General features: G+C 56.9%; 1 protein-coding gene and 1 long non-coding RNA gene across 3 annotated transcripts; both read right to left on the bottom strand.

Annotated features, from left to right (window-relative positions):
• Positions 1-5,759: 5,759 nt before the first annotated feature.
• Positions 5,760-10,357, bottom strand: LOC123780862 (uncharacterized). The gene is made up of 3 exons (XR_006776536.2): positions 10,136-10,357; positions 9,298-9,474; positions 5,760-5,966 (listed from the first exon to the last, which is right to left on the bottom strand). It is a non-coding gene; the product is annotated as an uncharacterized LOC123780862 (long non-coding RNA).
• Positions 10,358-21,880: 11,523 nt separating this feature from the next.
• On the bottom strand, positions 21,881-55,544 carry NFAM1 (NFAT activating protein with ITAM motif 1). 2 transcript variants are annotated; one of them, XM_045779880.2, is made up of 6 exons: positions 55,359-55,544; positions 40,002-40,331; positions 38,680-38,792; positions 32,244-32,342; positions 23,753-23,839; positions 21,881-22,384 (listed from the first exon to the last, which is right to left on the bottom strand). In XM_045779880.2, exons 1-6 carry the CDS (start codon positions 55,456-55,458, stop codon positions 22,325-22,327), a joined length of 789 nt encoding a protein of 262 aa, XP_045635836.1. In that variant the 5' UTR covers positions 55,459-55,544; the 3' UTR covers positions 21,881-22,324. The 2 variants fall into 2 exon arrangements, with proteins under 2 accessions (XP_045635836.1, XP_045635837.1); XM_045779881.2 differs by lacking the exon at positions 55,359-55,544 and adding an exon at positions 40,414-41,003.
• Positions 55,545-69,319: the final 13,775 nt, after the last annotated feature.

Below are 69,319 nucleotides of genomic sequence, written 5' to 3'. Positions count from 1 at the left end.
TGCAGTCCCGTGGGCCCGCCATCTCCCTTCTTCTTCCCTCTGGGTCCAGCGGTGGCAGCCAGCGCAGCATTTGAAAACAGACCTGTGCATTTCCTGCCGCCGTGCTCTGCCTCATAGAGAGGGAGAGACTTAAGCCCAAAGAGACTCAGGGTAGGGCGGAGTCTGCCTGGAAGAGCATGGTGAGAGGGAGAACAGAATGAGCAAAGATACAAGGGCAGAGTCTGGATTGTGCCCTCCTGCACAGCTCAGAGTCCCCCCATCACATCCCAGGGCTCTGAAGCCAATGCTGCTTCACTGCCCTGCCCGGGGGATGGCGGGGTATAGACAGGGAATGCTTACACTCTGGGATAGAACTCCGGCTCTCATATTGCTCTGCCCAGTTTTTTCCTCTCCCTGAAATATGGCCCTCTTTCCTGTGACGTGAGATCGTGAGCCCCACCTCAAGAATTATTCAAGCGGAGGTGAGGAAAATCTCCAGCCCAGAGTAGGTGCTCAAGAAACAGCAGTTGCCTAGAACATCATGACAGAGCCCATCTGGGTGAGGGCCCCCCAGCTCTCTGGGTCCTGGCATCGAGCCATTCCCTAGTCAGGAACCCAGAAGCCCTGGAGGGGAGGGAGGCTCTGAGTTTAGCCTGGGGGGGGTCTGTGATTAGAGCAGCGAAGTTCTTACAGAGACCAAATGTAAACCCCGTCTCTCCTGGAGCCTGGCAAATCTGTGGGAGCAAGAGGTCCGCCCTGCCCTCAAAGCCATGCTTTCCAAAGTCATTTGGGGACCCCAGCCCCACACTGTGTTACTCCATCGTGGCCCAGCTCATCTGACAGATGAGACTGGGAGGCGGATGTCTCCCTGCGCGGACCCCTCGGCTCCCCAGACAGAGGCAGGGCTGGTGAAGTGGCTCCTTCCTCACTCTGACCTCACAGCCTGGCCGTTATAGAAGAAGTCTAGGAGTCCTAGGAGGGGACAGTGGCACTTACTGGGCACCCTCTGTGGGTGCTTTGCAGTACTCCCGGACTCCTACTACCTCTGACAGCTAGGTATTAATATTCCCATTGTACAGTTCAGGAAACGGAGGCTTAGAGAGGTCAAAAAAATTTGAACTGCTCAGTCCAACAGCCCCTCTCACCTTAATCCTTTCTCCCACCAAATGCAGAGGTTTTGGAACTCCACTGGTGACGGGGAGCTCACTCCTGCAAAGATCCCATCTTGGACATACCTGAAAGAACATTTTTCTCAACGTGGGCTGAAACTGGCCCCCTGAAGCTCCCACCAGAGGCCCCAGTGGTCCAATGCACATGGAACCAAGCCCTCTATCCCTGAGACAGCCTTTGGAAATGGAATATCGCAGAACACCCCCCAATTAACCAGCATGCCTCCCTTGGACAAGGGCTCCCCTCTGAGCCTCGCTTTCCCAAGCTCTACAATGGGGAGAACAGCAGCCCCTGTGTGAGAGGTAGTTCTGAGTCCTCAGGGAGTCAGCAGCCTGGGAAATTTCCAGGAGCATCCACAGTCTTCAGAGAAGCTCCAGCCAAGAAAAGAGGCTCAGGTGGCTCTCCAGAGGCCTGGCTCACCTTCCCCAAAGCAGAGAGTGGCTTTGATCGGGCAGCCTCGTGGTTGGGGAGGGGATGCTAACTTGGGGCCTGTCATGAGCGGGATTTTACACGTACAGTTCTGCTGTTTTGTTTTGTTTTGTTTTAAGGAAGCTCTAGGCCTCCTTGAATTCACAACCCCAAGCTCAAGAATCGCATGCTCTACGGACTCATTCAGGCACCCTCACCTGTACAATTCTGGCTCCCCCAGACCTGGCACGAGCTCGCCTGCCCCCCCCCCAAAGGATGTGGCTCGGTTTTGTTGAAGGACAGCAGAGCATGGGATCAAGCAGATCTGGGTTCAAGTCCTTCATCTGCCGTTTACCAGCTCTGCTCTGAGCCCTGGCTTCTCCAGCTCCAGGAAAGGGCCTGTCTCTCAGGGCTGCAGTACTCAGCAGAGTGTGAGATGAAAGCTGGCCAGCCCCTTGAGTGCAGAGACAGGTGCGTCCCAGACCCCCAGTGGGGACAGCCAGGCCACCCCCATCATTGCTGTCCCTGCCTCTGTTTGCTGAGGGAGGGACTCAAGAAATGCAGCCTGGAGAAGAGCCCCATGTCTTTGCACATTCCCTTCCCCCGGCTTGCCATGGTCTTCCAGGCAGACTTCTCTCTATCCTGGGTCCCTCCGGGCTTAATTAAGTCTCTCTCTCTCTCTGTGAAGTAGGACAGTGCTGCAGGAAAGGCATGTGGTCAGGAGTCTACCGACGGGAAACCGAGCCCTAGAGAGAAGAAGCAATGCATCCAGGGTCACACAGATGCAGAGGGACAGCTGGGATTCCAACGTAAGCTCCACTGCTCCTCCTGACACCTCTTCAGGCAGCACTGAAGACCTTCCCCAATCTGTCCCCCGCCAGCCGAGCTGTGCACACACATGCCCTGTACATTCCCAGCTCGGGAACCCCCAACCTGGAAAACCTGCCCTTCTCTCCACCCACCAGGTTCTTGATGACCTCGAAGGCCCCACCTACTCTCCTGTGTCCACCCAGCCCTGTCCTCAGCCCCTGGAGTATACTGCCCACCTGCCAACCCGACCCCCTTTCTTCCAATCCCTCGTCCCCCTCTGGTCACCTCGTGTATCACCTCCTTCAGGAAGCAACCTCTGACTGGCCGGACCAATTTCTCCTCTGAGCTCATTCTCCAACACCCCCCACTCCACCCACTTTGTGATTTCTTGCTTGGTGTCCGTCTTTCCAAATGAGGGCTCTGTGGGTGGGATGGGGTGGGAGTTGGGGGGGGGGGCTCTTGTTCACGTGTGTCATCGCAGCACCCAGCACAGAACCTGGCATGTGTTCAATACTTGCTGTCCCTGCATAGCGTCCGTCCATCTATCTTTTCATTCAGCAAATGCTTATGGAGAACCAGGGATACAGCAGTGAGAAGACAGGCAGGGCCCTGCCCTAGTGCAGGTAGTTTCCAATAATATATATACGTGTGTGTGTGTGTGTGTGTGTGTGTGTGTGTGTGTGTGTGTACATATACGTACATACATTATAAGGGGAAGCAGGACTACGTGCTATGAGGAGCAACAGTGCAGGGAAAGGACAAAATAGGAGGAAAAGGATGGGGGAGCTGGTAAGGGAAAGTCTCTCCGAGCACGTGATATTTGATCAGATCTCCGAAGCAAATGAGAAAGTGATATAAACATCAGAGGAAAGAGTATACCAGGGAGAGGGAACAGCAAGTACAAAGGTCCTGAGGTGGAAATACACATGGTATGTTGGAGGAAATGCAAGGAGGTCAATGAGTGGGGTGGGGGTGGCAGGAACTGAGGTCAGAGGGGGATCAAGCAGGAGACAGAGGCAGGACTCTGCTTTGACCCTGACCGAGCCATTGCAGGGTTCTGGATTGAGGGGTACAGAGTTTGACCCAAGTTCTAACAGGATCACTCTAGCTGCTGCACCAAGAAGGGATGCTGGGGGCTCCAGGGAGAAGTAGGAGACCCACGAGGAGGCTGCTACGTTCATACAGGGGCAGTGAACATGGTCAAATTGCTGATATATTTTGAAAGCAGAACCAGTGGTATTTGGTGATGGATTGAATGAGGGAGGAGCTCAGGGGAGAGAGAGAGAGGAGAGAAAGGGAGGGGAGGAGTCAACAATGTTTGCAAGGTTTGGGGCCTGAGCAAGTGCGTGGAAAGTGGAGGTGGCGTTACCTGAGATGGGGAAGATGTGGTAGTGGGGCAGGCGTCTGGGGGTGACGTCTGAGGGAGAGGGCGCAACGGCCACGAGGGCATCAGCTGCATGGGTCTGCAGTTCAGGAGAGAAGCCCCAGCTCGGTGTGGGCACCTGCCATGAGTCCCCACATGTTGCACATAGTAGGTCCTTAGTAAAGGGCTGCTGACCTGGCCTGCAAGGGCCTTGTGGGGGACACAAAGCTAGCTACAGCTCTGCTCCTGGCCTCTAGGGGAGGTAGACAAGGGCCCCGGGCCAAGCACAGAGCCACAGCCTGAGAGCGGCACGTGCCCAGTGCCAGAGCTCCTTGGATGCACGGAGGGAGGCTGATCTAGGATGGCCTCTTGCGTGGGTAGTGGAAGAGTCTGGGCAGAGATGGGGCGGGCCTCGGAAGGCAGCTGCTCCAGCTTCAGGGGTGAGGTGGGAAACAGGTGGAGGAAGGCCCTACAGAGCCAGAGGAGCTGGGGTGAGGTGGACGGGTGTCAGAGCCCAACCCCTGGCTCTGCTCTGGGCTCTGTGACCTCGGGCAAGATCCTTGACGTCTTTGTTTTTGCCTCTAAAATAGGAATAATAACCATACTCCCTGCATAGATTGGTGTGAGGATCAAACGAGTTAATCCATGTAAAGTGCCCCCTAAGAAAGCCACGGCAGGTGCTGAAAAATGTGACCTACCCATTAGTACTGCGTCCAAAGAAGGCGGTGTCCTGCAGCCTGCGAGGCCCTCTGAACAAGGGCAGAGGCCCATGCATGAGGCCCAGGTGTGAGGTAACCGGGGCTCAGATAAGGAGGGGAACTTTATTCCCTGCAGGCGTTGGGGACCCATGGAAAGTTCCATGCAGAGTGATGAGAAATGTTCCATTCAGTCCTTGATTATCCTCCACCTGTGCTCACCTTGACACATCCCCTCCCATCCCAGGCCCAACAGTCCTACCGGGCAACCTGCCTGCAGAGCTCAGGGGCACATCTCATAAAAACAGCTCAGGCTTGGGGATTGCTCACTATGTCAGTCCTCACGATGGCCGCATGTATGAGGTTGGTCCTATTATTATGACTCAGATAGTAGTGGCAGAACCAGGATGTAAAGTCCAGAATCTACACTGGCTTCCCTTGGCTCCAAGGCTGACCCCGGAGTCCTGCGAAGTAGCCGGGCATCAGGGAAGCGTCCGGCACTATGGATTCTCCCAGAATGCAGGGTGGGGTCCTTGTGCCAGTTCACAGGGGGCAGAGACTATGAGGTGACATGACTTGCCCAGGGCCCCACAGCTTGTCCAAGTGGGAGCCGGGACTCCAATCCAATCTGTTAGACTCCAAATGCCCGCGCGGGAGGTGTGGCGGGCGTAGCGCACCCAACCTGAGCTTCCTTTAACCTGGACCTGCATCAGGGTGAGCTCCCTCAGTCTGGAGCTCTTTTCTGAGCTCTGATGTCCTCTTTGGAGGGGCGGGGAAGACAGTGGATCCCCCCACTCCCACGCTGCCCTTTTACTGTCTGCTTCCCTCCTGACTTCGTCCTTTCAAAGGGGTTTTTTATCCCCAAAACTGCGCTGGTCCCCTGTTCCCGTCTCTGCCCCGCCGAGGGGACACTGAAAAGCAGGCTTCACTGCATCCTCTTTACATTTTCCCAGCCAGAAAAACCAGCAGAGGGAAATACGGTGTTGCAGACCAGGTCAGGTCCAAGGTCACTCTACAAAAATGAATTCCTGGAAAAACACAAACCAGCAATTTACCCCGTGAATTTTACTGGCTTCAACCCCCACCCCCCAAAAACTCAAAAACAAACAAACAAAAAAACTACCCTATTTGAATAACGAAGGGAGATAAACCATTCCCAATTCCTCCTTTCTTACTGAATAAGGACACACAAAAACTCAACCGAAAGGGAACATGCAGCATCGATCTGATTTATTAGACGCTTTCGTTTCATAAAAACCAGCATTTCTATTAAAATAGGACGATATCCAAAAGGTCCGTTTGCTTAAAAAAAAAAAAAAAAAACAAACAAACTGTATTTAATACAAGACAAGGCTTAGTTTTATTTTTTGGTTTTTAAACAAAGCTCACATTCTCCTGACTTCACGCCTGTTACTACAGCCAGAGGGAAACTGATTTCAGAATCCATCTGATATGTCGGATTTCTTTGTGGCATCCACTTCATCGCTCAGCAGCCAGCCATGATGTCATAAGCCCATCAGATTTCCGGTAGGGGGGAAACGCTGGGGAATTGGAAAGAATGGATGTTTCTTACCCGTCAGGAGAGACGGGGGGAAGGGGCTGGGTGTGTTTGGGAGGTGGGGGGACGGGAGGCAGGCTCAATGTTTGTGGTATTTAATGTCAGGCAGGAACCTGAAAAATCCAGCCACCCAGATGTTTTCTAAATATCCAGATGTCTGGCACGGAGCAGACCACGCTCCCCCCTACCTCCCGTCCCAAGAGTCGCCCGACATTTCAGCTTTGACCTCAGGTCTACAGTGAGTGCCTGCTGCCAGGAGCTGTGCGTCCTCCAGGCTGCCCACCCTCGGGTTGGGAATTTTTTTTCTAAACCTTTACACATGGATGACAGGAGTAACTAGGTCCAGATTTTTAAAAGCTGTTGAAGCAGTGATTTGAAAAGTTCAGTCCCTGGAATTAGCTTCCACAGAATACACTATATAAGCCAAAAAGGAGGAAAGAAATCCCCTAGCCAACCCTCACACAAACATATGCGATGCTTAAGCCATAGGACTTAAAAACCCAAAACAAAACCAGTGAGTCTGAGAATCGAGGACTCCAGACTGACACTGAGAAGCGATGAGCCCTCCCCCAGGAGCACGCTTCCCCCAAATCAGAAAAACACCAAACAGCTTTGTTCTTCCTGACAAAGCCCCTCGCTTCCAAGGAACAGACAGTGCCAACAAAAGCACAGGGTAGAACTAATTTACACTGAGGCTCGGGGCTTCAAGGAGTCATAAAGTACAGAAATGGCTTTGCCTGGGAAGCCGCCTCTCGACAGCTAACAATGGGGACCCCCCTGGCCTGGGGGAGTCCCACAGGCCACAGACAGGGTGGCGTTCAGGCTTCCAGGCACACACGCCCACTGAGGCCACCACGGAGGCCTGTGACATCACGGCTAATTGCTCCTGAAAATGAGCCAAGAACTGCAGGCCCTTGGGGCCCAAACCCCGCGAGCAGAGGCAGCTGGGGAGGGGGCCATCTCCAATTAGAACCGAGTGCTTGGATAATGAAAAAGAGGGCGGCCAAGGGGAGGGTGTCTGGCAGAGGGCTGGAGGAGGTGAGCGGGGGCTCAGGGATGGAAGGGGGGGGCGCTCTGTGGCCTCATCTCCTAGAACCCCTGTGCTTATCAGAGGGGGAAATTGAGGGCCAGGAGTGGCTGAGTGGCCCGCCCAAGGTCACCAGGCTAATTAGCGGGACAGCCTGTACCGGGGAACAGAAAACACAGGCCTGGCATTGCACAGCTCTTCCCTGAACGTTATCTAATTTAATCCTCACAACACCCTGTGAGGGAAGGATTATCATTAACCTCAGTTACCAGAGGAGCCAATGAAGGCGCAGAGAGGTTAAGTAATTTGCCCAAGGTCACACAGCTTGTCATTAGCAGAACTTGGCCTGAACCTCTGAGTTTCGCCAACTCCAAATCCAGGGCTCTTGCCGCTGGGTGGGGGGAGGAGGTTAAGGTTTACCTGGGAGCAGTGAATCTGATTTAAATACATATTTTAAATGCTGGTGATCCCCACAGAACAGAAGGACATAAATCATTGCAAATTAATTTTTTAAAGCAATTCCAGTCAGGAGGGCTGGCCGGCTGGGTGGGTGAGGAGGCCGCTTTTATTCCGTCCCTGCCAGAGCCTGAATAAACCATGCAGACACTCTCTCTAGCCGTGCACGGAGGCAGCTCAATCCCCCGAAGTGGAGGGGGGGAAGCTAAAAGCTTTGTTGGGCATCTGTGAGAGCATAATCTGCCACAGGAAAGGTGCCAGGAGCACAGGTCTGACAGAGCCAGGGGAGGGAGAAATTCACTGAGTGTGGAAACTACGAAAAATAAGAAGAGTCGGTCCTAAGCCTGAGTCCTACTTTCCAGCCAGGAGTTTCAGTGAATGATGGGGAACCTGGGCAGCTATCTGTGGCCCAGAGGCCTGACTCTGGGTCAGACAGGTGCCACCCTGGGTCCTGTCTGCTCCAGATTGGGGGAGGGGCAGGAGAGGCCAGGTAGTTACTGCGGCCCTGTGCCCTGGCCATCCGGGGCACCCTGCTGGCCACCACCTTCTCCAGAGTAGCCTTTGAAGGAAATGAAGCCTCCCAGAGCTGGGACAGAGGTTGGGCTGAGGACTAGGTCAACCTGAGCTCAGAGAACAGGACAGGCACCTGTCCTCTGGCCTCCCCCTCCACAGGTCCCTTCCCTTGCAGTGGAACAGCCCTGGAGCTTCAGTGGGCCATCTGTGCCAGGGCTCTCCCTGCTCTCTTCCTCATTCGGCCTGCTGGTTTCTTTTATTTTGGTTCTGTGAACTGCAAATGGGTGGGGAGCCCAGGACTCAGTCCAGGGAAGGAGAGAGAAAAGTTTCTCCCATCCAGTTGCCTGACCTGGCTGAGCAGCCTGCGTTTTCCTGGGGAAATTCTACCCATCCTTTATTCGATTTGTCTGCTCTCTACTCAAAAGAAATTTGGGTCCTGCCTTCCTGACACATTTGATGGAGGGAAACAAATATTAACCCAATAATGACATAAAAATGTCCATGGAAGGAGTGGTCCCCAGGCTATGACAGCCTGTCAACAGGAGAAGTATCAGGTCAGTGAGGTCAGGGGAGCCTTCCTGGAAAAGGTGACTGGGCCCAAAGGTTGAGGAGGCATGAATCCCTCTGACTCACTGTCGCCTCTCCAGAGAAGCCTTTCCTCATGCCCACCCAAGGTTGCCTCCCATTCCCATGCCCCATTCCCTCCTGGACTATTATTCATCATCTGTGTCCCTGCACTGCTGTGGAAGTCCCAGACTAGGTCGGCCTTGTTCACCGCTGAGTTGCCTGTACCTGGGATGTTTGATGACTGCTTGTTGATCAAAAAAATACATAACACGTGCAAAGGACCTGCGGTACAGGAATTAGACTCGGAGGGTGTAGGAGTAAGAATGGGGGCAAAAGTCACAGGGAGTAACGGGCGATGGGACTGGGCCACCCCAAGAGCCACCCTGGGTGTGCAGGTATCTCTTCCTTCCTCTGGGCTCCCTTCTGCCTTCCCCCTGTGGCAGAAGCTGGGTTTGGGGGTCTTCCTTCCCCTACAGGAGACTGTCACACAGGCCCACTCTATCGGCCCCAGGCACAGCAAGCCTGGGGACCAGGTAGGCAGGGACTAGCATCACCTGCCCAATAGGCTTCCTCCGCACCGCTGCCTTCCCTCCTCCATTCATTCCCTCACCTGGTGCTGAGGGCCCCCCCCACCCCCCCAGCCACAGAGAGGCAGCGGGAGGCAGATCCAGGAGTCCCAATCCTCTCCCTACACCCCATCCCCAAGTCCCATCTGCACCCCCCCCCCCCACTACCACGCCTTTCTCCTCACTGAGGCGGAAGTGGAAGGAGAGAAGGAGCTGGGCTCCGGGCTCGGACCAGACCGGCTTTGAGTCCCCTCAGCGTGTGTCGTGTCGGAAAGCGGGCCTCTGCCCGTCAGATTCCTCCCAGGTGAACTGGAGAGACCCCGGGCTCCAGCGGGCACGGCGCGGGCGCTTCGGGAACCTGTCTGAAAGGCTCGAAGTCAATCTCCTCTCGTTTCCCTCCCGCGCTCGGTTCAGCTCCTCCCTCCCCCACCCCCGGCCCCTTCCACCCGGCGGCGGCAGCTGGGGCCGGGGCGCGGGGGTCCCCCACGGCGCCGGCGGCCGGGAGCGGCGGACACTCTCCGGCCGCGCGCCCGGGCCCTGGCCCCGCGCCTCCGTCTGCGCCCAGCCCCCGGCGCGCCCGCCCCGCGCACTCCAGCAAACTTTCCGCGGCCGCCCCCCGCGCGCGTCTACACCGCCCCGCGGCTCTGCGGCGCTCCCGCTGCCAGCCAGGGCGCTGCAGGGCGCCTCGGTCAGAGTCCGCGTCTCCACGGTCTCACCGCCGCGAGTTACGCGGACTGCCTTAACTACCTCGGGATTTCGGAGGCGCCTCAGTCGGACCGCCTGCGCCCGACTACAGCGCCACGGCAGCCCCCCGGTCAGTGAAGACTCCTCGGCTCAGGGGCCGCGTCCACGCCGCCTCCGAGATGCCCCAGCGGCCGGACCGAGTCTACACTGCTCAAGGCTCACGAGGCTCAGAGACCGACCCAGGACGCAGACCCCGGGACAGCCGCTTAGTGAGCGGGGTGGTGCCGCGATTTGTCCCCGTGCCCCCGCGCCCCGCGAAGCCGGCCGGGGGTTGCTTACCTTGCCCGCGCCCTCACGCTCCTGTCCTGGCGGTGCGGTCCCTTTCATACATTTTGCAATATTGTCGACAGCGAAAGAAGAATAGTATAAATCCTCTCCCGGTCACGTGGCTGTCCCCCAATCTCCCCGCTTTCCTCTCTTTTCGGCCTTTGAGACAATACTCGGCCCCAGCGGCCGGCCGCTGGCCAGGGGGTTCCGGGCAGGCGCTGCTGGCCGCGGCGGGGCGGGGCCTGGGCGGACAGGGGGCGGGGCTCGGGCGGGCCGGGGCGGGGCAGGGCGGAGCGCGCGGGCTCCGGCGGCCCTCCCGCGGGAAGCCGGGCCCTGCTACAAGCGCTCCAGTTCCAGCTCTGATTGGTCGGCCGGCCGGCGAAGCTGAGGCCTGATTGGCTGAGATGAAGCAGGGGCTCAGGCAGTGGGGTGGGGGTTGCTGGTTTCATTCTTCGCCTCTTCTTTCCTGCGGCCGCTGCTGCTCTTTTGGGCCCTTCTGAGAGCCGCAGCCTTTCCATCTCTGCTTCCGTGCATCCCATCATAAAACAACCACCCGAGTATAATTTCTTTGCATTTCTTTGCCCTTGGCGACCAAAGAGGTAGCGCTTTGAGGTCGGGACACTGGGTTTGTGGTGCTCACCACTGTATCCCCCAGGGCCTGGCACACAGGATGGGCTCAAAATGTGTTTGTTGAATTAACGGAAAATGCGCATACAGGTTTTTAGAGCTATCTTTAAGGCTGGTAACATCCCTAGAAAATGGTATTACTATTCTCCTTCAAGAATGGAGAGACGGACGTGCAGAGGAATGCTGTCACCTGGGAGTGATGGCTGAGCTGATACTAGGACATGCTTACATCACGGGACCTCAGATCTCTACACAGCGAAGCACTGTGGAGTGTCAGGGCCTCAGTTTCCCATCTGTCAAAAGATTCGATGGATTAGAGTAGAAGGTGGTTTGGAAGCTTATTTCAGTGAATATGCTGTAGGCCGCACTGTACGTGGCTGTGTGAATGAGCCATCCCTAACCTCCATGTTAAATTCTGGGTCCTTTCCTTTCCTGGCACCCCCTCCCCCACAAATCACAGAAGACATTAAAAGCACTCTGGTCAAACCAGGCTATCTTACCCACCTTTTGGGGGCATGTGGAAGGATTTTGGCCGGGGAGGGGGGTGGAGCCACAGGGAAACTGACTTGAGCAGGCATGCTATTCTGGGGAGAAAGGAATCCTTGGGAAACCCCACTCCATCCCAAACTAGTCCTTTTTTTTTTTTTTTTTTCGAAGTAGACTCCGTGCCCAGCGTGGAGCCCAGCTGTGGGGCCTGAACTCAGACCCTGAGATCAAGAGTCAGGCATTTAACTAACTGAGCCACCCAGGTGCTCCCCAGGCTGGTCCTTTTGATTGAAGGGTGGTCTCTGAGACGAGATAGAGGAGAAGATGTTCTCTGATAAAAGAGGGTGTAGGAGCTGCTCCTGGAGTTGGGTGAGAGCATTAATTGACCAGAGAAATGCTACCTGAGAGCCTGGACGGCCAGGTTCAGGCATGTAGAATAGCTGGCTTGCTGGCACAGAGTTCTCCCTGTGTCTGTCCTCACAGGGCCCCTTATAAGGGCACCAGTCATTGGATTAGGACCCACCCTAATCCCGCATGACCTCATCTCAACTTCATTACACCTGCAAAGTCCCTATTTCCAAATCAGGTTACATTCACAGGTTAGGATTTCAACATCTCTTTTGGGGGGACACAATTCAGCCTGCAACAAGGCTCAATGAAAAAAGAACATTCTGGACAGAGGGGAGAACCAACAGCAGATTACCCTCCTAGTGCCCACTGCTTTCTGGGGTCTTATCTTCAGTTCTTCTCAGTTCCTGGTACCTGGCAGCTTCTTATTCTGAGCCAGGAGCCAGCTGATCCTCTGATATGACACTTTCTCAAGCCTCTTTTTCCAGCAGACTCTGCCCAGACTGCCTGTCCCTCCTCTTCCTGCCTGCCTGGTCCCCACCCCCATCCACATCCCACATATGAGATGGACAAGGACAATAAAAGCTGTTTCACAAGCAGGTGGTGATTAATCGCCAAGTTAATTAAAGAGGCAGTAATTACACTCAGATTTCAGAGGAAGGAGCGATGTCTTGGGCAGGAATGGGTGGTCAGCCTTGGTCTCCCTGAAGAGGTGGGGCTGGAAGACAGAAGGGATTTGAAAAGACATGAAGAAAAAGCAAGTAACATTTTTAAACAGTGGACACTTCAACCATAGCTGTAATGTTTTATTTGACAGAGTTAGGTGGTGGGCTTAGACATTAAGCTCATCTCTGTACTTCTTGATGTCTTTAAAATATTTCATTAACAATAACAACAACAAAAAATGGCAGGGAGGGTTAAGTTTCGGATTTATAAATGGCCTCAAATACCAGTGTGGCCCACTTTACACAATGGAGAGGGCCTTAAAATTATGTGTAAATCGAATCCCGTTTGCCCACCCAGTATATCTTAACATCAGTAATGCTCGATCTTCATTTCTGATTGATTTTCCCTGGCAGAGGCGCAGAATTCTTTGCTTTAAGTGTTAGGCTCTCTCTGTCAAGTAGTTAATGACCTATAAAGCACTTAAAATGTACTGGAGGAGATGCTATTTGGAGGCACCCCGTGGTGTACCCTCTTCTATTGTCAGTAATCACCCCTCATTTATTTGCTCTTATTGGTTTAGAATTTGTTATCAGATTTCCCTAAAGTGAAGCCCATCAGGAAAGGTCCAATTTCATACGGGCCCAGATGGGTGCTGGGATTGGTACCCTGAAGCAGCAGCAGCAGAGGAGGGAAAGGACCTTTCCTTAAGAGTCCTTGACCATGGGTGCACTGGTCACCTCTTGGCACACCTTCCCTGACTACCTCATTCCCCCCACAGCTATGGCCACCACAGCCTTCCCAGTTTCTGCTCACCATGTGTCTGCTGCCTCAACCTGTCCCCTGAGTCCTGATCCGTTCTCTTGGCTACCTTTAGGACACCTCCCCCTAGTTGCTGCCTGGATTTCTCCCTACATTGGTGCTCAACTCCTGTACGTCTGGTTGTGTTTACTGAAACCAGCCTCTGTCCTCTGGATGGGGCATGGATGCTTGAGGCCAGTAGATCACCAGGTCTTGTTGTCCCCTCCCCTCCGAAGTGGCTCTAGAGTCTGGTCCCCTGCCCCAGGCTACACCTCCTTGGCCTCAGTCCCAGTCCCAAAGCTTTCGCCGATGTCAGCAGGCTCCAAATGAAACAAGCCAGCCTCCCCTGAGCCATTTACTCGAGTTGTCGCCTAAAGAACAACGTAGGGGATTTTGCTCTCCTGCTCCCCAACTTCTGTGTGCCCCCCAGGCCTCAGTCTGGTATCCAAGGCCCTTCACGACCTAGGCCTGGTGGCATCTCCCCAGGCTCCCCCAAGCACCTCACATGTTCTGCCATCCTCAGGCCTTAGCTCATGATATTTTCCATCTGGAATGCCTTCATCCTTCAAGGTCCCCTCTTCCAGGAATTCTTCCTTGGTTAGCTCAGGCTTGGTTTACTCTCCTTGGGGCTCCCATAGTCTATCCAACAATATATTTTCTTTGGGTTTCTGTGTCTGCCTGCCTTTCAGGGACATTTATTGAGTGTCACTCATTCGGGGGCATTTATCAAGGGTCACTCATTTGGGGACACTCATTCAGGGACATTTCTTGAGTGTTCACTGGGAGAGGAGTTGTTAGGAGCACCAGCACTAGAATCAGCCAGGTCCAAGTTCAAACCTGGCCTTGCCCTTTGCTAGCTGAGTGACCTTGAGCATTCACTGCCCCTCTCTGAGCCTCAGTTTCCTCCTCTGCCATGCCCCAGAGCCAGTGCCTACTCTTAGGCAACTGCAGGATGGCCCCAGCCTGGCAATGTCAGTGCTGGGAGTGAGAGAAGAGGTCCAGGTTTGGGGTAAACACAGAGCAGCAGCAGAACCTCCAGGGTCGGAGCTGTGAGAAGCAACCACAAGAAGCACAGAGAAGGGAGGAGCCACTGACTGGGGGCCTGGGAGGCTGAATAGGCCCTTCTAGAAGGGAAAGCATATTAGTTTTCTATGGCTGCTCTAACTAGTTACCACAAACTCAGTGGCTTAAAACGGTGCACATTTATTCTCTGACAGTTCTGGAGGCCAGAAATTCAAAATCAGTTTCACCAGGCTGAAACCAAGGGGTTGGCAGGGCCACGCTCCTTCCAGATCTTTGAGGATAATCTGCCTCATCACCCTTTCCAGCTCTAGAACTGCGTTCCTTGGCTCATGGCCCCTTCCTCCGTCCTCCTCCAAAGTCGACAGTGCAGCAACTTTCAATCTCTCTACTTCCATCCTCATATTGCTTTCTGCCTTCCATCTATAATCTCTTATGAGAACACTTGTAAATTGTAATAAGCAGGATAATCTCATTTTTAAAATCCTTAATCACATCTGCAGAGTCTTTGCCATATAAGGGCATTCATGGGTTCCAGGAATTAGGATGTGGACATCTCAGGGAGGCCCACTGTTCAGCCTATGGCAGAAGGCCACTGAGCAAAGAGGTTCAGATCACGGGCTCTGAAGTCACTTCTGGGGCCCGAATCTCAGCCTTACTGCTTGCCCCCTGTGTGGACTTGGGCAAGTTGCTACATCTCCCTGATACTCCGTTTCCTCATCTATAAAATGGGAACAGTGCCTAGCTCCTCATAAGAACGTAGTAGGCATCTAAGTACACAGTGGGCAGAGAGAACTCCATGTCCCTGAGCCTGGAAGGACCCTTGTGCAAGAGGGAGGGAGGAAGGGCAGGACAGGGGGCGCGGCAGGCTGGGGTGGAGGGCTGGAGGGCTGCGGACTCGGGCACTGTCCCAGGGAAGTGTGTGTGTATGCACACGTGTGATGTGTGTTCTGTCCTCTGTCCTGGGGGTCATGAACAGGAGACACAGAAAGTGTTTAAACAGGGCAGTTTTTGTTTTTGTTTTGTCTTATGAAGATATAATTCCCATATCATGAAATTCACTCCTTTTGGGGCTCCCATAGCCTAGCCGACAATATATTTTCTTTGGGTTTTAAAGCGTACAATTCAGTGGCTTTTAGCATATCCACGGGGCTGTGTAACCGTTACCATTATCCCATTCTAGAACATTTTCATCACCCCATAAAGAAACCCCATACCCATCAGCAGCCGTTCCCCCTCCTCCAAGGCAGGGCAGGGTTTTTTGGAGCACCCTAACCCTAACCCTAACCCTAATCCGCAATCTCCCAGTCCAGCTTGAACCCAGGGAGAAGACAGAGGTGGCCCGTAGCACTGAGCTATGGGGTGGGAGCCCCAGCCACAGGATCAGGCCAGCCTGGGACTGACTCTCTCCTCAGCCTCTCCTGGCTTCCTCACTATATCCCGGGAGGCAGGGTAACCCACTCCACAAGGCTGAGGAGGGCTGAGGTGTGGGAGCTCAGAGCTCACTTTGTATCAGCACAGTTAGCATTTTTCTCTCTGAACCTGTTCACTCAGTTCCAGAGTCTCCCTTCCCCCTGGGGTTCCCCTGGCCAGACTTTTCCTCACAGGTCAACAGGGCAGTTCTCCTGCCTTTACCCCCCAATACGCAGCACCTCAGGGCTCTCTGCCCACAGGAGGCAGTAGGCCGTGAGGCTGTTGGAGGCAGGTGGGGGTGCATCTGAGGCTGAGTCCAGAGAGATCAGAGTAGAGGGCCTTTTTAAGGCCTGAGTAGCCCTGAGTCTCCCCTACCAATCCAGCCATTGTCTGGGTGGCTCTGACCTGGGCAGAACACGAGGACCCACAAGGGGCCTCTTCAGGGCTCCCACCCTGCCCCCTGCCATGGAATCAGTGCTGCTGGTTGCCTGGAGGGTCCCAGGCTCTGCAGGGTCGGGGCCGTCTGGCCTGGCCTAGAGGCAGCTGAGGCAGGAGGAACAGCCAGCTGGTGAGGCGAGGGACAGTGGTCAGAACATTGCTGAGCCGGCTAAAGCATCCCCTGCCAGTGACAGGGGCTTCTGGGATCCGTTAACAGAACCGCCCTAACAGGGCTCTCAGCCCCTGATGCAAGCCCCACAGGCACGTGTCATCGACCGGAGCCTCTGACAGCTTTGGGAGCTGGGATGTGAAGCCAGGGGCCTCTGCTCTCGCTCTCACCTCTTTCTCCTGTGCCTGCGCTTCCAGCAACTCCACGCAGAGCCTGCCCCTCCCGTCTGGCGGGCTGGTGCCAGCTTTCCAGACCCTGCATGTTCCTGGCCTCACCTCCCCTGCTCTGGAGGGAGCACCGTGTCTGTCTCAATCTTCACCTATGCAAAATGGGTCATGTACTAGAGATCACTTTCTGGAAACTGGAAAATAGAATCATTTTTCCTCTTTCAGTAAGAAGAGGCACTAAATCGCCAGCAAAGGAAAAGTTCCCTTATTCTTTACACAAATGGCTCTTGAGCCCCTCCTAGGAGTCAAGCACAAAGAGAAACACACAGCATCTTCCCGTGCTCAGAAGTTCAGAGCCCACCGGGGGAGATGGGCATGTGTGTGAACTGATTCCGCTCACGGTGGTCAGAGCAGTGAGGAATGGGTTAACTGCTTGGTGGGGGAGGGGTTTTGAAGGAAGACTTCATAGAGGAAGTGGCATGTGAGCAGGAATTCCTCAGGCAGAGAAGGGGCGAAGGGCCCTGGGACCGAGAAACTGGGAAGGGCACAGGTTCAGAGGTGGTGAGCTTGGCATCTCGGTGAACTGCAGCTGTGGGTGGGAGCATGGATGGTGCTTGGGGTGCCTGGGCCGGTGGGAGCTGATCAGAAATGAGGCTGATGGATCCATGAGGACAGAAGCATCCATCCCTTATCCCAGTCTCAGCACACGTGCTGGCACAATGTTGGAACTGGACATATGTTGAAAGAATGAAGGAGTTGTAAGACCCCTAAGTACAGGGTTGAGGAGTCAAGGCTCCATCCTGTGGACAGTGGAAGCCACTGTGAGGTTTTGTACAGGGTGTGAGGTAGGGGTCCAGCTTCATCCTTTTGCGTGGGAGTGTCCATATTTCCAGCACTATCTGTTCAAAATGTGTTTTTGCTGCTATTGAATGATCTTGGCCCCTTTGTTGAAATGAATAAATGTGAGGTACTACAGGGTTTTGAGAGGGGAGAGGCATGGTCAGATCTGTGCTATTGAAAGATCAGTTTGGTGGCAGAGACTGGGAAGGGGCTGGAAGGAGAGGAGGTTGAAGGGAGATTAGACGGGTGGGCTGGACCCAGGAAGGAGGGGGAACTGGGGAGAAAATCTGTCCCCTGATCAGCCTGGGGCTCCTGTAGGGAGCCAGGTACAGGGCTGTACCCTGAACCAAGGCCGTGAGCTCAGCCAGCCTGGGCCCCCAAGCCTGTGGCACTCACTGGGGAATCGAAATGGGGCGGGCGAAGGGGCACAGAGTAAAAGCCTGTGTTCTTCAGCCCCTCAAGGCGCACAAAGTGGTAAACTTAAACCCTCTCCAGATACAGCCATTGCAAGGAGGTTTTCAGGTAACCAGACGGTTGTAAATGCAAAACATTGCCGATTACAGCAGCATTATCCCGGATTAGAAAGCTTCCAAGAGGCGGCTCGCACCTCCAGGCATGTTGTGCCCAGAAATTTCCAGGGGAGGCTAGGGATCCAAATGTCTAGGCTGCCTGAAGCCAGGCCCCACAGTATGCGCTGTCTGCTGGGTGGGCCCAGCTTCACCATCTCTACAGACCTGCCTTCATTTCCCCCAAAAGATAGGCCGACTGCAGGGAAGGAGGACCCCCCCCCCAATTCTGAGCAATGTAAGGCTGACAGTCTATCTCTGTCAGAAATTTGTCCCTTCAAGGACTTCCCCAGCCCTGGGGGCACTGAGTCCATCTAAGACACTTTGTGCAACCCCCCTCTCTCCTCACATGACCCATGGGGTCCCAAGGACCGCACACAGTGGGAGCCAGCTCAGTGCTGGAGCTGCCCCTTCTGGGCTATATGACCTTCAGCCTCTCTCTCTCAATCATAGTTTCTGCTTCAGTAAGATGGGGAGACAAGCGCCCCCCTCCCCCTGCAACACTGCACAGGGTGTTTTCAGGATGAAATGAGATAGTGCAGAGAGAAGCTTGAGGAACGGAGACCGGCACAAACCCTGTGCGTGACTACTTGGCACTGTCTGCTGAAATAGTAAATGTCCACACCGTGGGCCCCAGCGAGGCCTTTTCGTCATTTCCCATGGAGAAAGTTCTGCAAATTATGTCCGAGGACATTCCCTGCAGCACCTTCTGTGAGGCTGGAAATTGTGAACAACTGAAAAGGCCATTTATCGGGCCCCGGTTAAATTGGGATCCACGGGTACTGTGGAATCCTTTGCTGTAATTAAGGAGTCTGGCAGTTTCTGGGAGCTGTCACGGGCAGATCCCCACCATGTGGGGCTCATGAACAAAGCAAGCACAAACAACACCTACAGAACGATCCCATTTAAGCTTCCAGAACCCCACACAAGCATATGTATTTGATGTGTTCATATATACGCATGTATGTAAGTGGGTGCAATGAAAACAGCCTGAAGAAACTCCACACCCCAGTGACCCAGGGGTCACCTCGGGAGGAGCCTGGGTTGGAGGCTGGGACTGGCAGGAGCATCAGGGGGGATTTTACCCCCTGCGTGATGCCCGTTAGCCCCCCCCCCCCCCACCCGCTCAGATACACACACAAAATACCGAGTGCGGAGAGTAAGGGCCTGACCCGCACTCGGTCAGGGCTCGCAGGCCCTAACTAGGTAATTAGGATTGCAGGTCAAGGAAGGAGCCTGGTAGGGAAGGTGGCCCAGCGCCTCCTGCTGGTGCTCCCAACTCGTGGAGTCTGAATCCCGGTGTGAGGAAGCCCCTCAGGTGGGTGATGGCCCCTGGCATTGAGAGGGACAGAGAGACACTGCCTCGTCAGCCTGGCTGGGCTGGGGACACGGCCCACCTCTCCTGGCTGAGCGGTCTGCCAAGGAAACTATTGAGCTACATAAAAATCCATCCTGGAAATCCCAGAGGCATCCTTAGAATGGAGTGCGCCTTTAAATTAGAAAGTAAAAAAAAAAAGGCAGATTTGCCAGTAGCTTGATTTCAGGTTAGTGAGCGCTGGTGGTCAAAACGCTGTGGCTGTGCTGGGCCGAGGCCCCCAGGCCATGGTCCTGCAGTATTGGCTGTGAGGGGGAACCCCAGCCCCACCAAGGTTCTGTGTGGAACCGCACGTGTTCCCATGGAAACTCTGCTTCGCAGAATCCTCTGGAAATTGTTGCCGAGGAGGGGCCGCCGCTTCCCACACCTATTTTGTGTTCCTGGGTTTGGTTTCCAGGGATGATGTTCTCAAGCAAGCCCTGAGAGGAACAGGAGCAGAAGGGGGTTGGAGGTTGAAACCGGAGGGAAGGGGCAGCGAGGGCCGTTTCTGAGTGGCTGCCCCAGAGAGGCCTTCCGACGGGGAGGGCGTCAGAAGTAGCTGCACTGTTCCAGACGCCCGAGGCTCTGCTCTGCAGAGGGTGACCTGGGGGGCAGGCGGGCTCTGCTCAGAGCCGGTAGGAAATCCCCGACAGGCCCGACTGCCCCTCTGAGGGGTGTCTTGGGGCAGAGTCTGGGTAGGAAGGAGCGGTTCCCCGGTGCCTGGCCCTCAGGGGCTGTGGGGGGCTTCTACCAGCCCTAGGCCCGGGATCCACGCTGAGGATGCCGCCATCCACCCTTTGGGTCTAAGGCTCCCCTTACCCGGGTCTGACCTGTCCCCCCATCCCCCTCCCCATGGGGGCAACAGAACCTGGGGCCCCATCCCCCGAGGGACACCTGCCCCTTGTTTAGCAGACCCCCTCCACGCTGTTCTGTAATTGCCTGTTTTTCCTGGAGGATGAATGGAGAGGAAAATGCACACCCCCTGAGCCTCTGAAGGAGCAGAGAGTCCCCATCTGTCCTCTCTGAGCCACACAGAGCAGTCTTGTCACCACAACCAAGGCTCAGGAGGCCACGGCTGCTGGGAGGTGGAGCTGAGGTTCCAGAAAGGCCAGCTGCCACCCAGCCCCAGAGGGCTCCCAAGTCCGGAGCCCTTCCCTGCTTCGCCTGTTCAGAGTCCAGAGTCCACACAAGCCTGCCCTCAAGGAGCTCAGTTCAAAGCCCTCTCTGCCCCTCCTCCTCCCTTACCGCCCCCTGCACCCCCTCCGGGACTCTGCCACCTGTTGCCCCTGCATCAGCCCGTCGGGCTCTCAGTCCTGGAGGTGAAGGGACAGGTGCTCAGTCTTCCTTGCTCCACACTGGGAGTCCCGGGATATTCTTACCCCACCCTCCCTTGTGTCAAAGCCCCTCCGAGGGTCCCACCCTTCCACCTTGACCCTCCTCCTCCTTCTCCCTGCCTCTCTGCCTGCTCCTTGGAGACCTCAGCACCCTTGCCCCCACATTAGGGCACTTCGGCCTTGGTCTTGCCCCCAACCAGACTCGGCCACTGTGCTGGCAAGGCTGTGTTTACGGAAGGGTGACAGGTTGGTCCTGAGGGGCCTCACAGGCCATGGGGAGGAGTTAGGATTTTGTTCCCAGTGAGGGGGGAACTGTGGAAGGTGGGAACTGTTGAGCACAAGGAGGGACGTGATCCCATGCGGGTTGCTTTGTTTTGTTAAAGACTTACTTATTTATTAGAGAGAGAGTGCACAGGAGCTCGCAAGCATGGGGGGGGAGGGAGAGAGAAACTTTAGCAGACTCCACGCTGAGCATGAAGCCCAACTCGGGGCTCGATCCCACGACCCTGAGATCAAAATCCTGAGATCATGACCCTGAGATCAGACCTGAGCCGAAACCAAGAGTCAGATGCTTAACCGTTTAACCAACTGCACAACCCAGGCACCCTGATCCCATAAAGGTTTTCTCTGGGTGCCCACAAACTGGTGGCCCAATGCCGCTCAGGGCTAGGGTCAGGGCCTGTGCCTCAGGCCCCTTATTGTCCCTGGACATGTTTATGTCCAAGGGCCCTTCAAGGACCTCTGGGGCAGCCTGGGAGTGGGAGGAAGGATTTTACAAATGAGCTGGTAGAAAGCAGCAGGGATAGAGGAGAGCAGAGGAAGGAAGGAGCAGAGCCCCACAGCCTGGGTGATTCCCCACGCTCAGCCCTGGTCTGCCTGTGACATGGAAACCAGCAGGGCTGCTGAGAGGGAGAAATGAGCGCTTGGAGCCACAGAAATGGCCTTGTGCAAGCCCCGAGGGGCCACCGTCTACACAAGGCCTCAGCTCCGGCAACACCGAGGGAGCCATCCGCCTGCCAGAGGGGCCCCAGGCACCGAGCCCTGCAGCCAGACCGCGTGAGGACAGGGCCTCCCAGAACTGGGCCAGGCACACGAGGCAGGTGGGTGGGGTCCAGGTAGGCCAGACTGGGGCTCTGGGGGACTGGGGCTCAGGGGGGAAAGAGGAGCAGCTGAGGCCTGGAGGAGGGCTGCAGAAGTGACAAAACGGTGAGTGCAGACGGGCAGGCTGATGGACACAACCTTGGGGTCCTTGCTGGGGGATGGAGAACTTCAGGAGGTCCAGCCCATTTGGCCAGCATCTCCCCGTCCCCTGCCCCAAACATGCCACATCTCCTTCCTCTCCCTCCCGGCTCCAGGCCCCCAGCCTGATGACCTCCACTCAGCTACCTGCCTGGCCTCCAGCTCTGTCCCGGAGCCCAGCCCAGCCTCTGCACAGCTCCCTTCTCGCCCCCACCCCACACCTCCCCCCAGCTCCCTGCCCTCCCAACACCTTGCATGGCTGCCTTATGCCTTCGACCCCGCTAGGCAGGGGGCATTTGTGTAACCATTCCTTTATTCGGCCCCGCTGATGCTTGTGCTCACAGCACTGACAAGGGTCCCTTGCTGGGAACCACGTGAGGAGCGCGTGGCTGGCCTTAGGGTCTGTGGTGCAGGCCGGCGCCAAGAGAGCCTGTGGGACTTGAGAGAGTGTGGACGGCTTGGGGAGGGGTGGTGTTCAGGAGAGCCCAGGGAGACTGAGGAAGGGCCGGGGGCCGGAGGGAAGAGCCTGGCGAAGGCCAGTTGCGAGATGCTCAGTGGTATGGCTGGGGCACAGAACGGCCGTAGGGGGCAGACCAAGGCCGAAGTGCCCTAATGTGGGGGCAAGGTGATGGGGCACCCCTGGGGCCTCGCTCCTGGTGCGGGACCAGTTCTGTGGAGGGAGGGGCTGCCATGGGGCCTCGGATCTGGGGCTACTTATGGACCAGTGGAGCTCGTCCTAGAGGTTTTCATAGACCATGTTAAATTCACTGTCATCTGTAAATCCGTGTACTTTCTCCTGGGAAAAGAAAGAAAGAAAAAAAAAGCAATGGGAAGAGAACAATGTTGGACTAATTTAGTTTTAGTCAGAGGCCAACAGACAGCTCCCTGCCCGGCTTTGACGGGGAGGCCTGTCCATGTCCCCAAGGCCACCCTGCCAACCTCTTCTCCCTCCATTCCACCCACCCTCGCTCCCTGCCCTCCAGCCCCTCGGGCCTCCCCACATGCTCTCTCCTCTGTCTGGGGGGCTCCCTCACCCCCACCTGTTCCCCAGCTACCTCCTACTTACCCTGTAGGGTTTGGCTCAGGGTTCCTGACAGCCCCCTCCCCTAGCCCTAGTCAGGTGCCTCCCTGTAGCACACCCCTCAAAGGGGGCTGCAAATGCCTCTGTTTGTTGGGTCAACGCCTGTTCCTGCAGACCCAAGACTCCTGGAGGGCAGGGCCATGTCCAGCCGTCCTGGCCAGCGCCGTAGGGCTTGGCACAGGGTGGACACTGCCTAGGACGGCCCAGACATCCTTGGGGGGTCTCAGCATGGGGAAGCCCTGCTTCTAGTCAGGGCCAAGTTCAGGGCTGAGTACAGAAAGCGCTTTGAGAAGAGGAGAGTCAACAAACAATGCCAGCCTGGGCCCCCAGGGCTGCAGCAGGCCACGTGCCAGCCCCCTCACTTCTTGACGCCTCTTCCAAGGTGTCCGTGGACCCACCCACCACCCATGGCTCCTGTGTCAGCTTGATAACCCCTTGCACTTTATGGTGGCCAAAAGCTCTGGCGTAGACATTACTTAACCCGGAACTCATTTGAACTCAGGGCAGCTGGTTTTGCAGGAAAGTGTCACTCATCCCCTTTATGGATGAGCAAAGTGGGGTTTAAGAGGGAATGGTGATCAAGTGATGTGCCTCAGGCCCCATCCTGATGAGAACAGAGGCCTGACCGGGCCAGCCCAGGCTGGCACCAGCCCAGACTCTAGCTTCCAACTTCAGCCACTGCCAGCCTGGGAACAGCTAGAAGCCTAGCAACGCCCCCTGCCTGGTTGGCCCATGTAGACACAGCTCACACTGCACAGGTGCCTACTGGTCCCAGGACGACATTCGACCTTCATGGCAAATCTATGAGCTGAGTGCTGAGGCTCCCCAGTTACAGAGGAGGGGCCTCAGGCTCAGAGGGGAGCCCCTCGGCCCGGGGCTGCACAGCTAGGAAGGGATGGAACAGGGCTTCAAACTCTCGGGTCCTCCTAACCACTAGTCCACCTGCCTGGGGGAGAGGGCTCGGGTTCAGCTACAAGTGGCTCACTCCTGTGGTCCTATTTATCCCCATTTTATAGACGAGGAGAAGGGCGGATGGAATAAGAGAGGACCCAGGCGTGCTGCCCCCACCCCCACCCCGCATACCTGGGAGAGGAGACTCGGGGTCGGGGGCAGGCTGCTGGCCTCGTTCTGGATGCAGGAGTAGACTTCAGTGTCTCTGCGCTGTAGGGCCTGCAGGAGAGGGCAAGAGTCAGAGGAAGGTGAACTGGGGGCAGGGACTGGGTGCCAGCAGCCAGGCCTGCCTGCCGAGCCCAGGGAACAGTCAGAGCCCTCTCTGGGCCGTAGCCTGTGAGGGGATGGCCACCTGGCCCAGCCACGTCATGCACGACCACACCGCCACACCTTTGCACCTGCCCTCCTCTCTCGCAGAGCCACCTTGCCCTGTCCCTGCTTGTTCAAGGCGACTCCTCTGTGTCCCCCTGTCGCCTGCCTCATACCATCTCGAGGCTGTATTAGAGTCTTGGGCTCAGCCCAGGTGGGCCCTCTCCACGCTTCTACCTGGCAGCAAGAGGAGGGGCTGAGGCCCACTCCCACAGTCCCTGCCTGTCCTGAGGCCCTTAGGACCCTGGCTGCCATCAGCCTCAGCCATGACACCTTGGCCGTGGCTTCAATAGGATGGCTGCCTGGCATCTGTCCTCACTCTCCAGGTCCAAAGCTCCTGCCCCTGTGAGGGTCCTGGCCACCCATCCTCCCCTCTCCCCTCTAGGACTGCTTTGACACCCCCACCTCGGCCTGTGCCCGCGGATGACTTGGGCACCCACGGGGGCCACATACCTCTCCCATCAAGCTGTACCTGGTTTGTCTCTGGGCCACTGAGGGCACACTCAGACAATGGCCCCGTACGAACTATGAGCTCCTTACTCACCGGCTTGTGTGTCTTGGGGCAACGCTCACTCTTGGCCCAGCTATGAGCAGCCCGATCAGAGGCCTCAGGATGGTAGAAAGAACCAGGCTTCGAAATCAGACAAGACTAAGTTCACTCTCAGCCCTGACACCTGCCAGCCCGGGGCAGCTCCCGAGGCTCTCTCTGTCTCCCCATCTGTGAGAGGGGAATCATCATATTTCTCTTGCAGGTTCGAAACATGATTAAATGAGATATTGCATGTGAAGGGCCCAGCACAGGGCTTGGTAAATAGTAGGCGCTTAATAACTGCTGAATGATCATCAGTTGAATGATCGTCAAGGGGGGCCTGATGCCTCCTTCCCCTCTCTGCGGTCACAGCCTGGACCCTCCTTCAGACTCTGCTGGGCGCCGGGGTCCCGTGCGAGGAGCAAATGCTGTTCTTTGCAGTTGTCGGAGCCGAGCCACCAACAGCCGAAGCGAGAGGCAGGAAGCTTCCCTTCCCGCGTGTACATGTCATATGGATGCCGGCTGGTTGCCAAGGAGGTGGTTTCCCTGGCAACAGGCAAGCAGGGGTTGCCGAGGCAGGCTAGAGAGACAGGTGGTGCTCTGAGGCAAGGGGAGGGCGTGGGGAGGGGAGGAGGGAGGCGCTGAGAGGTAGCAGTGCATGAAAACCCATGTAATAAACCATTGGTGCTTGGGAGCCCCTTGTTTCAAGGGCATCACACACAGCGATGGCCCAGCAGCCCTGGGGATCAGTTCAAGGGGCCCTGAGTCAGAAAGAGGGTTGGTCTTAGGAGAGGGGCTTCTGACCTCCCTCTGGGTAGGGAAGGGGTGGGACCACCCTAAAGAGAAGCCCCATGTCCAGTAGAAGGCAATGGCCAGGGCCTGCTCCGGCTGATCAGGTCTTCACACCTGCCCAGAGCGCCAGCCACGGCCAGTAAGCCATGCATGCAGAATAGGCATCTGTCACTTAGCATCCCTGCGCCCCTACCCCTGCCCACCCAGACCTGGATCTCCACGGAGCTGGCCGCCCCTCCAAGCTGGACCTGTCTGGTCAGAGTGAAGGGAAGAAAGGGCCTCCTTGCTGACACTTAGGCAGGGGAGCAGATCTGGAGTCCCACAGGTGGCTCCCTTCTCCCTCATGGCCGGCTCACATGGGCTGCCCGTCACACATTAGCCCAGAGAGGCTCAGAGATGTCTCAGGTCCCATGCGGTGGCAGAGCCAGGACTGAGACTCGAGCCTCCCGCCCCAGCTCTGCGTGCTCCCGCTGGGCCGGGCAGTGGCTAGGGGATCTCTGAGCTAGCGAGGAACACCGGCCCGGGGAGCTCCCGGGCCTCTGACCCATGCTGGCGGTTGGCCATGCTGGGGGCGGGAGCCGCTGTGGGGCTAAGGGCGGGAGGCTGCGGAGGCTGCTGCCGGTTAGCGGTTAGCAGTGCCGAGTGAAGCCCTTGACAAGGCCTGACCTGCTGGGCTGCATTTGCATGCAGGGTGTGACCCGCGTCACTGGGCTGTGACGTGCCTGGCGGCCTTGTCAACTGGACACCCTCTGAGGCTGTGTGCGGACTGTCCTGGCCTTCCTTGGTGGTGACGGGAACTGCCGCCCTCAGGGTGTGCTTGCTGGGAGCAGGCGGCCCTGGCCTCTGAATGGACTGCCCTGGGCTGGACTGGATGCAGCTGTACTGGGCTGGGCTGGGCTGTATCAGGCTAGGCTGGGCTGGGCTGGGCTGGGCTGGGTTGTGCTGTGTTGTGCTGGGCTGGGCTGTGCTGGGCTGTGCTGGGCTGCTCAGGGCTGGGCTGGGCTGTACTGCTGGGCTGGGCTGTGCTGGGCTGGGGTTGTTTGTCTGGGACCCAGGCCCTCCGAGTCCTTTGCCTCCTGCGGCTCTGTGGGTGACGCTGCTGACCCTGGTGCTCCCTGGCTGAGGTGTGAAGTCAGTGGCACAGCCCCCCTCTAGCCCAGCTGATGCCAAAGCTGACGTCAGCTGCTATGGGCCAAGACCTAATCAGAGGGTTCTAGACATTGGTCCCCCCCGTAAGACCTACCCCTCCCTGTGACCAAGGAAACCCAAGAGCTGCACTCTCGTGGGCACCTGCACATAGAGACTCGTACAGGGCCCTCTGGGGGCGGACGGGTGCGATTGGGGGGTGCGGTTTAGAAAGGAGCGGCACTCTGCAGGCTAGGGTCCTGGCGTGTCAGCAGCGAGCAGCCCGCGGTGGGGTCTGGCGTCTGGGGAGGCAGGGCTGGGGTAGCCCTCCGGACGAAGGCAGCGGGGAGCCCCCGGAGGCTCCTTAGTGGGAAGCGACTGCACTGGGGGTGTGTTAGGGAGCTCCCCCCGCTGCTGTGAGCTGGAGTGAGCGCTGCAGGACAGCCAAGGCTGGAGCAGAGCTGAGGGGAGGCGTCCAAATGTCGCGGAGGGAGAGCGACACCACAAAGCTGATGCCCCAGTGTGCCCCGATGTGCCCCGGGAAACTCTGAGCCCCATGGAAACCCAGACAGCTGGAAGGTGAGAAGGGCCCTCCACTTGTCCACATGGCCCTTGATTGCTGAGCACCTACCGTGTGAGACAAACCACAGTCACGAAAGTATGAAGTGGCCATGGGGCCCATGGAGGGACACGAGAAGGCAGATTGGGAGTTAGGGTCATGGAGGGGGTGGGAAGCTTGCAATTTAAAGGGGAGCTCAGGAAAGGCCTCCTTGTAAAGGTGCCACAGGAGCAGAGCACGGAGGAGCAAGGGCCCCGTGGACGGGTACAGACAGGAGCAGAGGGCACCGCCAACACCAAGGCCCCATGGTGACCGCACACCTGGTGTTCGGGGAACAGCAAGGCAGCCAGTGTGATGGGAGCCAGTGAAAGACAGGGGGAGATGGGGGGTGTGTGAGGAGGCCATGCGGGCAGAGCTCGGGGAGGCTCTGTTGGGGCTCTGACATGGACGCTGAGTGAGGCAGGGACGTTCAGCGGCCTGCAGCAGCTGTGAGAATGGGCTTCCCAGAGCTCCAGCTCCAGAGACCAGGACTGACCCGGGGTCCCAGCTGCTACGCTCTGGATCCCATCATCATGGGTGCATGGAGGCCAGAGGCCCTAGATGCCAACACAGCCTCCCACCCCAGGAGACAGAAGATTCCTCTCACGTGGGCACTCCTTGGCCTTGCTGAGCTTTTCCTAGACTGTGCGGCGTCGGGGCTTCCTCTCTGCCATCCTTCCCACTTTCCTCATCCAGGACCAGCTCTGCTTTGGTCTGACGGCTCGCCCAGGCTTCCCCATTTTCTCTCCTAAATGGTTTCCCTAATAAGACCATTTCAGGCTCACCCCAGCTTGGTGGCTGCTTCTCAGAGCACCAGGACTCAGCAAGCGCTCTGAGCAGAGGGAACGTAATCTGTGCTGGAGCAAAGTCACTCTGGCTGCTGCCCAAGGGCAAGGATAATAAGGGGCGCCTGCGTGACACAGTCGGTTAAGTTCCGGCTCAGGTCTTGATCTCAGGGTTGTGAGATCCAGCCCCTCATTGGGCCCTGTGTTCAGCACAGAGTCTGGTAAAGTTTGTCTCCCTCTTCCTCTGTCCCCTCCCTGCACTCACTCACTCTCTCTCTCTCAAATAAATAAATCTTAAAAAAAAAAAATAGGCCAGCTGATCAGAAACCGATTGCAGGACACCAGGCAGGAGATGGTGGTGGCTCCCACCAGCATTAGCACTGGAGGGGTGTGAGGGGGTGGGATATGCTTTGAAACAAGACGAGCCGACAGATCAGAGAGGAACAGCGATAGGGGGAAGGAAAGGATGACCTCAAATGCTCATCCCTTGAAGGATAGAGCAGTCAGTTACTGCAATGAGGACCATGAGTAGAGGCCCCTTGGCGGGTAAAGAATTGGAGGCTGGTCTGAGAGAGAAGCCAGTGACTCAAATGGAATGAGCCTGGTGTTCAGAAGAGGTGTCTGGGCTAGAGATAGAAATGCAGGAGTTGTCAGAACATACATGGTCTAGAGCCTTGATGTTGAACGAGAGGAAGAAGATCAAAGAGGAAGTGTCCCAGGACTGGGTCCAATGTTCAGAGGTCAGGGTTCCACTCTTTCCTAAGGAGGAAACTGTGTTCCTAAGCTAAGGAGGCATCAGGAGGGTGTGGAATGTTCTGGAAGCAAGTAAAGAAAGTATGTCAAGGAGGAGAGAGAGCTTGATAGTGTCAGCTGCTGCTGATTCATCAAAGAAGATGAAGGCCAAGAGCTGACCGTTGGATTTAACAATGTGGAGTTTGATGGTGACCTTGAGAAAGAAGATTTTGATGAATACATATGGGCAGGAAGCCCGACTGAGTGGGTCAGAAAGGAGGGAGAAAAACTGAAGACACAGAGTTGTGACATTTCTGTTCTGAGTCATGGAGAAAGGGCAGGGTTGCTGGAGACGGATTTGGGCTCAAGAAATATAGGATGGAAGAAATGGTAGCGTGTTTGCAACCTGTAAATGCAATATTCTATTGTTAAGCCCTATTTTACAGATTATGGAACCAAGACTCAGAAAGTTTAAGTAACAGAACCTGTGAACAAAAGAACCAGGCTTTGAATCCCAGTCTGTCTGACCCATTCCAGATCCACACCCTTTAATAGATCACTTTTAAAAAACAAATTGGAGTGGCACCGCTTTTTTCCATGTCACAATATGTCATGAGCATTTTTCCACATGAATAAAAAGTAAAATTTGACATAATTAAAAGGAGAAATAAACAAATCTACAATCATTCAGACAGATTTAACTCACTTCTCTTAACATCTGATAGACACATAAAAAAATCAATAAGGTAATGAAATATTTTAAACAACGTGATGAGCAAACTTGACCTAATTGATGGGCGCCTGGGTGGCTCAGCCGGTTAAGTGTCTGCCTTTGGCTCAGGCCATGATCTCAGGGTCCTGGGATCGAGTCCCACATCAGGCTCCCTGCTCAGTGGGGAACATGCTTCTCCCTCTGCCTCTGCCCCTGCCCCCCTGCTCGTGTGCTCTCTCTCTCTGTCAAATAAATAAATAAAATCTTAAAAAAAAAAAAAACACAAAACTTGACCTAATTGACATACATAGGACACTTAACCAGGCACAATGCAAGTTCTTTGCAAGTGCACACGGAATACAAGCTGAGCCACAAAGCAAGTTTCAAAACTTCAAAGGATTAAAATCATACAGAATATATTTTCTGATCACAGTGGAATTAGCAAGAAATTAAAAACAGCACAACGACTAAAAAGCACTTAAACACTTGAAAATGAAGCAAAAATAGTTTTAAATAACCCATGGGGCAAGAAGGAATTCTCAACAGAAAATTTAAACTGAAAGATAGTGAAAAGACAATATATCAAAACTTGTGGGATGCAGCTAAAGCCATACTTTAAGGGAAGTTCATAGCTTTTAATGCATAGATTCGAAAAGAAGAAAGATTGAAAACCAATGATCTAAGTATCCATCCAAAGAAAGTAGAGGAGGAATGTACAAAAATCCTTTTCTGGAGGTTGGGAACAAGACAAGGATGCCCACTGTCACCCTTCCTACTCACCATCCCACTGGAGGTCTGAGGCAGTGAGAGAAAGAAAGAAAAAAGAAATAAAAGTCTGAGGATTGAAAAAGAAGAAATGAGACTTCCCTTACTCATGGATGACATGAATAGATGGGTTCATAGAAAATCCAAAGGGATTTGCAGAGACCTATTAGGATTAACGAATGAATTCAACAGAGTCACTGGATATAAAGTCAATACGAAAACCAATCATATGTCTACATACCAGCAACAGACAATCAGAAAATAAAATTGAACTGGGGACAGCACCTCAATCCCTCATACAAGGATCAATGAGATGACAGGTGTAGACTCCTATCACAGAGCCAGGCACATCGTAGGCACTCAACAAATGCTCCTGACATCGTCCTCCCTGTCGTTAATGTCATTCTTATCTGCCTCCTTTCACGCTTCCTTTCTTGTTCTGAAATCTCTTGAAGCCGCCCTGCAACTGTGCAGGGCGGTCAGGCCTCTTCCCCACACTCCAGAGCAGTCTGCCCAAGCCTCAGAGACGTCAAAACACACAGAAAAGATGTTCCATGCAGGAAAGAGCCTCTTCCATTAAAAGTGCTCTTGTAGAAGGATATTTATTCATGTAGAAAGATGTTCGTGAGATATTGTAACATGAACAAAAATAGCTGTACTACTCCAATAAAAAAAAAAGGACGTGTGAGTGTGAGTATGGGTCTCTTTGTGTGTATTTATGGAAAAGACTGGAAGGTATAGAAATCAATGTTACTAGTATTTATCCTGGAAGAAGATAGGCTTAGGATGATGGTTATTTTATCTATAAGCAAACGTATATGTATATATATACATATATATATGATATAGATATATATATAGAGAGAGAGAGAGAGAGAGAGAGGGAGAAATCTCACGTGTGTGCCTGTGCGTGTGTGTGTGTGTGGAGAGAGGGAGAAATCCTCACGTGTGTGCCTGTGTGTGTGCGTGTGGAGAGAGAGAGATGTTTTTATTCAACAGTTGACACCAGAATTCCTCACAGGGAAAATACCATGAGTTGCTGGGAGAGAAGAGAGAATATGGGGAAGTCTGAGGCCACGTGGGAAGCAGCGGCTGGTGGAAATTCCCGGGGGCGGAGCAGAAGGCTGTCTGAGGGCTGGCCATGTTATGTTCTGTTTGGAGTTGCTGGTGCTGTGGGGACATTCCCTTTGCTTCGTCCCCACGGCCCCCATCCACAGTCAACAGGGCCATATTCCAAATGCCCTCGGTGTGGACTCGAGTTTCATGTGTGTCTGGGTGGTGGGGACAGCAATGGTGACAGCACGGATGGGCAGAACCTTTGTGCAGGGGCAGCCCTCGAACGTGCCCCTGGGGAACCGCAGGTCCCTGGCAAGGCTTCGCACCTGCCAGGCGTGGAGCCAAGACCCTAACCTGGGGGCTCTAGATCTCATGGAGTTCAGACCCCAGCTGACACTGGGTGGCATTTATCCTTCACTTTCTCTACAACGAGCATATGCTGCTGGCGGAACTAAAATTGACAGAACTGAAAAGGAATGTCGGCCCCCCTCGCAGCCGCTGGGCAGAGGGGCTGCGTGCTGACCGGTCGGTGGGCTCACACCCAGCCCTCGCACACTCACACCTCCTCCAAGTAAATACGGAGACAGGTGCAGTGACAGGAAATGCTTATGACACCCCATCCTGGCCCGTGTCTCTGCCTGAGTTTAAGGATAGAAAACAAGCTCTGCGTGTGTGTGTGTGTGTGTGTGTGTGTGTGTGTGTGTGTGAAGAATCGAGAAGCACTGAATGTGTTAGGGCTTGTGATGGTGCCTGACCTTTTCCTCTTTCTGCGATTCTTGCTGTTGCTGTGATGTTGATTGTGTCATCAAAACAGGAAGGAGTTGGTGAGCTGGTCAACGTCATTCGGTGGGATGAGGAACTCTATTTATTCCTCGCCACCTTGTGCCCTCGCTGCCCCTTGTTCCAGAAGTGGAGGGGCGAGCTGGGGAGGGGGGCCCGGGGGGGGCACCTCACAACTACAGGCCTGCCAGGGGCCAGGGGCCACACACACACATTCATCTTCACGGAAATTCCTCCGGGTGGGAATCCTTGTCCCCGGTTTACAGACAAGGAACCACAGACTCAGGGTTTCACACGACTGGTACCTGACCCAGCCAGGGAACCAGCCCCTGCTCAGGCCTAGAGAGGCGGAGGGAGGGAGCCCAGGCCCCGAGACTCACTGTGTAGACGGAATCGTCCGGAGGCTGCTCCTGGCTGTGGCCGGCGCTTGGGTCCGAGGCCTTCGGGGCGGGGTGCCTCCGAGGAGCCCGCATCTGCTTCTGTGGGGAAAGGAGTCAGGGCTGTCAGGGCCGGGGCCGAGCGGCTCCCACCCCACCGACCAGGACAGAGAAAGGCAGGTTGTCAAGGAGGCCACTCAGCACCTCCTTCCCACCCTCCCCAAGGGAACGTGGCAAACGCCTCCAAGACCCACACCAAGCTACTCGCCTGCCTGCACAGGCCGGAAGTGGGGAAGACCGCCACGAGGCATTGCCCACGGACACAAGGCCTGGCTCGGGGACACGGTGCCAGGGTGCCAGGGGCCCCGGCTACGGAGCTGACTGCTGTGGGTGGTCCTGAGCAAGGACCAGCCAGAGCAGATGTCCAGTCCCCCTCCACCCCTTCCCCTCTCTGGGCCTCAGTTTCTTCAGCAAGAACCCTCCTGCACGAGACTGTTGCAAGGATTCAGGGGGGTGACGAGGGGTAAGTCCTTGGCACTCAGGTGGCACGAGGTGGCCCTCGGCCGACCAACACACCCTTGTCAGCCACCTCCTGTTAGCCAGGTGGTGTGAAGAGGTGGACACCGGGCCTGCCTTCCTGGGACTGAGGACCTAGTGGGGAAATGGATGAAGAGCTCTCGGTTTGACCAAAGCATGGTCCACGCACTGACCCACAGGAGAGAGCCGCCGGCCGGCTCGCTCTGGGAGACAAATGCCTCCCCTGGCAGAAAGCGGTGTATATATATATATTTTTAAGATTTTTATTTATTTGAGAGAGAGCTTGAGTAGGTAGAGGGAGAAGGAGAAGCAGACTCGCCACTGAACAGGGAGCCCGACATGGGACTCGATCCCAGGCCCCTGAGATCATGACCTGAGCCGAAGGCAGACACTTCTCCGACGAAGCCACCCAGGCACCCCAGAAAGGGGTGTTTAAAACCTAAATGCTGAGAAACTCCTTTGGCAAGAGAGGGAGGGGAGGCAGAGGGAACAGCATGTGCCAAGACCTAAAGGTCTCGAGGAACTTAAAGACAGTCGACGTGGCCAGAGAGAGGGGAACCTCCCCGGACAGGCAGGGCCGAGCTAACAGTGTGGACGGTGGAAAGCATCTGAGCGCTTCCAGGGAGGGGCCAGGATTGGCGATGTCGGGAAGCTCATGCTGGCTGCTGCGAGGCACTGCTGGTGGCCGTGGAGGCAGGGCCGCTGGGCCCGTGGGGAGGCTCCGGGAGACGGGCCGCGCCTGCCAAGGCAGCGGGAAGCCATCCGGACACCCCCGCCCCTCGCCGCAGTACCACGCTGCCAACCACGGAGCAACAACGGCCGCATCTCGGGGCAGGGCCTAATTAAAAATCCTGGCTTCCTGCCCACCCCCAGCCCGTTTACTCAGGATTAGCTCTCCAGAGCTCCGTAACTGTCAGCCAGAGGCCAGAACCGCCCCAGTTGTAGCCTGATCGGGGCTCAGGAGTGGGAGCCTGACCGGATGCCAGCTGGGGCTCTCTTGGAGCGCGTCACCTGCCCTATCTCGTGCGCATCTCAACGAACCCGCAAGACGAGTCTTCAAGTCATCTCTGGGCCACACTTGAGGACGAGAAGGCTCAGAAAAGGCACGAGACTCGCCCGAGGCCCCAGAGCCAGCCACGGCAGAGGTCGGATTTGAACCCAGGTCTGTGTGATTCACCAAGATGCTGACCTGACCATATCTGGAGTTTTCGCTCCTCTGTTTTGTTCGAACGCGTGGGTCTCGCAGACAGTTAGACAGGTGCTGGCCTCCGTGTGGCACTTCACAGTTTACAAAAAAACCCTGAGACTCACTCTTAGTCTCATTTAATTCTCTTTATAGCCTGAGGAAGTAGACTTTATAGAGGGGTAAACTGAGGCCTGTCCAGCTAGTCGGATGACTGCCTCTGGACGGAACCCAGGGGCCCTGATCCACATCTAGTGCCCCTCCCCAACACCAGCTGCTTCTTGACGTGCCTGTTACAGCCGGAGGCCACGGCTCCCCTCAAGACAGCTGGGGGGCTGTGCCTCTCCCCTCGCTGAGCCTGTCGGCCTGGACACTGTCAAGGCTGGGGGGTGTGAGCTCGTGGCCAGGGGCTCCTCTGTACCCCGTGGTGAACAAGACCCAGGCCCGGCCTCGTGGTGCTTCTCCTGACATTGGTGGGGTGGCAGGGAGGTAAGTGCCACTGTGGAGTTGTGGGAAGGAGCCCCACGACTGCCACGGGGCTGGAGCAGACTTCTGAGTGCTTGCCCTGTCTCCCGAAGATAGGAGAAGAGTCTGAGAAAGTGTCGCAGGCCACAGGGGACAAGGCATGGGATCATGTGGGGGCAGGAATATCACACGTCAGGGACATGCTCAAGGATGGACTGTCAGATAAAAAGTGGCCGATGGCAGGAAAAGATGAGAGCAGAAGAGCCGGGAGGCTGGCGAGGGCACTGCCACAGAAGGCGGGATCCACCGTGTCCTCGCTCAGAGGGCAGGGAAGCCATCAGATTTGGTGAGATCTGCATCTTCTAAGGCTTCTCTGAGGCCACAGGTGCGGGTGGGCTGCAAGCTGGGACGGGTGGTAAGAGAAGGAGGCAAGAGATCTCTAGGAGTGGTGCAGTGGGGGGAGATGAGGCCTGGGCCATGGCCCACAGGGGGTGCCCCCCTCCAAAAATCAGATGGGTGCATTTTGTGACAGGGGCAAGGATGCTCCGCCCCTTGGAGCCAGCCTTACCCTCCCCAGGTGCCTTGCTCTCTGCCATCAATATTTGCCCTTCCAATTGTGATTTCCAAATGAATAAACCAATCAGTGTGGCCACCAGCAGCTGAGGAAACCTGTTGAGCCTCAGTTTCCCCCTCTGTAAAAGGGGAGCAATACTGTCCTCTTGCCCACCTCACAGCCTGGCCACCTCCATCTCATCTTCAAAGTCTCAGCGCTCCCTTATCTAAGCCATTCCTCCCACAAGCACTTAGTGTGTGTCAGGCTCCCCCTGGCAAGGGGGGAGACTAAGTCCCTGCCCTCTGGGGCTTAAGTTATGGTGGGGGAAACAGTGACAAACACATAAGCACAGGTGTGGGGAGCAGAGCTGGAGGGGACACGAGTGGGAGCAGGGAGACCTGTATTCGGGCGAGGGGTGAGGGAAAAAGCCTGGGCTGGGGGGATGAGGCAGGGGAGAAGGGGCTGGGTCCTAGGCAGATTGTGGGCAGGGCTTGCAGGGGTGGGGGGAGGGAGGAGCCAAGCACAGCTCTAAGGCTTTGGGCCTGAGCATCTGGGGGCGTGCTGCCATCCGGATCAGCAGGGCAGACCTGGAAGCTACAGAGTGGTGTCTGGGACAGTGGGCACGGATGCCCATGGGCATCTGGGGGCTCAGGGAGGGGTCCGGGCAGCGTCAGGGGTGAGGAATGTCACCCCAGGAGTAGAGCAATCACCAGGGAGTGTAGACAGAGTGGGGAGAGCTCTGAGGAAGGGGCCTGAGATGTGCGGTGTGCAGAGGCCATGAAGGAGCAGGTGACCGGCACTGGGCTGCCCGGGGGTCCTGGCAGCAAGGGAAGAAGTGTTCAGTGGATGACGGTGCCCTTAGGGGAGGAGGACGGCTCAGCCATCAAAGTCAGAGGCTGCCTGCTCTGGGAAGCCAACCTTGATCCATCCCCAAGCTGAGGGGGAGCCCTCTGGCCTGCTTGCAGGGCAGGAATCATCTGCCTTTCTGGGCCAGCAGCTCCCAGATAAAGCTTCCTTTATCCACAGCCACCTGGGCTCCTAGGGTCCTCCGCGCCACTGCCTCCTCCCCGGCCTTCTCCTCTTGGCCCCCATGGCTGACAGCCTGGCCTGGTCACTGGCTGGGGGCCCCCTGCGTGCTCTGTTCCTGCACTCAGTTCAAACCAGGCTGGCCTTCCAGGGGAAGGGCTACGGGGGCCCGCCCAGCTCCGGAGGGGCGTCCACAGGGTCCACGTCCCAAATCCAGATCCAGTTCCAGGGAGCTCTGGGGACTTCTCTGGCCTCAGGCCTTCTGCATTCTCTCTCCAAGGCCAGGCTGCTACACCAGCCCTTCCTCCCCCACGTGCAGGGAGGGAAGACAGGAAGCGTCTATGCACTGCACTCCCACTGTGGGTCAGGCACCCAGCCGGCGCCTCGCAAATGCTGTCTCTCCCACCCTTTCCAGGTGAGGGGGACTCCATCCTTATCCCCGTTTCTGGAGGAGGAAAGCAAGGCTCAGAGAGGGCTGTGGCTTGATGAGGGCACGGGCTGCATCTGTCCTGCTTCCCACTGTGCCTGGCACTTAGCCCGGTGCCTGGCATGTACCAGATACTCAGGAGCTATTCCTGGAAGGAGAGAGGCTAGGAGTCGTGGAAACTGTGCAGCAGGGGGAGGGCCTGGGCTCGGAAGTCAGGCCAGGCCTGAGTGTTACCCCCTCCTCCCCTCCTCCCCAGACTTACTGAGCACCTACCCTGCTCCGGGTGCCTCCCTGGCCTTGCAGGACCCCGAGATCCAGCCATTACTATCCTGTTTCTGCAGAGCGGCGGCTGAAGTGGAGGCTCAGGGTCAAGGTCTCGCCCCTAACCCGGTTCCGCCCTTCACCTGCTGTGCTTCAGAAGGCAGCTGGACAGTCACTCATACAAGCCGTGTGGGGGTCCACAGCCCGACTGTGGGTCCTTCATCACCCCGGCCTGACGCACAGTCTCGTGTCCACACCCGAGTCCCACTAGATGCCCAGTGGATGTTTGCTGAGTGACAAGTCAAGAGCCGTCCTACCTGCTACCGTCATGGGAAGAGCAGCAGGGGAGGGGGAAGGAATATACTGGGGATGAGAGCCAAGCTGGGCACACAGTAGGTGCTCAGCACATGCTAGTTGAGGGAGGGAAGGTGGGTCCAGTGGTGGGTGGGTCTCTGTCCTAAACCTGGGATTCATGGGAGGCCCAGGGATGCATTTCCCATCATCTCCTGTCTTCACTGCTCAGTTGTCCCCGTGACCAGGCCAGAGGCAGGGGGCCAAGGGCCCGCGGAGGGGGCATGGCCCCCCTGGGACCTCAGAGCGGAGCCTGCTCCCGGGCAGAGCAGAGTGGACTCCTGCGGCTTGTCAGCAAGACGAGCCACATTAGGAACGGGTCATGCCAAGGTCACGCCCCACATCTGCGGGTCCCAAGACAGATCACAGGACGGAAGAGGAACTAGAGGGCTGGGTGAGGTTGTCACCAGGGTGCTGCAGCTCACAGATGGCAGGAAAGGCAGCCTCCAGAGTTTTATGGCAGATCAAGTGGCCATGTTCGCCTTCTTTGATCACCTTGTAGCCTTTTCTGGAAGGGTAATTACGTCTCCAGCCTGAGGCAAGGTTGAAACCGAGGCCTGGGTCCACGTCCCAGGCCTGCCGTGTACTGACCTTCGCTGACTGAGCTGCTCCCCAGGCTCGGCCCCTAAGGCTGCCAAGGAGTGGAGGAGCTCTGGGTCTCTAGCAGGTGGAGCACTGGACTGAGCTATTCCGACTGAGGCCTTCAAGGAGCCAGGACAGAGGGTCCGAACTGCAGCCTGGAGCCCTGACAGCCGTCTTTGCCCCCCAGAGCCGGGCAGAACCTGGCACCCGCTGGGAAATGCATTCTTCCGCCCAAGGAACTTCCACTGAGCACCCCCCACGCCTGGGCGTGCGTGGAGACACGGAAACAAGCTCACCTTGGCCTCTGGCCTCCGTCTCCAGGGCACTTACTGCCTGGCAGGGAGGGCAGGCATCGAACAGCCACCCGCAAGGCTGGGTGACAATGAGAGTGACAAGAGCCCAATGCGGAGACAACCCTCCCTGCGTTGGTGCCACCACAGCCTTGCAGGAGTCGGCCGGGTGCAGAGCTGGACCCAACTGCCCCGTCCACCTGCCCTCCGGCCCTGACTCCACCACACACTTGTTGTGTGACCTTGGGCAAGTCACCACCTCCCTGGGCCTCGCTTTCCAGCGTCGGAAAACGGGAAGAAACGTCCCTCGCAGAGTTACGGTGGGACACAGAGGAGAGCGTGGGACAGGGTGCCTGGTAGACAGAGGCTCTTAGGAAATGCTTCCTCCTCCCGTCTGGGGTGCTGGGGATCCAGAAAACCAGGACAGTGGCTCCTAGTCTGAAGAGCCAGAAATGGGGCTCGAGCCTCGCCCCGAAACACTCAGGAGGACCCATGACCTGGAAAAGGCTGACAGGCCCTGGTTTTGTGCAAGATCCAGAGGGACCTGGTGGTGGCAAGCTGGCAGCTCAGGCCCGGCCACAGGGGTGGGCGAGGGAGGGGTCCCGGTGCAGGGAGGCCACGAGGGAGACCTATGGCAGGCACCCCTCACCCAGGCCCACTGGGACGCTGTGCAGGGCAGGCGGGCGGCCCCCCGCTCCTCGGGAGGCACCCGGGCGCACAGTGAATGGGGAGAGGGGCGGCGCTGAGGCGTGTGCGTACCCTACCTTCTTCCAGAGCAGCAGGGCCGTGACCAATATGCTCAGCACAGTCAGGAGGCCAGCGAAGCAAGACAGCAGGAGCTGCTGGGAGCCCCGCACGGGCTTTCGGTACCCTGTGTCTAGAAGCAGGGCAGGGAAGCAGAAGGGTTAGCTACCTGAGAAAGGCTGGGGTGCACCCCGGCCCGCCAACCGCAGGCCCCCAGTTCCTGTGTTCTCCTTTACCCAGGACTCCACTTACAACACTCCCCCCGCAAAGAGCCCCCCAAACCCCCACCTCCACCAAGGTCCTCATTCCCACACTGGCTTTAGGCTAAGCCCCTTTCTAAGTTGGCGGCCTTGATTCCTGTTAAGGGTAAGGAACACATCTTCTGCTTCTTAAGTGCCCCTGCCTCAGGGTGAATTGGCTCCACGGACAGCTGTTTGTGGGACCCTGGCCGAGGCGCATCATCTCTCAGGGCCTTCTGTTTCCCGCATGTGGAACAGTGGTCACATGGGCAGGTGTGGGTGGGGGGATGGGTTTTGGACTGGGCCTAGCAGGTGGCTGGCTTGCACCAGGGGTAGGTGGAGGGCACAGTCTGGCCCCTTCCCTTGAGCCGTCCATCCTTTTCTCCCTCCCCCCCCCCCGCTTCCCCCATCCATCCATCCATCTGGCTGGCGAAAACCTGCCGAGTGCCAACCATGTGCCAGGCACATCCGTGTCTGTTATTTATGAAACATTTCCTATTACCAGACACCAGCCCTTGCACGCAGGATCTCATTCATCCCCATAAAAGCCCTTGATGGGCAGGGTATTGCCATGAGGCGGGGGCCCACAACCACATCCAGGCCCCCCCAGCTCCCCAAACCCCAGCCCCTACTGGTGGGAAGCCCAGAGGCAGGTCAGAGCCTCCTGGCTCTGCTGATGTTAACTTTTTACAGTCATCCCTCCTTTGGGGATGTGATGCAACTAGGAACCTTTCCCAGAAATCCGTACCTGAGCCCCGTGCTCGCTCCCGGGCTGCCACGGACACACATGCGCATAAGCCCAATTGTGTTCTCACCTCCCCCCCGCCACACACACACACACACGGTGCCGGAGGGACGCTGAGACCAACGCACCAGTGACTTCTCTCAGGCACCTGCCAGAGGTGGCCAGAGACGTATCTACTTCCCAGGCTTCTGTCCTTCCCAAATCAAGGTAGATGTCGGCACACCTGCACAGCCAGGGGCTCCCTGAGATCACTGTTGCGTTTTTCCAAAGCTGATCAAGGAGGCAGACATTCCCCGCTTCGGATCCTGCGCCCCAGATTCTGCTGTGTGAAACCTTTGGGCCCTGCAGGAAGCCTCACCTCTAACCAGGATGAAGACGCCCTCGCTGATTCTGTGGGAGTCCGGCCAGCGCACGCAGCAGTAGTACATGCCAGTGGCTGACGCACTGGGCAGGTCGGGCGTGACCCGGCATTGCAGGGTGTGCCCCTGGTTCTCTCTGCTCAGGTCGGGTGAGCACTTAATCTGCTCCCTGGGACTCTCCTGCCCCTGGAGGTCCACATGAAAGTACCAGGTTGTGAAGTTCTGGAGTCCTGGGCTGTCTGGGTAGGTGATGCTGCAGTTGAAGGAAACGGCCTTGTTGGCCAGAGTGACCAAAATGGGGGCACCAGTGTGGGTCACCGACTGCCCTCCTGCAGAGAAAGGAAAAGGGAAGAGTAGGAGCTTACCCTCCGGGTCGCTTCAGTCCCCCCGAGGACCTCGGCTCACACTCACCTTCCATGCAGCCACTGTGCGCGGGCGTTGTGCCGAGTGCTTTACACGGAGAACTCTCCATCTCCCAACACACCCAAAGCAAAGTGTGTAAGAGCTCCACTTCACAGAGAGGAAGAGTCCGAGGGTCAGGCAGGTCAAGCTGCTAGCTTTCACTCTCCCGGCAGGGATGGAGTGGAGCTACAACCCTGCCCAAGGCGGGCAGACTGCAGACCCCCCACTCCTAACCACTCTCCTGCTCAAAGGCCAAGAAGCCACATTGGATAAAAGCACCAGTTTGAGAAGACCCGAAGCTGTTGAAGGATGAGAAGTAAAGAGGAAGGAGGCAGGAGACAAGATAAAGAAACGCGTCCTGGCAGGAAGAAGCACTTGCCGGCTGTGGACACACAGAGGGGGGCCCTGGCTCCCCCCAGCCTGAAGGAGGAGGCATGCCAGGCATCAGGAGAGACAAGCTTTGCCCTGAATCGGAGCTCGGAGAAGAACTTGTCAAGTTTTTCTAGACTGGAACAAGCCGTGCCCAAGACCAGCTTCCCATCACCACAGAGGTAGCCGTTTGGGCCACGACCGGGACCTTCAATGAGCCCCCTCCCTCCCAGACGCCTGTGCACCCCTCCTCATCACAGGCCCCTAGGAAAACAGGAGCACCTGCCGGGCTGGGCCTCCCAGCCTCCCGCAGGCTCCCGAGAGGCCGTCAGACTCCGGGCCCGAGTCAGCAGCGGCCCCCTCTTCCCCCCCCCAGACTTCAGCACACAAGCCCCCTCAGCTTCAGTAGGCCTCGTCCCCTAGCCCGTCCTCCTCCAGCAGCCGAACAGACAGCTCTGAGTTGAGGTCGGCGGCAAGCAGCCGAGAACACGCCGGCCAGGCTGTTCATCAGGAGAAGATCACGCAATTTAGGTACTCAGAGGGAGCTGCCAGATTTACTTTGTTGGGGAAAGCAAGGCACGGACCCCCTGCCCGGGGTGCGGGGCTGGTGTGAGGCCAGGCTGGACTCATCTCTGGGCTCTTCCGCCGAGCCCTGTTCTGGGTCCCCAGGGGAGGCGAGGCCAGGGCCTCTGGAAGACTTGGGGACAGGACAGAGGTGGCCCTCTAAACCAGTGAGCGCCTCGAATCTCCGGCCACACGGGTATTTTGAGCTTCCTGTTGAGTAACTGAAGAGATCGCCCCTCCTCCAAAGACTGCAAGGTCGTGACAGTTCCAAGGAGGGGGCTGGATGTCCCTGTGGACCGGCTTCATCCTACTGAGTGAATCTGACAATGCTCACGCCTGGAGGAGTCCCTGAGCTGGGGCCCAGGGCTCTCTGCTCCTCTGAGTGGGGCGCGAAGGATTTCACACATCCTTTATGTCTCTGGGCATGACTGCGGGGTGGCTGTCGTGGCTTAACTACGACACTGTGTTCGTACAGTCGTAAAAACAAGGAGCGATGATTCAGGGCTGAAGTTTGCCTGAGACATGGTGGCCAGCGCAGGGGTGCGGCAGGCGGAGGAAGGGGTCATTGCATGATCCCAGGTAAGGACAAGGGGCAGGAACGCTGAGATGGACCTGATTTGCCCTGCACGGCAAGGCCATGCTGCAGTCCTTCCCCCCCGCTCCCCAAAGGGCCACTTCCCACGTGCTGTATCCACCCTTGCAGGCCCCTCTGCCTGGGACTCCTACCTAGTCCTCCAGACTCAGCTCAGAACCCACTCTGACTTCCAGCCACATTCTCCTGTTTGGCTCTCCAGGAGGCCAGTGCTCCCTGCTAGGGGTCGGGAGATGGGAACCTGACCAAAACCACCAGGAAAGTGGCCACGCCAGGGGGGAGGGCTCTCCACCCCCAACCCCCAGGGCCTCCTGCTTCTCTTCTCCATGTGTCTAAGAGGCCCGGGGAGGCTGGGCACACTGTCCGTACTATAAGACTACCTTCCTGTTTGTCCTGGCAGGAAGCCACCCATCTAATCATCTCAAAAAATTTTCTGCATTTGAGGTATCCTTCTAGAAAATGATGAAATGCGTTAGTGTGATTAAGCCAATCTTTACAATTTGGGGGAAATCTATAAAAATAGATGACTGTCATTCCGTATGCTTCCAGGATTCAGTATTTTAAGGTCAGAGGGTTAGGATCATGACCATGAGTGGCCCTGGCTCGGACCTGCCCTGGAAGAGGGCCTCAGACCTCGGGAAAAACCACAGTCTCCATGAGTGAGGAGGGAGGCAGTCTCTGTCGATCGGGGAAGGACAGCGAGTCTGGGGACAGCAGGTGAAAAGCAAGGAGGAGGGAGGCCTGCCATTGCTGGGAAGGAGACTGGGTTCTGGCCCGATGGTGCAGCCCGTTGCCTCCACTGCCCCTTATTTTTGGGGGGTGTTAACGCCCCAGAGCCTGGACCCTCACAGCCTAGCTCCCACCCCTGTCCTGGACTGTCCCTCCAAGACGCCCCCTCTGGGGTGCAAGCTGCTCCAGCTGGCTAATGCCCCCCTCCCCCCCGCATTAAGGCTCAGTGCTACGGAGAGATTCATAGTAATTCCCATAGTAATTCCCATGTCCACAAATTGCTTTCTGCTACCATTTGTTTACTCCCACAAACATTTAAGGAATACCAGTTAGGTCACAGGCCCCACCCCTGGCCTGGAGGGGCTCCCTGCCTGGCAACAGGGAAGCAGAGGGAGTCAGGGATGGAAGGGCTGGTGGGGAAGGAACCACTAAGCCTGTCTAGGGGTGTGGGGAAGGGACATGCTGGTGACCTGGAGGCCTGGAGGTCATCAGTGAACTGACAGCAGGAACACTCATGGACAGCAGGTTAGAAATAGCCCAAGGACAGAAGGGCAAGGAAAGATATAGAAAACATACTCTGGCTGGGCATGACATAGGCCCATGTCAACTGAACACCATGACAATTCTTTGCGACAACATTTGCAGCCCCACTGTGCAGACAAAAGACTGGAGAGGGTCTTAAAGGCCCGGAGCCACAGAGTTCCTAAGAGGTGGAGCGGGGATTTGAGCCCAGGCTTATCTGTGCCAAGGAAGTAACACCAGCCCCCCGAGCCGAGCAGCGGGGTCAGGGGCACAGGGCTGGGAGCGTTTGCCGCGGCACCCAGCACAGGAGACATCAGATGCTGAGGACAGGGGTGCGTCAGATTCCTGGCACAAGTCACAACTTTTCGCAGTCAAAGGCCAGATGGCTGCATGGCAGAGAGAGGGGTGCAGACAGGCTTGGAGAGGGCTGCAGGGGCTCCCGGCCTGCCTTTCAGGCACCTGCTTCTCACCCCAGACCCAGAGGGGCTCCAGCGGGACCCTCCTAAGGCTTGCAGTGTGTCCCCTGAGTGCACAGGGATGGCACAGTGGCTGGTGTCCATCCTGCACCTGGTGGCAGCTGTATCACACTTTGTCCCCTGTTCAGGCCAAGGGAGCGTGTCCCTGTGGGACAAGGTGGGCGGGGCAGATTGAGCCTGCCTGGGGGTCCTCTTAGATTCTGCTCATGGGCCGTCAAGAGGGGCACACAGCCCAGGAGGAGGACTCCGGTGGGGGGGACTTGGATTCCTGGGGCTGAGGAGGGCGGGAGGGCCACAGGAGCTTGGTTGGCACACCCTAGTGACCCACGAAAGTGCCCGAGGGGGTCCACTGCAAACCCTGCGAGTACCTGGAGCACAGGGCCAGCTGTCCACAGAACCGGACCAGCAGGGCTCCTCTGCCCTCTTCCCGCTCCTTCCCTGTCTCCTGTCTCCACCCAGCTGACACATGGGGAAGGACCACGAGGGGGTGTGGGGGGAGGAAGGGAAGAGGGCCCTCACCCCTTACTCTCATACAAGTCCCAGACACCGCCACCAGGCTGCCTCAAGTTCATCCTTTTGGCTGTCACTCTGGCTGGCGATAGGAAGAACCAGGACTTGGTTTTGACTGTGAGTGACCACAGGGCAGAGGGGCCGGAAGAGCCCAGGCCTGCTTGGCTTTCCCTCCAGGTCCCAGGCACATGTCCCGCGAGATGAAAGGCCTAAAGGGCTGCAGGAGCAACTCGGAGTTGCTCTTCAGAAAATTCTCTGGGAGGCAGTGAGTCCTTGGTGCAGCCTAGCCCGGGCCAGGCCCGGGGAGGAAAACGTCGCCGGGAGCCTGGCTTGTTTTCCGCAGGGAGATGGATTTGTTCAACTCGCAGAGCTCCCTGCCTGAGAGGGAGAAGGGCCTGGAGGTGGCCATGTGGACTGAGGGCCGAGATGGGGCGGCGTCGAGGAGGGGATGGGAGTGAGGACAGCCGGATCTCCCACCTGCCTGAGCACACCGCTCTTGCCCATGCAGGACAGAGAAGGAGAAAAGGGAGCTGGAGGGGCAGGGCAAATGCGAAGGGCAGGTCTGGGGGGAGGATGGGAGAAGTGTGGGCTTGCGCTACTGTGGACGGTTTAGAGCAGAGAAGGGGGCACCCCTGGAGGGTGAGGTCCACGGAGGGAGAGGGGAGGAGGGCGAGGAGCGGGGCCAGCCAGAGATGGGGTTGGGAAAGAGTTGTAGCATGATGCCTGCTCCACGGGGAACCCCAGCCCCGCCCCAGAGCTCGGTTACTCATAAGGCATCCTCGAGCCCCCCCCCCCACTCCACCCCTTCCCCACTGCAAGCACACAGGGCTCCCCTGGGCAGCACAGGCAACACCGCTGTGCAGGAGAGTTTTTAGGGACGGCGTGGCCTCTATCCCTCACCTCTCAGCAGCTCCAAGGACTGCTAAGAAGCCTGGGACCCTGCCAGGAATATGGGGTGGGGGCGGGGTGCCTGGGAAAAGCCTAGTTTTTTGGGGCATCAAGCCTGGGTTTGGATCCCAGCTCTGCCCCCAAAGGCTGTGCAAACTTGGGCAGGTGGCTTTCTTTCTCTGAAGCTTGGTGTCTCCCCTGAAAAACAGAAGAGAAGCAATGCCAACCTGACAGGGTGGTCATGGGATTAAATGGGGGGCCGGGAACATTCCGAGGAGGCCGCAGGGCCAGGCTGCCTTTCCCCAGCGACAAGAAAGAGGCAAGGAAGTCAGAGGAGTCCTGAGGCCTCGCTGCTCTGGCAAGGCAAATGCCAGCCTGGCCCTTCTGCCTAGAGAGTGCTGGGCCCACAGAGCAGGGCACACGCAGCCTGTGGCGGCCTCCACACATGACAGCCTGTCTACCACCTCGGGCCCTGGCCTGGCCGGACACAGGGAAGTGGGTGACTCCCTGGGGTGCAGACCCCGGGCCTGGTGCTCAAGGCTCCCCCGCCAGGTGGCCAGTGTGTGACAATGCAGAGACCCCACCCCCCAGCAGCCTCCTCCCGCTCTTCCCCCTTCCTGCTTATCTGTTGCCCTTGTTGGGAAAGATTTTGTCTACTGCCCGCTGGCGCCAGAACCTTCCTTTTCCGGTTCTTCTTTTGAATCTGAGGCCACTTGAACTGCAGTCTTGAGCATTGGCTGGAGGGGCCCCACTCCCACCCTGGCCCAGGGACCCCATGCCGAGTCCCTGGGGGGAGGGACTCACCATCAAAGAACTTGTCTGGATGTAGGAAGGATGCCCGCCCCATCCGCTCTCGCACCCCCTACACAGTGCACCCTGCATCCATCTATCCACCTGACAGCTTGAGTCCGGGCTCCTCTCCCCACCTCCCCCCGCCCCCCAGCCAGAGAGCTGCCTGGCGCGGCTCCCGAAGGAACCGCAAACCACCTTGCTGACCCGTGGGGTGCCCCAACAGGCCCCACAAGGAGTCTGAAATCAATTTACATGGTGAGGACAAGCAGTTTAAAAAAATAGAACATGGAGCATTTTGTGCGTAATAAGGGCGCTCTTTGTGACCTTCTGGTTTTGGTTATAGTCATACAACTGGGTTCAGACAGCATCATGCTATAACACGCATCCCTTAACTCTGGGTCATCTTTAAAAAAAAAGGTTGCAAGTTCTCGGATGGGAGGATCCAGGCCATGCCTCTGGCCCCGTGCAAGCCAGCTCAGCTGCCCCTCACTTCCTCCCCAACCGACGCCAGGCCTGCCGGGCTCTCAGCCTTTGGCCATGCTATCCGCCCCCGCAGAATGCCTCCTGTTCCCTTCCTCTCCCAGGACTGGGGGGTCACCATCTAAGGCTGCAGGGCTTCCTTCCTTCCTGAGTCACTCCTGGGTGCACGGCTCCCCCCTGCACAGACTTGCAGGCAGTGCTGTCAAGCCACGTGATGATAATGTGCAATGTCCTTGGGGGGCACACTCCCCTTTTGCAGAGGAGAAACCCGAGGCTCTGAGAAAGGAAGAGGTTTGCCCAGCAGCACAACTCGTCAGTGGCGGGGATAGGATTTTAAGCGGGGTCCCTTTGGGTCCTTAACCCCACACTCTTCACCGCTGCTCTATGCCACAATTTTAAAATCGGAGAGCAAGAAAGAGAAAACATCTCTCAAATGAAAGAGCTGCACCCCTTTAAAGGGAGCTAAAAATTCAGAGGCCATTTCTCTAGATTTGGGTCATCTAATAGGCAGACACGTCTGGTGGCCTCTGGGATCTGGGGACAAAGGTCCTCACCAGAAGTGACCCTGCAGCTGAAGGGGGGACAGCTACTGTTGTCCAGCTCAAGGAGAGTCTGTGGCTCCCGGAGCAGAACCAAGTGGTCCCATGAACCCCATACAGACGGGTCCTGTGGCAGCAACGGCCGAGTGCCCAAAGGGCCAGCCGGCATCCCTCCTTCATTGCAGCGATGACATCCCCCCACCCCCAGCATCTGGCACTCCCTCCCTCCCCACTCTCCTCAGCTGCCCTGGCCTCCTCGCTGCCCCTCTGACCCACCTGGCCCAGGCCTTGCCCCCAGCTCTCCAACTCTGCCTGGAACTCAAGCCCTTCTGTGGCCCCCAGCATCAGAACCGTCAGCCAAGGGTGTCAGAGTCCAGACGTGCTGATCAAAGCTATCCATTCCCACTTAGGTCGATTTGAAAGGAAACACTTTGATTCCCCAGCTGCAGAAGAAAGCAGTTCCCACGGTCTTTATTTTAGGCATGGAGTTTTGCCCTCCAATTTAATTCTGGCATCTCTCAGAGCCATGCCTTTTTTTTTTTCTTTAAGGCCCATCTGAAGGGCTGCTGGGAAGCCACAGATGTGGGGCCGCTGGCTGCATCACAGGGCTCCAGCCATTTGCCTGCGCGCGAACCCCGTGATGCCACAGGAAAACGGGTGAGTCCTTCAGGACCCGCGCATCAAACACAACAGCGCGTGGCCAAGTGGCTGATGAGGGGAAGCGTGGAGCAGGCGTTGGAAGGCAACCTTTGAACAGAGAGTGTGTATTATGAAGCTTTTAGCGCTGATGCCCTTCGAACACTGGCTGTCACATCTTTCAACACCTCCGAATGACAAGGATGCAGACAGCAGCGGCTGCCTCGGGGGCCATTTCCACAGTCTGCCTGCGCTCCGTTCGGAAGCCTGCAGACTCTGGCCCCCGGGTGCACCGTGGCCACGCGGGGACACAAACCGAGTGCAGAATATCAAATGTTCGGTCCCAGAAACGTAGCCACTCCGTGGGTAGTAACTGGCATTTGTACAGCAGTCACCTCTCCTTTGCTGGTTTGAAAAGGCAAGTTTCTCGAACTTCGTAGCTCGTTTGAGGGTGTGGCCTATGACAGCTGGAGACTCAGTTTCTCCCTTGATACCCTCCTCTGCCCTCAAAAGGGCGTCGGGATGGGGTGGAGATGGCGATAGGACCAAAGAGGGAGAGTGGGGATTCTGGTCCTTGTCCCTGGATGGGTGTAGGAGAAACAGAACGAGGGCGTAGACCCCGCCAGGGCACCCCCCTTGCAGTGTGTGCCCACCCAAAGTCCTGCCAGGGCGGGCCAGGCCCTGCCACTGGGCACAGCTCGCTGATGAAGCTGGCACATGGGGAGATAAAGGGAAGTCTCAGAGCCTGCAGAAACAGGGGACCCAACCCAGCCGGGAAGGGGGCAGAGGATTACAGGAGGGGTGACCCTTGGACTGGGTCTTTGTTTTTTTAAATTATAATTCTCAGGCCCCCCCATTATTAAAGAGAAACATGCTCACTGTAGGAGTTCTAGACACCACAGCGAAGGATCAAGAACATTGAACTTGCCTGTGGTTCTGCCACCCCGACATCATGGCTGTAGACATTGTGATGGGTCTCCCACATCATGTTACCAAGCTGGACTTCGAAGGAAGAGTAGGAGGCAGCCAGGTGGGGGAGGGGTGCAGACAGGGGGGTTTAAGCGCAAAAAACTCTTGGAGGAAGCTTCTGGAAATCTCAAAACAAGACACCCATCCTCATTGGTAGTTGGGGGACTCAAAAGGCACAGTGGAGTTGTAAAGACGGCGGGGGGGGGGGCTCAGGGAGGTGGGAGGTGGGGGGGGCAAATGTTATCCTGGAAACCCACGGGGAGCCCCTGTGGGCTTCTCGATCTGGAATTGACAGGATCACATTTTGTGTTAGAAAGGTAACGAGAGAGGGGTGCCTGGGTGGCTCAGGCAGTTAAGCGTCTAACTCTTGATTTCGGCTCAGGTCATGGTCTCGGGGTGGTGAGATCGAGCCCCGTATTGGGCTGTGTGCTGGGCGTGGAGCCTGCTTAAGATTCTCTCTCTCCCTCTGCCCCTTGCCACCTCTTAGAAAGAAAGAAAGAAAGAAAGAAAGAAAGAAAGAAAGAAAGAAAGAAAGAAAGAAAGAAAGATCGCAAGAGAAACACTACAGAGTTCCAACCTTCTTCGGCTGCCTAAAACCCTCGCATTAGTGATTCATTCTGAGGGCTTGGGACCCCTCCCCCTCCAGCCTCCTTTTAAAACATAAATGCTTCTGGCTGTCAACACGCTGACTCCTTCCTGTAGACGCCTTCGCCAGATCTCTTTTATCCCGCCTTCTCTTCAATCTCTATCTCCCCAAAGATCCGGTACCCTCCGGGCACAAAATCACTCACTGTCCTCCGTCCTCCCCGGCCTCCAATCTGCCAGCCCTGTCCCTGCCTCCTGTCAGCCTCCTCCCCTCCCACAGCAACAGGAGGTCAGCAAACATCTTAGAGGCTGAGCTGTGGCTCCCCCAGCACCTTCTCTCTCTGCCCTTTCTCTGGCTTTTCGCACAGAGCCCACCTCTTAGGGCTGGGTACCTGGTCCCTGGCACTGTCGGCACCCTCGGCTGGCAGGTGAGTTCTGTCACACCCTGCATGCCTCTGCGCTCCTGGTGCTCTGAACCACAGGGGAACACCCTGGCGGGGCAGGGCTGGCCACTGGGCTTGTCAGGGGACGGGGGCATGGGAGAGTGGGCCAGAGAGGGCACCACAGAGAAGGTTGGAGAGTTTGACCTTGACCAACAGGTTGGAGTCACCAGGTGGGCAAGCGAGAGGACCCCTTCCAGGAAAGGGGAGCAACAGGAACAAAGGCTTAGGGGCAGGCAGTCATCCAGCATGGCTGGAAAGTGGGGTGTGGGAGTGGGAGGCAGGAGCCAAGAGGCAAGGGTAGCTCAGGGCCAGAGGGTGGGAGAGGGTCTTCTTTAAACCCACTGCAGCAAGGGGCCAGCTGACGGCAGCGAGACAGTCTGCTGCTGTGCTCCATGGACCCATGAGGGATCGTCCTTGTACATAAAGGTTGTCTGGTCCGAAAAAGGGGAGCTACTGATTCAGAGGGCATGTACCCTGGGGGCGCTTGGGTGACTCAGTCGGGTAAGCATCTGACTCTTGATTTTGGCTCAGGTCATGATCTCAGGGTGGTGAGACAAGCCCCCAGGTCAGGCTCCTCGCTCAGTGGGGAGTCTGCTTCAGAGTCTCTCCCTCTGCCCCTTCCCCCGCTGGAGGGCGCTCTCTCTCTCTCAAATAAATAAATAAATCTTCAAAGGGCAGGGATCCTTTAAAATTTTTAAGTGTTGATACAGGTTGCCACGTGGCCTTCAGGAATATGCCCTGGGCCGTCCAGCCTGCGCTGTAGGCAGTGCCTCCGCTCACGTGAGAAGCTAGCCGGCTTTGCCTGGGGTTGTGCTTGCGTGGCACCCCCTTCCCCCAGCCCACCAGCAGCAAGCGCAGATCTGGCCCAGAGCCTCGACAGGGCTCTGCCTCCTGACCTCACGTTCTTCCCCCCAAGCCCATGCAGTCCTGGGGGGGGAGCAGATACACCCCTGCTTCACCACACCCCCCCTTACAGGCGCCCCGTCCCATGGCTGAGGCCCCACGGGCCCTCCCTGAGGGGCCCCATGTGCCAGGTCCCAGGGCCACCGGTGGCCCTGGATGTGTCTTCCTGCTGCCACTGGCAAGAGGCCTGCACCGGAGGGTACTGAGTGCCTGACAGGGGAGTGGGGGCTGAGTGGTCAGGTGACGTGGCTAAGTCTTCCACGGCTCAATCCCAGGCCGGCCAGACCATCCTCCCCGGGGGCCAGGAGCTCCACCTGCAAATTCACACCCACTCTTTTCCTCTCCCCCTCTCCAGCCTCAGGTCACCCCCCTTCCCTTCCTCGGCTTCCACTGCCACCCCAGTGCCCGAGGCCTGTACTCCCACTGCAGCCCCTAGATGCACAAGGGTCAGCTCTCCTGTGTCGGGGCCCACATAGACGCAGCACTCCCGTATCCACACTCTCCTTCCCCAGACATGAGGGTCTTGCCGCTCTGCCTGTGCTGAAAGGAGCCCGAGGCCCAGGCCCCCACCATGCCAGGTGGACCCACCTTGTACCCCTGGACCCACGTGCCTCTCCCGGTGCCATCACATCTCCACCCCGCCCTCTTGGAAGTCCTCCTGGGGCTGAACCCACGCTGCTGTCTTTGTATCCGCTGGGCATCCCCTGGGTGCCAGGCTCTGTGCTAGGAGTCGAGGATTCGAACCAAGAAAGACCACAGGTTTCCCGCCCCCTGAAGTTCCCAGTCTGCACAGGGAGGCAGAGGCAGACAGCTGGGGAAGAAGCAGCCTCCATGGGAACACGTGCTCCCAGAGGCACGTGGGCCTGGAGGCCACACAGGAGTGCTCACAGCCACAGACGGCCAGCGCCTGACACGTCGATCACAGCTAAAGAAATTGCAGTATATTCCCTCCGTGGGACACTCCACAGCAGGGGTTGACAGACGTGTTCTGTAAAGGGCCAGATAGTAAATATTTTCCACTTCGCGGGCCATATGGTCTCCCTCGCAACCGCTCAACGCTGCCGATGGAGGGTGACAGCAGTCCTAGATGGTCTACGAATGAATGAATGTGGCCGGGTTCCAATAAAACTTTATTTATGGACACTGAAATGTGAATATTGTATCATTTTCACGTGTCGAGAAATACTCTTCCCTAGGTTTTCTTCCAACCATTGAAAACATAGAAAAAAACCACTCCTACCTCTCAGGCTCTCCCTAAAGGCGGCGGGCTCGATTTACCGCCCCCCACCCCACTCGCGGGGCCACCGTTCATGACCCCTGCTCTTCAGCAACGAAAATACACAAACTACACCCACACCCGCAACCGGACAGATCTTGCAAAAACGTAACTTGGAGAGAAAGAAGCAGGTAGCGAGAAGAATACCCAGCATCCCTCTGATCACACAAGTTCAACGACAGGCAAGATTAATCCATATGATTCAGGGACACACACTGAGGGATAAATCTATAAAGAGACCCCAGGAAGCAAGTGCCCCGAGAGTCAGGATGGGCGAGAGGGGTGTCTAGGTGGCGGCCAGGGGGCCCAGGGGCTCCGGAGTCCCGCGGGGTTCTGGGGATGGTGGTCACACGGGCCTTTGTTTTATGGTATTTATTGTACTTCCCCGTATAGGTATCATAGCTCACAACTTAAAAAGAGAAAGCCACGATAATAGGGCCAACTGGAAGAGCATGTGAACCCCTACCTGACAGGCATTTATAATCCACCTGGAATCTAGCCCAGTGGGATTCATATCCCACTGCTCGGCCGAGAGACCCTGGTCTCCAGTCAGACTGAACCTCTCCCCGTCCCCTCCCCCCGGCTCTGCCTTCTGGCCTCCCCGTCTTTATTCCCGCTGTGCTTGCCACCCACCCACCTGCTCTGCCTCCTCCCCCTCTCGGCCCCCCTGCCCCCGCCAACACTCCCCCTGCCCCACCTGCAGCGGAGAGGTGCTTCTCTCCGCCTGCCTCGAAAGCTCTTTATTGGGATTAGACAAAGATGAAAAGCAGAGGCCAATCCTGACAGAGGCTCGGAGCCGCAGGAAAGAAGGCAGGAGGCTCCCGAACATCTTTTGGACAACAAAGGGAGCAGTGACACCTGAGTCCAGAGCAAAGGGGGAGGGGAGCAAACCTGCCTCCGTAACTCTCTCCTTGGGTCATGTTCTGTCATGTTCTCCTGGCAAGTCTCAGCGTTTCCACCAGAATGCGAGTAGGGGGTGTTCACCTCCAGGTCCCCCTCCGCCCCAGTGCCCAGAACCGGTCTTTCTCCGTGGATATTTGAGAAAGAAATATGGCCCAGAGTTCTGGAAAGGCCAAGAAGAGAAGGGGGACTGACATTTGTTGAGGACACAGAGGCTCAGAAAGGTTAAGTAACGTGTCTACGGTCACACAGCAGTCAGTAGAAGCAGGTAGGACTTGTACCCCTGCCTGGCCCCAAAGCCCTTGCAGGTGACTGAAGCCCGGTGGAGGCAGGGCTCGAGCAGATATGCAGCTGCTCCCAGGAGAGCTGAGTCTCAGGTTCGGGTGACTCACCTCTGGGGGAGAGCAGTTGCCCGTGAGACCACAAGTGGCTGCCAGACCCTTTGAGAAAAGTGGAATTTGCAGAGAGCTCAAAAGACTGGAGGAGAGCAGGCCTGAGTCTCGGCTCACGACAGGAGGAGGAGCGCTGGGAGCAAGAGAGGTCCTGAGACACCATCCCATAATGTGCCAGAGCCCACTGGCAAGGTCAGAGAGACCCCAAGGAGCCCGTGGGCTCGCTAAGATATCCAACCGGCCAACTGATGAGTTTCCATTGGCTCTGCTAGGCTGGCAGGTAGCTGACGTTCTCTGAGCCCCAACCGCTCAGCCTTAGGGCGTGACACCAGGCAGCAACCACTATCACACCTATTTAACCGATGAGGCAATTGAGACACAGAGACATTAGGGAACCTGCCCAGGGTCCTGGGGTGAATCACAGAGCTCAGGTGGAAAGTCAGGGTGAATGCCCTGGCGTATGTACTCAACCCTGCATCACACCGTGGCTCAGGGAAGTGACACTGCTGTCCCTAGGCTTCAGTGACAGACAGAGCGAGCCAGGCACCTGCAGGGCAGGACCAGGAGTGACTGTGCTGTCTGCTGCTCTGGGACGTTCCAGGGGACCTCGAGGGTTTTTCACCTCTTGTGAAAGAGCAGAGTTCTCTTTTGTACACATTTGCTGCAATACTGGGCGGGGGGGGGGGGGGATCTGCTGTTTGTTCACAGCTAAGACGGTTACAAAAGTGCTTTTCACCACGGCATCCCACGAAGTGCCAAAGTGCCGCCCACCGTTACCCTGATGTGCTGGGTCCCTTCCGGGGAGAAGGGGCCACACAAAAAGAAAGGATGGGAATTTGAGGGAAAGTGAGTTAGAAACGACTGAATCTGGTGCACTGTCACCAGCAAGCTGCATTTCCTCGGGGCCATCTCTGCCCCGGCCACCTGGGTGGGAGCGGGGTGGGGGTGTAGGACGGGGGTGCAAGGTGTGCAAGATGAAAGGAGATGATGTCACAGGGGCCCAGCCCAGGAAGCCTGCAGTAGGACCACAGCCCGCTCTTGCCTCCTGGCGGGGAGGGGAGTGAACATTTTTTTATAAGGAATGTTCTTTGTAAAGAAAGCTGAGAGGTGGGCGCCTGGGTGGCTCAGTCTGTTAAGCGTCTGTCTTCTGCTGAGGTCACGATCCCGGGGTCCTGGAATTGAGCCCCACCCTGGGCTCCCTGCTCAGTGGGGAGCCTGCTTCTCCCTCTGCCCCTCCCCCCTGTTCATGTGCCAGCGTGCGCTCCGTCTCTCGCTCTCTCTCTCATAAATAAATAAAATCTTTTTAAAAAAGCTGAGAGGAGCCCCGGAGTCCACTGCCAAGGGTCCTGGCTTGGGGTTCAGGCTGACTCGGGTCTAAAGCTGACCTCCACTCACCCTCTGGGTCTTGGGTAAGCTACCTGGCCTCCTAGGCCTCCGTTTCCCTGTTCTTAAGAGCTTCCGGCAGTGACAGTACCCCAGGGTGGCTGGAGGGGGGCTGACTGTGAGAGTAAAGCCCAGAGCAAGTGCTCCAAGGGGCTAATTCACGAGAGTAAGAGCCATTTTTGTTTATGGCATAAATGAAAGGCAGAAGGTGAAGCAGAAGTGGGGGGCAGCCCCCAGAAGCCTCATAAAAGTCTGGGTGAATAGGAAGCAAAGCACCTAGGCTGCTCAGTGGGGTGGGGGGACCCTGGGAATCCAAGAGGGCCCAGGCTGCCCTGGGAGAGACTGAGCTGGAGGGACCCCAGTGTGGACAGCCCTGGAGAGACACACTCCTGGGGGTTCCCTGGTCGGGATGATCTGCCCCAAGGCCACACACCCCAGGAGTCTGGCTTGGACGCAGGCTGCCCCATTTCTGAGGGGACCTGAGACCAGGAAAGGGGGCACGGCGTTGGCCCCGGGAAAGGCATCAGCTCCTGTTGCGAAAGAACATGAGGTGGCCTCTGGTTGCACGTCGGGAAATGGGGAGTGCCACCCTTTCTGGCAAGAGTGACAATTTTGTGTCCCAGGACACAGTGCTCCTGGGGACCTACCCTGGGCCGCTCCCGTCTCCCTGGCTAATGTGGGGAACAAGGCTGAGGCTGGCCCTGCCCCGTGGGGGTGAGCTGTCCCTCCCCCACCAACCCCACACCTGCCTGTTTGAGGACCAGGGGTCAGGCTGTGGGAGGAAGGCTGTTCACACAGCTGCCCCCACCCCTTTAAAAGCCACCTCGGCGAGGCATTAGCGAACCATCTCCCAGATCCCTGAAGGCTTTCCCTGTGAAGTCTGCAACGTTCAAACGCAACCAGCAAATCTCCCGAGACAGGTCCCCAGGAATTAGCCGCACAGGCGGATGAAAGCCACTCTGATGTGCCAGCCAGAGGGCTCGTGGCAAGAAGGGAGGCAGCGTACCTGTGAGCTGCAGGGTCCAGGGAAACAGGAGCAAGCCCAGGAGCCAGGGTCCCGAGGACATGTCCGGCGGGGCCCGCCACCATGGAGGCCGGCTCTCCATCGGGGCCCCCTGTTCAGTGTTCCTCTTTCGTCTCAAGTTCACGGGAGGGGATGGCCTGCTGGCAGCCACAGTTCCCCTTTGAATCCCCACAAAGCTCCTCCCTGGCCACGCTTCTGCTTCCTCAGGGCCTCACTGGGTCCGCTCCCCTTAATAACCCTGGACTTTCTGAGCAAGGATTGGGAACAGCCCCAGGCCGAGTGGCCACCAAGTGAGGAATCTGGGGTATGCGTCCTTTGTCCTTTCCGGCGGGGCCTCCCCATCCACCCCGTGTTGGGGTGCTTCTCTCCCCCATCCCCTTCGAGCTGGTGGCCCATCCGGTAGACACTGGTGACAGAGTGGACACAGGATTCCCATGAGTAACGCTGGGGTTCAGTTTAGCAGCTCACAGCTGAAACTTTTAAAACTGTGTTCACAGACTTCCCGTCAGAAATTGTCCAAGGGCCCCTGGGTTCATGTGCTCGTCCCAGTGCAGGGTTTCTAGGGGGCGGTGGAGGTTGGGGGGGATCGACTGGGGGCAGGTGCATGATGGAGAAGGGGCAGGCAGTTAGGGTGAGGGCAGGAGTCCACGGTCGCAGGCCTGACTGGTGCCAGGCCAGCTGCCCGTCATCAGCACGGCAAGGGCCACCGCGGGCCCAGCGTAGAGGCCTAGCAGTGACCTCCTCTCTGACTCACCCGCAGTGTCCTTCCCCCGTGAAGCTGCCCTCAGCCTGAGCTCACCCCTCCCCCACCAGGAGGCAAATGAATGGCCTGGAGGCATGGCCCCTGCCCTCACCTCCAGCAGGCATCCTAACTACTGGCACCCCTTCCCCAGCAGACTGGAGCTGTTACCCTGGGCCTTCTGGAGCCCAGCCCTGGACCAAGCTGGATGAGGTGTGTGTGTGGGGGGGGTAGATGTTTGCCTGCGGGCCCGGGGAGGCAGAGGGAAGAGGTCTGGGGGTGGAGGGGAGGACCCCAGCACACGGGCAAGCAGAGGAGGCTGGGGGAAAAGCACGTGTTAGCACTTTACCGTACCCTTTCCCCAGGGGCGCCCATTAACCCTCAAGACAAACGTGATTATTCCAATTTTACAAAACAGAAAACTATGCCCCCAAGAGGCAAAGCACCTCGCTCAAGATCAGGGCAGGTGTGTGGGGCCAGAATCAATGCCCAGCTGTGCGACGGCTGCGCCTCTCCCCACCCCACGCAGCCCCCAGCGACGGCACGAAAAGGGTCCAGTTTTGGTCCTTCTTCCAAATGCTTTCCCCTCAGCCGCTTTGCACCTGCACAATGGAAGCCAGGAGGGGTTGCCCACCGACCCCCGCAGCACCAGGAGGGCAGCCCACCAGGTGAGGAAGACGTGTAGACGCCAGCCACTTCCCACGGGCTGGGGGGCGGCGGGGACCCCGGTGGTACTGACTGTTGATCCATCACAGTGATCCATGACCGCCTATGTCACAGTGAGACACAGATAATCTGCTTCACGCTGTTTCCGACTCCGGGGGGAGCAGGTTGTCTAAGCACCTCGATGCCATGGTGATAGACGTCACGTTAATGCCTCCGTGCACGGAGGGAGCGCTCTAGCAGCAGCGGTCTGTGCCTCTAGCAGTCTCTTTATGACTTGGCACAGGGAGGCGGCTGAGAGCCAAGCCGCCTCAGAGCACGGACACGGGCTCTGCCCCCGCTCCCGTCCACGCAGGGGCCGCTCTGCATCCTCCACACACGAAGCCCTCAGCCCCTAAACACGGCAGCCCCGATCCGCACCCCAGGGCAGCCCCGATCCACACCCCGGAGCAGCCCCGATCCGCACCCTGGAGCCCTGGAGCTCTGCGGCTTCCAGGTGTGGGTCTGGCGTGTGGCCTCTGGCCTGTCCGGGGCCGCCTCTGTCACCTTCGCCTCTGACTGCCCCCGGGCTCGGCGCAGTGCGGGCAGCTAGTACGCACGGGGCAAACATTGGTGTGAGTGGATGGACGAGTCGATGAGCTGAAGATGGGGCAAAGTGCCTTCCCCCCAGGCTTGCTGTGAAGGCGGTGCCTACCACCGAGCCTGGCACAGAGCAGCGTCCTAACAGGCTGCGGGGGTTGGCCACTCCTGGCGAGAGGCAGGCACAGGCCTTGGCAAGGAGCCGGGGGGCCTGGGCTGGCCTGCCAGGCCCTCGGGAACCAGGTGATGGAAGTGAAACCACAGCACGTTGAGAAACCTCATTTTCACCAACACGTTCCACCTGCTCTCACCCCCGTGGCTGCCAAGCAATGAAGCTGCCGGACTTGGATTTGATGCTTTCTCCTCCCCCGGGCTCCTGGCGGGGGCTTCGGGTAAGCAGGGCCGGGAGCGGCAGGGGACGTGGGCTCTGGTGGCACCCCCCACCCCCGTGGGTAGCCATGGGCCAGGCCTCCACAGCTGAGTTTGCGGGTGAGGTCCCTGGGGACGGTGCACTTCGGACTCCAGCTTGTCCTGACATCTGTCCGAGCGTCCATCCACCTGTCCCTTCACATTTTGCTGAGCGCCTATCCTGCACTGGGCACTGGCCTCAGCGGGAAGATGCAGAAGTGAAAGACCCAAGCTTCGAGGAGCCCACCTCTGGGTGAGGGGCCATCATCCCAGCACAACTAAGCAATAACATAGATTCATTCAGAGCAGTTACTAAACGCCAAGACCCTGTTCAGGACACTCTGCATCTACAAATCAACTCAATCCTCGCCGCAGCACCAGAGGTGGGCACTGCAACCAATTCCATTTTACAGACGGGGACACCGAGGCACAGGGAGGTTAAAATAAAATTTGCCAGGGGCACCTGGGTGGCGAGGTCCGTTAAGCTTCCGACTCTTGGCTTTGGCTCAGGTCATAATCTCAGGGTTGTGAGATCGAGCCCTGTGTCGGGCTCCTTGCTGGGCGTGGAGCCTGCTTAAGACTCTCTCTTCCTCTGCCCCTCCCACTCATGTTCTCTCTCTCAAATAAATAAATCTTTTTTAAAAATAAAAAAAAATAAAATTTGCCTAAGGTCCCAAAGCTAAGAAATGTGTCCAGGGGAACTGACTCTGAGGATAACCCCAGGCTCTGGGGTCCTATCTACTCTTCCAGCCTGCCTTAATAGGAGAAGTGTGTATAGAGCCAAGAGGGGGCACAGGAAGAGGTTACTCAGGGTGAAGGGAGGAGGGAGTGCCAAGGAGGGCTTCATGGAGGAGGGGGCAGCCCTGAAGGAGGAGGAAATGGGAGAGCGCAGATGTCCCCGGCAGTCCAGAGGTGCCTTATCCACACAACAACTACAGCGTTCCAATCTGGACCAAAATTACTGGTCTCTGTTTTCGGTTTAGTTCCCGTGCACGCTTATTAAGTGCCTATTGTGTACCAGGCAGTGGAAGCACAGAACGTAAGTCATAGTTCTGCCCTCAAGTTGCTCCCCATTTAGAGAAGAAAACAGAACCCCCAGACAGGATTTCCAGCTGCCATGAGCGAGCAAAGGCGAGGCCCCTGGCCTGGCTGCTTTGGTTCCCATGCCCAGGAGCTGCCTGTCTTCTCTGTGTTTCCTCCCCAGGCCAAACTGTGAATGGTGGGTTCCCAGAAAGCAGCAGTGTGGGGGGACCCAGGCCACTTTCCCCCCTTCTCCAGCTGCAGGAGCTCATGTCCTCTCTCCCCACAGACTCCAGCACCAGGAGGAGCCCTCCAGTTGGACGGGCCCCCTCAAAGCAGCCCTCTGCACTGGCCTGGTGCTCGAGACGGAGAGCGTCTACTCCATTGAGCACCCTCCCCACTAGAGAGGGCTGCTGGGGAGGGCAGGCTCCCTCCCATCCCAGTCCTAGCACCCCCCATCCCCCCTTCCTCAGGTTGGGGAAGCAGTGAGCCTACTCCTGGGAGTAGACCTGACCACTAAGCCAGGGGTGCGATTCAGCCTGAGACCCGGCTGTGACTCAGTTGAGGGGACCCTTCTAATCGTGAGCTGGGCTGGCCCACAGGACACCGGGCTCCTTTCTTGGAGCAAATGAGCTCCCTGTCACTGGAGGTGTGCAAACCCACCTGGAGGCCATTGTCCCTGCATGCTGCTCAGAGATTCCTGCCCTGCTTGTAAGGTTGACTGGGCCCATCTCCAAAGCGCCTTCCCTGTTCAAGCCAGTATTTTTGCCTGATTATTAAATATTTGTCTCATGCCAGACATGGTTCTAAAGGCTTTTCATGTATTGACTACTTCAGGCCTCACAGAAACCTCATGTAGATAAGTATTATTATTGCTCCTATTTACAGATGAAGAAACTGAAGATCAGAGAGCATAGGCACTTGCCCAAGGCCACACAGCGCGTAGGCAGTGGGACAAGGACACGAGCTCCCATGATTGCACTTTTAATCATTATGTTCTCTTGCAAAATTCACTTGATTCTCCCAGCAGGGCTGGTATGATAACCCTCATCGTACAGATTTAGTGACGGAGAAAAATCGTGCAAACGACCTGCTCACGGTCACAGAGGGAATCAGAGGCGTATCTGGGACCAGAGACCGGGGTTTTCCCGATGGACACATGCCCAGAGTTAGACAAGTCTCTCCCTGCTAGCTCTGTTGGGGGAAGGCAGCAAGGAGGCAGTGCCCCCTCCTCAGCCCCTGCCGCACGGAAAATAATCCTTAAGATCTGGGAGGAGGGGGGCAGATGGCCTCATTTTTCAGTATTTATTCCATGTACACCATGTGCCAAGGCCTTCTTAGGCTCAGCTCCTTGGTACGACTGTGTCCCTAGGAGAGATAAGCACCGACCAGAAGGCTCATCACTGGAGGTCCTCAGGTGGCAAGCACCGGAGCCTTGGTCTTGAACTAATGGGACCACCCCGTCCCCACCGGCCACACGGGACAGCCCCGGGTTGTCCTGTGCCAATGGCGCCACCTGGTGGCAGAAAGGGGAACGCTCACCGGAGGTGTCTTTCCCCTCTAGGGGTCTTGGGCTGCCAGGGGCGGCCACCCAGCAAGCTCCGGCTCTGGAATCCAGAGGGAGCACGATGGAGTGGCGGGAGCAGGGTGGGGAAGGGGGTTGTCCGGGGCAAGCAGGACCGGGTGGGGGGCGGTGCGGGGCCAGGGGGCCTGTGGGAACGAGCGCAGGGTTGGCTGGCTGGCTGGCTGTGCAATGCCCTTCCCAGGGACAGGAGCATCCTTTCGAGCAGGCCCCCTGGGTTCTAACAAGCTGCTTTGCTGGGAACGCTGTATAAAATCCACTTGGGGGAAACCATCGGAGCCAGTTATCGGCCACCAGGCAAACCAGTCCCACGGTTTTGCAGTGACAACCCGAGACTTTCTGAGCAGGGCTCCCACAGTGAGTTCAGCCAATTAAGGGAACAATTAGCCTCCCCTGAGGCGAATTCATGCATTGTCACCCCACACAGTCCTGGGGTTTTGTGAGCCAGAGAGCCTCAGTGTCCTGTGGGCAGAGGGGTGTGTGTGGCAGCCGGTAATTATCCGGATTTCTGGCCCCACCCCAGAGATTCAGCTCTGAGAGGCCAGGGGACCTGTATTTTCGCATCCCGTGGTTCTCACACCGGAGAAACTGCCTGAAGCACGTTCAAGGCACATTCCCAAGGGGCTGTGGGCAGGACGGTGGCAGCTTTCCAGGAGGCCTGCTCGGAAGGGGCCAGGAGGAGCCCTTCAAAGAGATTTGATCCTCCCTCCTTCCCTCTCCTCCTTCCCCCTCCCTTGGGAGGCCAGCAGGTGTCCTGGGAATAGAGAACCAGCCCCCTCACTGTGCCTCCCCACCTCACCTTCTAAGCCAATGGGGGCAGTTTCTTCATCTACCATCTGGGATGAAATACCTCCCTTGTACAGATTTGATAAAAAATAGCTGGGAGTGACCGAGGGGAAAGCACTGTGCAAAGAATAAGATGTTGGTTGAAAGTGGCTGTTCTGCCTTAAAATCTTCCTGAGCCTCTTTCCTGTATAGGTCTTATGTGAGGCTTGGGGGATGGGCAGAGACCAACAAGGGTCCAGCGAGGGGAGATGGGACAGGTACAGACATCCAGGGTGTGTGGTTAGGGATGAGGAAATCCATGGAGGGTGACAGGTCTGGGAGAGACAGCGGGGAGACATTTGGGAAGGGTGGGGAGTGGGGACGGGAGGAGGGGCAGGAGAGGAGACCCCCAGCAGATTCCTGTCTTGAAGCTGGCCCCTGTTAGGGCTTCAGAGATGGGGTCAGGGGGCTGGGCAGGGGCAGGGGAATCTCCGGGGACTCTCCCACCAGCTTGGCCTGATTCCTCAAGAAAGCTTTCTCGCCTCTCCTGCTCTCCCTCTCCTCTCTGCCCAGAAGGTTCTCTTCCTCCCACTTCTCTTCAGTGCACTATGCTAGAGCATTTCTCTCAAATACCCCATGGCTGGGGAGACCTGGGTCACAGGCAGAAGGCCCTGGGTCCATAGACAGCAAAGAACCCAGGCCAGCACCTCAAATTCTTACAGGAGTCTAGAATTGCCTCCAACGACCCACCAGAAACTTTGGATCCCTCTTGCATTCATTCAACAAACCTCTCAGGGGCGTTGCTCCGGGCCATCCTGTCCTGGATGCCCTCCATCTAGAGCCTGACACACACGGCTGAGTCACAACCCTGTGGGAACGCAGTGTGAAGGGGACACAAGCCCAGACCAGGCTGAGCCTGCCCCGGAAGCCAAGGCCCCGGCATTCACAAAGGCTCAGAAAGAAGCTCCTAGGAGTAGGAGACAATGACCCAGCCGGAGGGACTGGGGTGTGAGGTCATGAGCAGCGGAGGCGGACCTGGAAGGCCTCCCTCCTCCCCATCCTTTGCTGAAACTACCTTTGCTCTCCAGTGACAATGGTCAGATGAATAAGACCATTTATTTTTCTGTTAAAAAATTACCGGTAGCACAACCACTATCGATTTCTACTGTTTTCATTTCGCGTGTACAGATTTTCAGCCACGTCTGAGTTGAGCCGCTTTCCAGCCGTTCGTGGAAGCCCTGGCATCATTCATGATACGGTGTCTGAGTGGAAAGATTTTCTCTGGAACACAGCTCGTTTGGAAGTTGAGACACTGCCTGTACTTACTGGGGTGAAAATCCCGTTCTGTACAAAACGCCCAGCCATTGCCAGGAGATGCTGCCTGTCTTTCTAGGACCAGAAGTCTCCAGAGGACACGCGGATCGACAGTAACCACAGACTGCTCTGCGTCCAGACTGGAGGAAGAGAAAACATCAGCCTTGGGCTTGTGGTCCCGTGACATTTCCTGTAGGTCACAGCAGACATGGCAGCCTGGGCGGGGGGGGGGGGGGAGATTTCCCTCCCCCAGAAGCCTCCTCCCCAGGGAAAGCCCCCCACCCCCCACCCAGGGCCAAGGGAAAGTATTTTCAGGCTTTTTTCATCTGACTTGGAAGAAAGTCTTCCTTAGGCAGCAGCCCTGCCCAGTGGGGAGATCTTTGTGTCAGCACCTTCCAGAGACGCACAGAGGACGGGCCATCCCTGAGCCGCCCCTGAGATGGGGCTGGGCCCCTTGCTCCACACCGCTGACCTCAGGGGAGGCAGGAGGCCCTTTGTCACCTCGACCCACTCCTCCCCACTTCCTGTGACACCACCTCCCATGGGGCGTCCAGCCAGGGGCAGCTGGGCCTGGCCAGCGTCTGGAGGCAAGGGGGAGGGGGTGGGGGGGTGGAGAGGGAAGCCCAAGGGGAACTGGGAAGCCATCTTTGCCAGATGCGGGCCTTGCTGCCTCCTCTTGGCCACCCTGCCGGGTCAGCCCTGTCCTGTCCATCTCTTGCAGGTGAGGAACCTGAAGCTCAGAGACAGGACGTCCCTTTCTAAGGCCACACAGCCCTGAGGGCAGAGCTGGGGTTTGACTCCAGTCTGCCAGCTGGCGCTGCCTTGTGACATCCTTCAGGGTGTCTGCACTCCCGGGCTGGATTGCGAGCTCCCTGTGGCCTCCCCCAGCCCCTCAGCTGCTCCCCCTGTGGCAGCCCTCCATCCCCAGGGGATGACAGGAACACTGGTGCTCAGGCCACATGTTCCTCTTGAATGAACGAGTGAGAAATCGGGAAGAGTCCTGGTGGGAGGCCCTTTCTCTAGCAGAGGTGAAATGCACCCCACAGGGAATTCCAACCCCCTGACGACTTTGGCCCGGACTTGTGGAACGTTCGTCAGAGTCCGAGAACAGAATCTGGGCCTACTTAGGAAAGAACTGGCTGACAGGAAAAGTGGGCCTCACAACGCAATTCTTCCTTCAATCCAATTCTGCACGTGTTTGAAGGTTGCCGGGGGTCCTGAGCTCGGTGCTGAGAATATAGGAAAAGTAAGATCCCCACCTCCCCCAGTCCTTCCCTCCGGTCACAGACACCACCCTCAGGGACACAGTGCAGAAGCTGAGGGGAAGGGAGGGGACTAATGAGGAGTCTGGGGGGCTGGGGCAGCCAAGGGGACAGGTGGGGAGGACAGGAGCAGGAGGCCTTGGCTGTTTGGGGAACATGGTGGAGGGAGCTGAGGGAGGGTGGTGGACGGGCTCAGTGGGCCTCCTGGGGTCCTGGTCTGCGGCTCCTGCCACCTCCCCTCCCTCTCCCTTGTCCCTCTCTTGGCCCTCCCCCACCACTTCTTTCTGCTGTGTCCCCAGTGACTGGAGGCTCGAAGCTCACTGAGCAGCCCCACCCTGGATGAACGGTCTCCCCTTGGGGTTTTTCCCACAGATCCTTCTACCTTTCCTTGCCACAGTGGAGGACAGGGATGTGTGGCCCCTAGCCTCCCCTTCTGCAGGCCAAGACATCCCCAGTCCTGTTCATTCCCCTAAGCTGGCTTCCAGACCCTTCCCCACAGAAGGCTCCTCCAGCCTGCATGTTCCTGGTGCCCAGGTGGGGTCTGGCCAGGTCAAGGTCAGTGGGACCATGCCCCTCCCTCATTCTTGAGTGCCTCCTCAAAGTGCCTAGCTCCTTTTGGGTTCCCCATTTCCTCCGAGTTGCTGGTTGACCCTCTGCTGTACCCCCTCTAGGCCCCAGGAAGCCTTTCCTGCCCCTGGAAATGTGGGAACCCCCCGGGATGTGAATCCTCTTTCCTGGTAAACCATGGTGCCGACTAACACTGGCTTCTTGCATGGCAAAGCCCTGCCCTTTCTGGAAGAGACCCATCAGGATGGCCTGTTGGGGAGAGACTTTTTGGAAGGTGGTCCCCCCCTGGTCTCCCAGCCCAGTGCCTTGCATCCATGGCTGAGACTGTCCACTGGTGATTTCAATTTAGAAAAAGGCTTTCTCAGGGCGCCTGGGTGGCTCAGTCAGTTACGTGTTTGCCTTCAGCTCAGGTCATGATCTCAGGGTCCTGGGATCGAGCCCCCCCCCCAACATGGGGCTCCCTGCTCAGCGGGGAGTCTGCTCCTCCCTCTCCCTCTGCCCCTCCCCTCATTCATTCTCTCACTCTCTCTCTTAAATAAATAAATAAAATCTTAAAAAAAAAAAAAAGGCTTTCTCAGGCTCTGGGACCCACACTCTGTGAGGAAGCTCAGAGGGTAGGCAAGGACAACACTCCCACACTAAGCATGGCCCATGGGAGGAACCAAAACCATCTTTGTGGGACATCCAAGAAAGATCTGGGGAAGGTGACAAAGAATTGGCATCTGTTAAGGATTCGGGAGTTCTATGGGCACTTACCCACACGATCTCATGGCCATGAGGGGCAGGACTCACTGTTGGGCAGGGAAGGAACTCAGGCTGAGAAAAGCAAGTCGGCCAGAGTCCCGGGGGGAGGACGTGGCAGGACCAAGCACCTCTCTAAACCACCTGTTTTCAGCAGAGAGAAAGTTGGGGTCTGAGGCTTGTGCAGTTTTGAGGGGGTTCTCACTGAAAAAAAAAAAAAAGACCCATAACGGCAAAGCCAGAATTAGGTATAACTGAATATTAACTTCCCCTTCCAATGAGAACAGAACTCACAAGTTACAAATTCTAAAAGGCCCACAAATACCATCAACAATCCAGCAACTTGGGAAAACAGGATCTTTGGTCTTAGCCTCCTACCACCTCTGTAATAGATTCCCTGTGATTTCCTTCCCTCTGGCCCCCTTTGTCCGATGAGGATTCTGTAATGCCCCGTTTTGCAGAGAGAATACAAACTTTAGCCAAGTTTCCTCCAAACGTGAGCAGGAAGAATTCGGGGCATGTCAAACTTTCTCATGCAGGGACTGACCTTAAAGGCTCCTCGGATGGACAGCAAGGCGCGGGGGTGGGGGGGAGACAGCATGGCTTTGACGCCCTTTTTGCAGGGGCCTATAATGACTTTTGTGTTATCTTTGTTCGTTGGATGGTGCTATTTCATGTCAAATAAGTAGGAAATGTAAATCTTTTTCTGTTGGGTTCACTGGAGTCTCTCTTCTTTATTCATCTGTGCGAATATTCCTAGAAGCCCTCCATGCCCTCGACTGCCCAGTAACTCAACTGTGGAGGTGACTGAACCACGCAAAACAGCCCAAAACAGCCCATCAGCCTGAGCCAAACACATTCCCAAATCGCCCTCCCCCGAAATCCCAGGGCCAGTCCCACCACCCACCTGGATGAGCGCTGGGCAGGGAGGGAGTCGGGCGGAAAGAGGTGTAACTGGGGTTAAAATGGCTCAATATTTGGATGCCTGGGTGTCTCAGTTGGTTGAGTGTCTCCCTTTGGCTCAGGTCATGATCCCAGGGTCCTGGGATGGAGCCCCCACATGGAGCCCCCACATCGGGCTCACTGCTCAGAGGGGAGCCTACTTCTCCCTCTGCCTCTGCCCCTCCCCTACTCGTACTCTCTCTCAAATAAATAAAATCTTAAAAAAAAAAAAAGGCTCAACATTTGCAAACTCTATAGAAATGTACGACCATGTGACCACATAGCAATTACATATTGCAAGTCAACGGCAAAAAAAAAAAAAAAGGATTTGTTTTTACCGAATGGCACTGAGGAAGCAGGCAAGCAGGCGGCAGGTGCAAGCAGGCAGGCGGAGCCCAGCCACTCCCTGGCTGTTCCAGAGAAAAGTGTCCAGAGGAGGACAGAGCCGCCAAACTTCTGCTAGTGTTTGATCTCACTCTAAGGCCCAACCTTCGAAACAATGCTGGCAGGTACGGGTGGCCTCTGCCTTATGCAGAACCTGAGCCTGGATTTGGAGGCAGGGGATCTGGGTTCAAGGCCCGGCCTACCACTTCCTACCTGAGGGGCCTTGGGCAAGTCATGAGTGCCCTCTGAGCCTCTCCGGCCTCCTAACACGGCACTCCAGAGAGCACTGCGTATTCCCCTGCTGGGCCAGGCAGAAAAGAAGAGGAAAGGCCATCAGGAGCAGAAAAGTACGCCTGTGGGCTGTAAGAGACAATGGACGTGTAGGGGGGAATACTGACGGGAGGGCTCTGTTGGGGTGGAGCCTGGGAGCTCATCTACCTCCCCAGGTATGGGGAAGGGATGGTATTTCTGAATCAGGAACCTGAGCCAAATTCCAAGCTGGACTGTGGTTTACCAGCAAGCCGGGCCCCCAGAACCCCCGTCACCCTGGCCTGAGGGTGTCCTTGCACACCCTGCGTGCTCTGCCCAGCCAGCCCACGCCAAACGGAACAGCCAGGCTCCAGGGAGAGACAGGCCCCATTTCATTCTCCCCTTCAGGCTTGACAGACGACGGGAGACTCCTCCTCCCGCTGAAGAGAAATCCAGCCCACACTTTGCCTCCAACTCAATCATGGAGGACTCGGCCCTTCATCCTGGCATCAAAGTCTGTTTGATCAGCTTTTCATCCATTTTCCAAAAAGGTGGGATTTAAGGATGCTCTGAATCTTTCAGGACTACAAGTCTTGCACCCTGACAATATATTGGTGCGGCCGCCAACCTGCTCTCGGGTGGATGCCCTGCTCTGTGCCGGCCCCTTCCCCCCACCCCACACCCCTCAGCCAGAGCCTGTAGGAGGGAGTCCGGAAAGGCAGGGCGACCTGTCCTTACTGGGTAGAGATCTAGTGCCCCCTGCAGGTCAGAGAGGACAGGGTAGCAGGGGGTTGGGGTGACGCAGGATAAGGGAGCCTCTCTGTCCTGACATCCTGGGTCTGGAGCTGCCCCACTCAGCCTTCCTGCCAGTAAAGGAGACGGTGCTGGTTAAGTGTTCCGCATCCCGCATCTTTAATAAGAAGCTTTCTCGTTTGCTGGCAAATCCCAGTTCTACTGAGCATTTTTTCAACCATTTTCTCCCTTGAGCAAGAATCCTTTTGGGTGGCAGTTCCCCATGTTTTCAGAGAAGAGAGTGGAGATCTGAGAAACTGCCAAGTTCATGAGTCACGATTGAGGAGGGCCACAGGTCCGTTGGTCAAGTGATGGGAAAGGCCAGGGGTACCTGGTGGGGTGCAGGCCTCAGGGCCAGGGAGCCGGGGTCTCGGCAGGCAGGGCTGTGGGTGGCAGGGCTCTGGACCAGGGCTCAGGGTGAGGAAGGAGGCAGAACAGAGCAAGGAGAACACCAAGGATCCAGCAAGGGTTGCTAAGAGGCAGAGCGAAATCAGAGCTCAGAAACTGCAATACACAAAGACCTATAAAGAAAAGCTAATCACCCCCACAGTCCCTCTCCCCAAAAGTGTCTATACCCTCAGGCTCGCCTGGGACTCTGCTGACTCTGCACACAGAGAAAGCCACAGTTGGGGATCTGGGCCTGTCTGTTTTAGGGCCATCCTTGCTCTTTTTACTGGAATGCCTCTTGCCTGGGGCTGCGCCTGGCAGGTCAACTAACTCAGGTGGGGAGGGCCAGGTAAGGCTAGGGAAGAGCCAGGAACTGCTGCATCCAGCAGTAGGGAAGGACAGGAGGGGGCAGAGAGAAGCCAGAGGGAGGACCTGAGGGTGGGGGCCCACTCGGCCCCACTAAGTGACCTTGGGAGGACTGGAATCCCCACCAGAACATCGAGGCTGTTCCTGGGGGTGGGGGAGGATGCCGGGCAGGCGCAAACTGGCAGAACCACCCCACTCATAAGAGGATGCTTTGTCAGGCACTTTTCTAATCCATAATACCTCCCCCCATTTTTGCGGGTCAACTTGTCTCATGCAGACACCGCTGGGAGGTTGCTGGGAGGGAGGCAAAGCCATGGGGTTGATGAGGAAGGGTGAATTCGTGATTCTCTGCTGCGAAGTGGAAACTCTAGCTCACCTCCCCAGACCCCTGAGGGTGACAGCTGAGGACAGGAAGGGCTGCAGGCTCACCAGTGAGCACCAAGGCTCAGCCCTGCCTCTGTCTTCACAGAGAAAGTCTCACTGAACGGAGGAGCTAAGTTCAGTTGTGTTTCCCAAAGACATGTTCAAGTACTAACCCCTGCTCCTGCGGATGTGACCTTATCTGGAAAAAGAGTCTTTGCAGATATGTCTCGAGATGAAATCACCTTGGGTTTAGAGTGGGTCCTGAATCCGATGGCCGCTTTCCTTCTAAGAAGAGAAGGACAGATGAGATGGGACACGTTCAGGGTGGTGGGATATATACACACAATGGAATATTACGCAGCCATCAAAAAATGAAATCTTGCCATTTGCAACGATGTGGGTGGAACTAGAGGGTATTATGCTAAGCGAAATAAGTCAATCAGAGGAAGACAATTATCATATGATCTCACTGATATGTGGCATTTAAGGAACAAAACAGAGGATCCTAGGGGAAGAGAGGAAACAATAAAACAAGATGAAACCAGAGAGGGAGACAAACAGTAAGAGACTCTCCACCAGAGGAGACAAACTGAGGGTTACTGGAGGGGAGGGGGGTGGAGGGATGGGGTAACCGGGGGATGGGCATTAAGGAGGGCACGTGATGTGATGAGCACTGGGTGTTTTATGCAACTGATGAATCACAGACCTCTACCTCTGAAACCAGTAATACAGTATATGTTCATTAATAGAACTTAAATTTTTTAAAAAATCTAAAAACAAAAACAAGAGAGGGACACAGAGAGGCAGGAAAGATGGTGCC

Source organism: Ursus americanus, chromosome 17, assembly GCF_024610735.1.
Source record: "Ursus americanus isolate L20-20 chromosome 17, mUrsAme1.1.p, whole genome shotgun sequence".
Classification (NCBI taxonomy): Eukaryota; Metazoa; Chordata; class Mammalia; order Carnivora; family Ursidae; genus Ursus; species Ursus americanus.
Note: the sequence above shows the minus strand (reverse complement) of the source record. Positions and strands in the feature narration are given on the sequence as shown.

Bases quoted from the DNA above. Each gene is read 5' to 3' on its own strand.
- NFAM1 (XM_045779880.2), bottom strand. From the start codon at position 55,458: ATGGAGAGCCGGCCTCCATGGTGGCGGGCCCCGCCGGACATGTCCTCG. The intron at 38,793-40,001 runs GTGAGGCTTCCT...CCCTGCTTCTAG, and splicing joins CGTCTTCATCCTGGTTAGAG to ACACAGGGTACCGAAAGCCC. The intron at 32,343-38,679 runs GTAGGGTACGCA...CTTTCCCCACAG, and splicing joins CCCTGCTGCTCTGGAAGAAG to AAGCAGATGCGGGCTCCTCG.